Raw genomic sequence first — 71,206 nt, forward strand, 5'->3', positions numbered from 1 at the left:
CAAAGGAACTAATTCTGAGTCTGTCTTTGCTTTGACACACCTGCAGCGCCTGAGGGCAACAGGTCAAACTGAACATAAGCAGGAAGAGTTTTCTGTTTGAAGTCTAATGGGGTTTACCTGTGCATGTTCAAATTCTACTCATGTGGTGTACATTGCATCATCATTGATGTGGTACTAAGTTTAACCATTATACAGATATATCCGTCCATCTTCGTTTTTTCCAATTCAGAATGGCCGGTATCAGTCCAAGCAAGTTCAATAGCGACAACAGTGGTAGTGACAATGAGAAATAAAAGCAAACACATGCATCTGTGATGGCTTCGGTTTTTTTATTAGTTGTTTTTTTTCAGTGGCTGAAAACACACTTCCAACAAATCAAATTTTAAAAGAACACATTCATTCATTCACAGATCCAGTTTCTCTTCTCTACTGACGTATCGCGAGATTTGGAGTCTCGTTGATCCCAGGTGAGCCCTAATTGAGCGCGTGGCCGCGCCTCATAAAAATACGGCTCCTCACCTCCGAGCTGTTTGCGCGTCACTTGAGTTCTCGGACCGTTTTATTAACGAGCAAAGCCTATTAAAATTTTCCTCTGGTTCCCCCTTCTGTTCTTTGTGAGACCGCTGCAGGCATGTTTGTGAACCACAACAACCAGGTGAGTCCACAGCAGAAGCGACTTAATCAATCAGTTTTGAATTTCTGAGACCAAAACCACTTGAAATGAAATCTCATTTTAATTATAAATTCCCTGCAGAACTGGGGCTTAATTACTGACCAGCATTAATAATGCAGAAGGCGGAGCTGCAGAGTGCTGCTGCCAGGCTGGCTCGGCTTCCCCTGGTCCGGTCAACCTGCGACAGACTGTCGGTCCTGTACACCGACACCAAACGCTGCCATCCCGGACTCTCGTCGGTGTGCGGCGTGCTGGAGAGCCGCGTGACGGCCGCCTGCGTCACGGCGTCCCCGGTTATTGAGAAACTGGAGCCGCACAGTGAGTCCTCTGGCCTCATAAAGTTGAAATATTTAGTTATGATGTTCATCCAGCCTCAAATGCTGCGCAAATTACACAAACGGGGATCAATGCTTTTTTTTTTTTTAATACGTGGAAATTGGATACTGACTTCATGTCAAACAATCTTGTATTTTCAGTATACATCGGATTGTCTTCTGTCATATGCTACTGTTTTTTGAAGTTATGGAATTCATGCTTATGGCCAAAATTTCAAATTAAATAGGAAAATGTATATCTATTGTAGATTCAGCCGATATCTGGTTGTGCTGACCCCTGATTTTATACCAAGACCCGTAGTTATTTGTAATCCTATCATTTTGAAGTTGACGATGTAAAATAGAACTCTTTTCCATACGTGTCAAATCACATTACTCTATCTCACCGCTTAGAAAAAAAAAAAACTCCTCGGGAAGGCATTAATTGCTAAAATGTATAGAAAAGGTTTGAGGCTTTTTGAAATGGAATCCTTCCTCCAAATGTAGAGTACCCAGAATGTAAGGGTTTTCCATTGAGAAATATTTCAAAATGGTATAAATCATGATTGCACAACCTTCTCAATGAGTGGCTATGCCATTTACAAGGTTTAGCAGCATCAAATTCAAGCAAAAATAATTTGCTTGTTGATGATTTTAGCCTAAGGTGCAGTTTCAACACATCCGCTGTGTGTTTCCATAGTTTCCATTGCAAATGTGGTTGCTTGCAAAAGTCTTGACTGGCTGGAGGCTTCATTTCCTGTGCTCCTGTCGCCCACAGATCAGGTAAGCGCTGGCTTTTAAATTCCAGCAAACGAAACTGCACATTTCCTCCACAAGGTTAAACTCATAACTCCTCGCTTAGGTCATTGCTTCTGCCAAGAACAAACTGCATGACATTCAGGATGCAGTGCAGCACCGACTCATGGGGGTGATGACTGGAACGCATCAGGGTGATGACGGAGTGAACCGGTCTCTTGTAAAGAGAGCCATCACCGTGGCCGACGTGGGAATGGACTCTGCGCTGAGCTTCTCGGAGGCTCTGTTAGAAAAGGTCCTTCCCCCTGAGGAAGATGAAGGTAACCCTGTTGGTTGGTTAAGTATCTACTGTGAAAACAAACTTCACATCATTTGTCTCTATTTGTTCATAGGATTAGACGACACGTCTGTGAAAGGTTTTTGTGTTGCCACAGTCCCAAAGTGTTACCCTGAGCGACTTACGACTCTCGCAGTTAAATTTTGTAGGAGAACCTACGGTGTAGTCGGAACCAAGGTTCAGCCTGCTCGGGTGAGTTGATGGGACTGGTGGTAGAAGTGAGTCAATCTTTTGACACTGAAGCAGCCAATTGATTTGAAGCCATATGAGTTATGCTCTTTTCCTATTTAAAATGTTGTACCTCTGCACATTTCTCCTGCCTGTTTGCTTGTGGCTGAGTGCCTCTGTATTTTGTCTTCCTGTGTAGATCTATGACGGATTGGCCAGTGCTTCCGCTCTGATGCAGGACCCTCAGTCCAGCTGCTTGATTTTGATCTGGAAACTTCAGGCGCTTCCCGAGTACCTGCAACGCCAGGCCCTGTCTGTAATTTGCTTTGTTTTCCACATGTACCATTTGATCTTATCCCAGCAGGCTCTGTCCAATGTCAGATGCCGCCTGAACACTTCGACCCCTTCACCCAAGACCCCCTCGCCTCAATCAAACCTGGCCGGAGGGACCAGGCAGCCTCCCGTTATCCATCGGTGGAGGCAGGCCGAGCTGTCCATGTTTGACAATGGCTGCAACTTGGAAGAACATCTACACTGTTGATGTGGGAGATGTGATTGAATTTGTGTACCTGCAACTTGCAAGTGTTGACAGAATAAAAATATTTTCACTGCATCTACACCTTTTATTTTGCTTTTCTTAAAAGCTCCAAGAGATGGCTATCAAAGATTGAAGTCCTGAAGGTCAAGATGCTTATGGATCAGGGATAGACCACTTTCTTAAAGGGCCACAGGAAATTGGCACCATGTTGACTTATACCTATAAGGATTCTCTTGATAAAGGGCAGTACTCAATGAGCTTTCCTATCCCAGTCAGTATATTGCAATTCAAGTTTCCCTCACTGAAATTGCTAAAACTGAGTTTCACCTGTTAAGATTTCCTAATGACACCCTGAGGGCTGGTAAAGTACAAGGGCCACATCGGTTTTTCCAATGTTAAATTGGCTTATTTTATATGTAGAAACGTAACCTTGACCTGCGGGACAACGAACTCCAGCATTCACACCTTGCCTCCTTTTCTGGAAGGTACTGCTGAAATTCACTATCTAAACATTTTATGGCAAAACAGGCTACCTGAAGCTCCAATATCTTTCACAATATTCATGATCCACATTGAACCTTGAAGAATTGGGAACCTTCAGCAAAACTGAATTACTAATTCAATAAAGAGCCACAAACTTTTCAGCAAAACATTTTATTTGAATTGTGGATTTCACTTTTGGCTGGACTCTGACTTGGATGTGGATGCTCTCAGAGAAGAAAGGCGGCGCCTCTTGGCAATCTGTTCCTGGCGCTTCTCTTTGGCCTCCTGTTTAACAGAAAAGGGGTAACCGTGTCAGACAATCACAAACATGACCCCTTAAGTTTTAAAAATCCTGTCTATTGAACATATTCCCAAACTAAAATTTGAGTTAAATCATAAAAATGTTCCCTTTAATCTCCCACATTTAAGCTTTTACCAAAATAATTAGCACTTGGTTTCTTACAATCACAGTCACGATCAGAAGAAGCCAGATTTTACAGACCTTCATCCTCTTAGCCAGCAGCTTGGCGTAATCGGAGGCCTCCTCCTTGTTCTTCTGGGTGCGCTGTCTCTTGAGGGCGATGCGGCGGCGCTTGTGCTGCAGCACACGAGGCGTCACCAGTCTCTGGATCTTGGGGGCCTTGGTTCTGGGTTTCTTGCCTGTCGGGGTGAGAGGACGTGAACACGTTACGTACTATTCATGACAAGCCAAGCTGTAGAGTCGACGTAGGTCAATAAACTTCACCATCATGACTGCATCACAACACATTTATACAAACTAAATTGATAATAAAATATATATTTGTCACATCAGGAAGCAATGAGAGAGCCAAGCAGTTCAACCATCCACTGTCAGGTCTGGTCGGATCTTGTCAGCAGCTCTACAGTTACTTTAGCGACACCATGTCCCCCCTTAATGATTACTGATCAATCAGAAAAGGTCCACAGGTGTGCATTACTCAGAATTCAAGTCAGCATACATATAAATTATTTCCCTTTTAAAAATATTAAACCTTCAGAGGGTCAATGTCACCAACCAAAGCCTCCACTAATACAGCACCATCATTGAAGCAAAGGTTAGTGTAACAGCTGACTATTGTGGCGAAAGTGTTCAGTTTGGGTAAGACTGAGGTTTGTCACCTGCAGCATCTGTTAAACGAGGTACTTGAATTTAAAGGGCCATTGCTTCATCCTAAGGGCAGACAATGGTGAACACTCCAACACTTCAAAATAAGACTGGACTCATTTTACAGGCCTTTTAAAACTGCTCATGTGTTGTGGTCATCGTTAAGCTGCTGTCGGCTTGATGCACAGAATAGGAGAGTGCCACAGTTCATGTGACCCATTCTTGAATTTTAGCAGCTACGTGTCTTTGCGGGAAAAGTAAAACCAAATGTGTAGCCGGTATCAACACTCACTGACGCCCATGCACCCGATACCAGGACTACATCTTGTACATGACACCTGACTCACTCACCTTTTTATGTTCCACATTATGACATTAAAGCTATGTATTAAAAAACCAGAGCAGAGACTGACCTGATAGCTTTATGTTGACATTTGTATGCCCGCGCTATCATTCACATGCAATAAACACATTTTGATCTTGCCAAGATCTTTTGTTCATCTTGAATACATTTTGCCCTTTATCAAGGAGATTCAGATTTCAAGAACGTACTTTAAGTTTTGAGTCAAAATGTATTGAGAATATAGTTCTGATAAGAAGTTTTCCTTTAACGAAAAATGTAAATACTTGATACACACTATCACAATGGTCACTTTAGAGACCATGCCAATAAAAATACTTGAAAGACTGACAACCCCCCCCCCCCCCCCAAGCGAAACTAATTCAATCATAAAAGAAAAACAACTTGGGAAAACAGAAGATTTCAAAGCTGAGCAGCGTCTGGATCCTTGACGAGTTGGTTAAAGAGGCAATTTCAAACTTTAGTGTCTGCTATACCCATTCCAGATTTAATCACCTATCACCTGTAGGCCCTTTTATACCTGAAGTTTTGATGAAGCAGTTTTAGATTTACCTTCTTTAGTCAAAGGTCTCCTCACAACGTACTGCCTAACATCATCCTCCTTGGCCAGGTTGAAGAGCTTGCGAATCTTGCTGGCCCTCTTGGGACCAAGACGGCGAGGGACGGTGCTGTCGGTCAGCCCGGGAATGTCCTTCTCACCTGAGAACAAACATCCACAGGATGAGCAAAGTGTAGCCGACGGAAGCCCACAACCTACCAATTCACAGGAAATCCATAAATTTTAAAGAGAAAGTCATTAATGCCCCAACTGTAAGCAATGGAAGAGCAAAGCAGTTCAACCATCCACTGTCAGGTCTGGTCGTATCTGGTCAGCAGCTCTACAGTTACTATGGCAACACCATGTCCCCCCTTAATGATTACTGATTAATCAGAAAAGGTCCACAGGTGTGCCATCAAACTATGCAAATTAGTTTACTATTCCCTCTAAATACTCAGAGGAGTTAAAAGAAAAGTCAAATAAGGTACCCTTCTTGACGATCACCAAGTTCAGGACGCTGAGGTTGGCGTCAACGATGCAACCGCGAACAGACTTGCGCTTGCGCTCGCCAGTCCTGCGAGGACGGTAGCAGGAGTGACCCTTGCTGAGCAGCAGGCGAACACGGCCGTGGGTCAGCACACCCTGCTTCATGGGGAAGCCCTGCTTGTCATTGCCTCCGCTGATGCGCACCACATAACCCTGCAGGAGCAGACACACTGAAATGTTACTGAACAGGAGTGACAGTCCCACACAAACAGCACGTGATTCCACATTTGTTTCAATTCGATTTCGCGGCAGCTGTAACAGAAGTGAGAGAGTGGTGCTGTTACAATCAGTCATTGGGGAGTCTGATTGCATCTTTAGCAGCTCTACAGTTTCTTTAGCAACACTCGGCTCTACCCTCAATAACTACAGATCAGTCATGAAGGGTATCATGGTGTGCCAGGGTTCATGCCGCCTAAACGTCGAGTCCTCTTTATCATTGTTCCATAATCTAGGTCTTAATACAGCCTGGATGGTTTATGGTGTGCAAACATTTGGCAGATTTGGCCTGATCAAAGCAAATTTAGGTACAATTGCACTGTTGGTGCAGTGAATGAAATAAAACATGAAGGCTTAAGTACAAACTGGTACCTGTGCAGACCAAAAACTGTTGGTCTTAGTGGGTCTCCAGAATCTCTGACAATTATAACTCTGAAATGCTGCAGGACTGTCACCTCATTATTAATATGCTTACATTATTTGAAAGATTCTATTGCTTTAAGATGCTAAAAATCTCACAATAATCACAGAAGTGCATCAAATCTAGTAGAAAGCGTCTTTGTCCAAGTTCTGATGTTAAATATATGAAAACTGTTCACATACATGTCACTTCATTAAAGTCACAGAACATTTAGAAAATCTCAACTTCATTATAGTTTAACTACACACTTAATCTTTAAGACTGCATTATTTGATGACCAATTTCTTTAATCAGACCAAACTTGTAATGTGCCAGCACATCCTCTGAAGTCTCCCTGTTCCAACACATAAATCATACAAATGAAGGGTTCTGACTTCAGGAGCCATCGATGAAGCTCAAATCATGTGCAGTACATAGTTTGTGAAGGGTAGTTTCAATTCCTGCACAGTCATAGTTAAGAATCCACTCTGGACAAGTTTGCGTTAGAATACTTACAGGTAAATGTGTTTCAATTGGGGAATGTTCATGATCGCCCTAGGCTTGAAGACCATACCCACAGCTTTGACCAGATTGAAGGATGCCATGCTTACCTTCCACTCATCGCCCAGAGGGTCAGCAGACACCTCTGTGGCCATACGCTTCTCATAGAAAGTACGCAGTTTGCGCTCATCATCAACTTCAATCAGCTTCTGGCAGCCGGTAGCGGGAAAGGAGATGTTTAGCTGTGGAGTGGAAATCAAACTGTGAGCAAGGAGGAAGAAGTACGTGAACGCAATTCAACTTGCTATTCATACAGCATCAGTCATTTCTAGGTCATTTTATTTATTTATTTTTTTTTTTTTTTAAACAGAGAACCCCTACAAATCCACGTGAGCAAGAAAAAGTGACAGTGGAAAGTAAAAACTCCCTCTAACTAGAACTGAGGAGTTCACTCTAACTCTGATGCAAGTTTAGTATTTTGAGTCAATGAATGAAAAACGCTTTTCTTCTTTGGAATTGCCTCCACGAGACAAATATGAGAATGACCGAGCTGGATCTGGAAGCAGTGAAGCTCCGAGGCCTTGATCTTAACTCCACTGCCGGCTAAGCTCACATTAGCTAGTCTCAGAGCTCACTATGATAGTTTTACGTAACACCGCCATCATACGGCGGACAGAATCAATACGTCTGGCCTGGAAAATGTGCACTTTCCTTTAGAGACATTAAAGACTGAACCCCGGGTCACATTTTCCTGTGTGCCGCCATGTTTCTTTACTATTGGGCTAACGATCGCTGCAATCTAAGCTCATCCAGGCTGGCAGCACGAATATAACATCATCCGACTGGAGCGATTGAAAGTTCAAAGTCATAGATACGATCTCAGGTGGATATTTTAAATGAAACATTTCTACATAAAGAAATACAGTTCGACAGATATTCGTACCTTCATTTTGCCAAACCGAACCACCGACGGTCCGCCACGGGAAAGAGGCCGGATATCCGCTACGAGCTTTCACATAGGGCCGCGAGTTATCGCGAGAACGGGGACGCAAAAAAGCGGAGCAGCGCAATTGTATTAAAGTGAACATAGTTTATGTTCGGGATGCATTCTTTTTTCATTCATATTCCAAATTCAAACAACCTCCTTTTGTATTTCTGTAGTTAATATTCCAATAATTACCAGGCATTGACAGATGCATCATATACGATATAAATGGATTACTTTAAGTAACAATTAATAACAATGTTTACAACAAACAATTGCGGAGCCACTGAGCATGCGCAAAAAGGGTGCGCAAGAGAGGGCATTGTGATCTGGAACATCAATAACTTCGTGGTTCAGACACTCCTTTTTGTATCAAATTAAAAATCTGATTATTGTCAGAGTCCAAAGCACAAAAACGATCATTTCCGTTTGTTTGGTCATTTAGATGGTTTTTTTTAAGATGTTGTGAAAGATGTTGTGTCTTCTTTTAAAATGAACACAACTTATTCTGAGACTATACATTTGGTCATTCTGTGTCTCTTTCTTTTAATTTTTTACATTATTCATGTCAATAAGTGGTATTGCTTTGCAATATTGTGTGTTTAATGTGAGTATGAGTACCCTAGAATTATGTTGTGTTTTTTGTCATGATTGTGCTTTTTTCTAGTTTTTGTCCCTGATATTGTGTTGTTGATTTCATAGGCACCTTGTTATGTGCCTTTTTGTTGACATGGGTCTGGTTAGGTAACTTTTTGTGGAAATTTCTTTTTTTCTGTAGTTAGTTTGTGAGAGCTTGTGTTGTGGTCTTATGTTATTTTAGTGTCTGTGATTTATTTATTTTGTAAAGTCTGCAGTGAACACCAGTCACATTATTAAGTATATTTGTGGTATCTGTCTTCACTTTTACAGCAGTGTGTAGTCTGTCAACCAGGGGTCCTAATTTCCAGGCCTCAACGGCCAACATCATGCAAGTCTCTCCCAGTCGCAACACACCTGAATGCAATAAGAAACTCATTATTGGGGTTTTTTACAAGCTTGATGATGACATCAACATTGGATTAAGTTCTGCTGAAGCTGGGAGAGAGCTCAATTAGCTCTCTCCCAGCTTCAGCACACCTTAATCAGGACACTGGCCCTCAAGGCCTGGATTTGAGGACCCCTGTTGTAGACGGTCCCTGCACTCTGATCACACAGCCAGCAGCGCATAGAGAACAATGTTGTTTCTGCTGCTCCAAAGGCAACTACTTTTGACAAAAATGAGCTTGAAGCATATTGTCTACCTCATACAGATGGGAACCAGGCGTCATTTGTGTGTTGATGACGTTTCGTTAAAGAGTTATTGATGCCGGAACTTTACCAAGCTGCTCTCTGCAGGTGTGTCTGTTTCTGGATCTAATCCACTAATTAACTACAACTTCTGGCATATCTGAACTGTCTCTGTATCTGAGCCTTTGTTTACTTTCCATTGTGACAGGCAAAGAGCCGTATGTGGCTGGTGAGCCACGGGTTGGCCATCTCTGGTTTACGCCATTTGGACAACCTGAGGATACCTTACTATATAATCACAGAAGCATTCCCATTCAGTAGGTTCCAGACACTAACATGTTGACCAAACAAACATTAAGCTGAGTGAGGCTGTTACGACTGCAGTCGTATTTGTGTGTTTTCTGTGTCCTGTGTGATTCTCCTTGTCAATCAACTATGCAAATAGGGCTCATAGGTACCCGGTTCATAAGGAGGAAGGACTACGTCGCCAGGTGGCAGAGCTCGGATCAGAGGGGCGGAACCATCTTTCATTCTGTCAAACAGCTAGAGTGTAGTGTGTGCTTTTGTTGACGTAAGCTGTAACTTTCGACTTAAATCTTTTTTCTCTTGTTTATTTTAGGTAGGAAGGAAATACTTTGTGTTTCTTTTCTTTTTGTTTGTTAGGCAAGTTTTACCCCTGATAGAACAGGGTGATTTTTGGCTACGATTCCTAATTTGTTTGTTGAACACTATAGCACCTTGTAAATAAATTCACTTTTGTACTGAGAACTAGATTATTGTGGCTGTTTGGACCAATGGAGTGACGACAATTTGATGTTGCACTCCAGTAGCTCCTAGACTGGGGTGTCACAAAGCTCTGATGTCATGCAAAGCCTGCATATTGTACCAAATCTAAACCAAGCACAATACCAAACTCCAGAATGTTTCCTAAACATATATGACTACTTTAAAGTGCAAATAAACACGCTTGCATTCCATTGAGCATGATAAAATATATTGAAAAGACAAATCACACATTTTTATCATTTGCAGTGTAAAAACTTTGTAATTTTGAAACAATATTTCAACAGATTTCTTTAAAATAATGGGTTCTTGTTAATGAACAAACCATGGATGTGACTTACTTGCAGCATTGGGTAGATTTGTGCATTACTCAAGCATTGTTTTTCACTATTTGTTATATTTATGTCTATTATGCAACAATCGGGTGAAAATATATTTTACCAGAGTAATTAATTAAAACATACCCATAAGCACTAACCTCAGTTTTTTTAATGTTATAATTGAATCATGTATCGTGTTTGTGTTCAAGAAGGGATGCAGAAGTAAACAAATATGTTCACTTACCACATAAAAGATTAAAAACCAGAAACACAAGTGGACGTGGGCTAGTGAAGTGAGAATAAACTATTGCATTCTAAGCATTAGGTCATCCATCCATCTTCTCCTGCTTATCCGTTTCCGGGTGGCAGTCTGAGCACTGTCATCCAGATCTCATTGCACCGATTAAGAACCTTTCCTGCAGGTAGTGAGCCCACGGGAAAGCATTAAGTCATTGTAAAGCAACATTCAGGCGTGTGTGTACAGGATTAAAGGTAGCACGCCTGTTTGACATCGCAATATGACACCAAGAAGGAAGAAACACAAAACAAACTACAAAAGGAAACTTGATCCCTTGTCGCGGCTGAAAAGCATTGTGCGAGTGCAAAAACGACAAACTAAAACTGCATGATGCCCGTTTGACCGAAGGAGGGAGTACGAGGACTCTGTGCTCCAGAGCCAGCAGCTTGCCAGTGGACGAGACTGCGGATGCGGAGGTGGGGAGTCATCTTGTCGCGTGTGAGGACTCTCTGCTCCAGAGCCAGCAGCTGTCAGTGGACGAGCGGAAGGGGGAGTCATCTTGTAGTGTGTATGAACTCTCTGAATCTCTGCTCCAGAGCCAGCAGCTGTCAGTGGACGAGGCTGAGCGTCACGACGAGTCGGGGGCTTTGTGGACGGGCGAAGGACTGCCTCGAAAATTCAGCTCTGCGGCGGTTCTCACATTATGGGTACATCCAAATAGTCCCTCCTATCTCCTTTCCTATCTATGTTCCCTTAACCCCGGAAGTGTTTAAGTGGCGGCCAAACTACGGACCGTCCTAATTCTCAATAAGCTAAGGAAAGGAGGCTCAAAACTTCCTTTAGCAAAGGAAACCTTGATGCATCCGAGCGTTCAGGGAAACTCAGGATGCAATAATATGTCTTGAACAACTTTAAATAATCTAAAACTCATATCCCAACTATGAATGTTATGCGGATGTTGTAAAATAAACATCGTAAAGTAAGTTCTATAAAGTCTATTCTCAGTTTGTATTAGTTATTTACTCACCTGTTTTCCTTTGATTTCAATTCAAATCTTGTGATATTTGAAATTATATCAGCGTTCAGAGGCACGGGGGAAAGTGTTATAAATGCTCTTTTTGTAGTCCATTTTGGAAATGTGTAGTTTCCCCCTATGGATCTGGTAGCCTGACCGCCTGCGCAAGCCCCGCCCCGGACAGCTCTGGTAGCCCGGACAGATCTGGTACCTACACCGGTGCTGGCTCTCGGTCCGACGTGGACACCAGGTCTGGTCCGCCTGACGCTCAAGGTATGGGTGACGTCACGTGTCACTATTGTAAGAGGCAGGGGCATGTCGTCGCGGCTTGTCCGGTTCTAGTGAAAAAGAACGCTAAAGGCCCCTGCATACTCCCTTTTTGAACCCATAGGAACAAGAAGAAAATTCGGCAGTGACGTCGGGCAGCTGCCGAAGAAAAAGCTTTTTCGGCAGGATTGTTCATACTCCGATAAGAAGCTGCCGAACTCGCAGGCCACGCCCCCTCGCAGAAGCCACATGTCTGTGATGCGGCGTTTAAACTTTTCAACTGAACAGTTTATTTCTCGCCTCCAGTGCTTTCAGTAATACATTTCTCTGAACTTTTTCAGTAATAAAAGAGAGTTTTTGTCCGAGCGCGATGTTGGTCTGGTATTAACTACAGGAGATGACAGCTATTCGTGATGCGTTCAGGTGCATCATGTAAAAGCCTGGACATTTTAACGAGCTGCGGCGCTCGTACAGTAGCGATGTTTACAAGCTAAATATGATTAAAATATGACTGATAGTCATGAGCGAACTGGAACACGCATGCGCAGTGCAGAAGTTTCGGCAGTGCGGCACCCACATAGTTCGGCCAGGGTGGTTGGCACAGCCGAAACAAATGTCTTCGGCCAGAGGGAGCTGGCCGAAGGAAATGACGTCATTTTGTTCGGCAGGACCCCGCACTGGCGAACTTTCGTCTTGTTCTTATGGACTATGAAGAGGCCTTCAGCCGGTGGCTTCAGTCCACACTGTGTGCCCATCGAGTGAGTCTCAAAAACCCAATGATCTTGCTGCCGAAAAGCCTTTTTTGATGAATGGATTTGTGTCTCTATAAGGAGCAAGGTCCCGGTGATGATCCTGCGTGATACGGCAGCCTCTGTCATTTATCCTTGCGCGGGTGTTTCCGTTGAGTCGTGCTACGGCTGTTGGTTCATACGTTCGGGTGCGCAGCTTTAATATGCGGGACATTGATGTTCCCCTGCACAGAATTGTGCTTGAGTCGGACCTCTGGTCGGGAGACAATGTGTGTGCGTCCAAGCTTCCCGATATCGGGGGTGTCGATGATAATGGGGAACGACTTGGCTGGAGGCAGGCTGCGAGTTACCCCGAAGTGACGCCTGTCCCTGTTTGTGAGCGTCCGGACCAGTTCGCGCGGGTTTATCGGGACTTGATAACGTCTGGGGCCGTGGCGCACGTGGTGGCAAACACGTAAACCGACTGTGACTAGAAGGAGCAGTGGGGAAACCAGGAGCGACCACACCGGATGGGGGTGGCTTCCCACGATTCGGTCGATACAAGAGCAACAACGAGCCATTTTGGTGGCTTGAGTGACAGATGCGCCGAGCCGCGCGTCACTCTGGTGACAGTGGACAGGAGCTGTCCAGTTCAGCACCACCAGGTGTGGATGGCTTCGTGGTGGCGTTGACTTGAGAGCAGGTATTGTAATCATACATATTTGTGCGAGGACAATGTGGTGGCAGACGCTGTCCTGTCTTTAATTAATGGGTCCGTTGGGTGTTTTCTTTCTGGGTAGTTTGGCGTGGCTGTACCGGCCGTACTGTTTTCACTTTTTATTTTCCCTCTGGGTCTAGTCAGGGTTCTTGTTTCTTTCCGTAGCTCGGTGTCGGTACTGGTTCGGCGGCCCTGGACAGGGTTGGGCCATTGCCGCACCTGCCTGTTTCGTTTGGCCGGGCAGTCACGCCCATTTTTTCAGTTAAACTTTTTCCTGTTCCGTTTGTTTGTTTGGTTGTTTTTTTTTGGACAGGTGGACGAGGCTCTCGTAAAAAGAAATCAAAGAAAATAAACTGAATGTGTAAAAACTTATGCCCTCGTCTCCCGTGTCCTAAAATATGTTCCCTCCCTCTTTGGGGTCGTAACAGACAGCATTATAAAAACAAGTCGGACAAGACGAGCAATGTGAGAAAATGGTTCGGAGACACAAATATGCTCCACTGTCAACATTGTTTTGGTGGTTTCTTTTTAAATTATTATTATTATTATTATTATTATAAGGGTCTTTGTAAGTACCTTGCAGGAAAGTTATAAAACTATTTGTCAATAAAAAATATGACTTGTAAATCTTGGACTTACTTCCTAAAGAAATGTCAACAAAACGGTAAAATGTACCAAATGTGATGCTGAACAGAATTGCTACATTTTTGGATATCAACAGTGGTGAAGTATTAGCCGGTTTGTATCCCTGTGTATTTCCCTGCAACTTTGTAGTTGTCATTTTCAGGAAGAAATATGACCCTTAATGTGGCTCCTGACACATCAAAACTTTACACAAAATGTAAAGTCATTTGTTCTCTTTATTTCTTTCAACAACGCTTCTTGGTAATTGATCTACAATTTAAAGCCTATTTCTTTCTCACATTCATGAGAAACGTGCACATATAAGCAAGTGTGATAACAGTTCAATAGTTCATCTTTTTACAACAAACTGTTTGTGTTGGTCTCTCAAAGTGAACAAGCTGATCCCACGAGCGTCCATTAAGGTTGACGTCAGGACGCTGCCATGTCTCTCTGTCCTATCCACCCCACAGTTCCAGGTAGTCTCTGATAACACCTGCTCTGAGGGGGGACCTTGTCTGTGGAGTCACCGGGGGTCCGTGTAAGTTTTGTTCATTGGGTTTTCTGTTCAGAAAAGGAAATAAAAAAACCCATGAGTGGTTATTTGATTTAAAAAAAAGAAAAAAAAAGAAAACGAAGACTTTTTTCTTTATCATGGCCAAGAATACATGTTCTTTACAAGTGTACCACCAATGACCAAGGTAATCCACCAAATACACATCCCCTTACTTTTTTTTTCTCATGTCGTTTATTTCACTGGCATTTCTTACTCAACACCCACCCATGCGCGTGCCCTTCTTGGCGTGCACGAGCATGCTTCCAGCGTTGTCTGTCAGTTTCTCTCTCACACTCGCGCAGCATAACTTGAGAGTTGGAGGAGCAGCAGGTAGCACGATCCGTGCAGGTGGAGGAGCATCTCTCCAGCTCCTGCCCGCAGCACCATCCTCAGCTCACCTCCCGGGACCGGGGACACGGGACCACGATGGACGCAAAGCGACTGGACACCGTGTCTGCGCGCGTGGACGCGGCTGCGTCTTCAGCTGGTAGGACAGGACAGCCGGTGGCATGTTGCGTGTGGACTATTTCTCTACCTGCTAAACTACTATGTCATGTTGCCTTTGTCGATCTGGCAAATTTCATGCAGATCTTTAAAACCTCGTGTTCCGCTGTGAAAAGGCAACCTTAACTTATTTCTCGTGCATGCTGCTGAAAGGTAGTGTTTACTTCTTTTCAAGGTAATTATGTTTGGACTTTTGCCTTCTCTTGGAAGAAACAAATATTAGTTGGCTGGTGGTACATTGGTAATTGGGCGTTATTCTCTCTTTTTTGTTGTTGTTTTAATTAAGGGAAGTCACGGTTTAGTTCCATTAAGCTTCCAGGTAAAACTAGGTCGCAGTAAAGCAGTGTGTTCATGAACGCGTCCTTAATTAGCACACCTGTGCACGTGTTCACTCTAGTTTAAAAAAAAAAAAAAAAACCCTAAAGGCATAAACCGATCAACTGACCATACAACTGACTTTATATATTTTTTTCACACATTAAAGGAGACATATCATGCTTTTAAATCCTTACTTTTTACATATAAATCATACAGTTGTGGTCTATATAAAGCGGAACTGCAATGCTTGGGTCTGAATTCCTCATTATTATAGCTCCACAGGCCCCTTTTCAACCCCTTTTCTGATGTGCTTCTGAGAGCAACTCGTTTTGGGGCGGTCTCTTCAAATGCAAATGAGACACTTCATACCCCTCCTCCTCTCCAGGTTGCAGAGGTGATACTCGGTTCAACGTCACCCTGTTCGGCCATCTTTGTAGTTTGATAGAACAGATACAATTATCTAGCGGCGCAGAAACTTTATATTCACACATTATTTACAAAATGTCAACAACGGAAGATTTGTCCATCCAGCCATACATGTTGGAGCCAGAGTCGGACCCGGCGGAGCGAGATGAAAATGACGATGATGCACCTACAGAACAACGTCTTCATATGGATGTAACGCAATGCTGTGTTACTATATTTACACTAACTTCTCCATCCATGCCCACTACTACAATACTGCCTGTATTACAACGACTATTTAACACAGAAGTTACATTATAATCTAAAACGAGCACACAGCGCTAACATATGAAGACGGTGCAACTGCTAATGCTAACAAAACAATGACAGGGACGTCTTATCATCACACTTTTTAGCGTTATATACAGCTTACCGAAGTGCTCTGTTCGTTGTCTCCATAGATAGAAGAAACTGACCGCTCAATCAGACCAAGTCTTTCGGCAAATCCTTCTTTATACTGGCGGAGGTTGTTGAAGCAGTCGTCCTTAAAGTGATTCGCGCACACAAAAATGACCTTACCCACAGATGTGGGTACATTTCTGTGAAAAATAAAACTCAACCAGGCACTTCGAAAAGGTTCTGATGCTGGGAGACGGTGTAACGAAGCTTGTGGGTTACTACATCCAACAACCGAACATTTCGACTTATCCTCTCGTAACTTCGGTTGGACTACAACATCGCAGCGAGAAACAAAAATGGCGGATTGCTCGAAATGTCGATGTCCTAATTTGGCAGTTCCGCTGAGAATACTGTGACGTCATTGTTCAAAAAACGTAATAGAGAATAGAAAAATCGAAACGGATCGCAAAATATGACCAAAACAGAATATAAAGATATCAACGGAGCACCTGAAGAGACTACTTTGAACTTTTCTGTACTTCTAAACACTCTAAATATACAACAAAATGCATTTAAGGGCTAAAAAAGTGGATTTAGCATGATATGTCCCCTTTAAGTGATAATACAAAATATATCATGATAGTTAGACTTTACTATATGTAAAGACTTATTCACTAAAGTTAAGAAAAAGAAAAATCCTTCCAAAACCTCATGTTTGAAATGTTCATTTTCAAATGTGTTTCAATATCTCCCCTATAAAGGGTTACCAATGATGATATTCCAATGTTTGGACAAATCAGTTTTAAGTTAGTTTTGTTTATGGATCAAGTCATTGTGACTTGAAATTAAATTGTTTTATCATTCATTTTAACTTTAGTAAGCATGGCAGTGTTATGTGATTTTTTTTTTTAACCATTTATTTGATCTCACAGCTTTAAATTTGGGTTTGAGCTTAAGCGTCCCAGAACAGTTATTTTAGATAACGTACAACTAACAATGTTCCGATAATGTAATTTAAATATGGGTGCGCCTGGGCATCTGTAACAAACAAACAAGAAAAGAATAGATCTAGACATTATACATTCAGTGGCCCAGCTGTACTCCTGCACCCCCACCCATCTCCACCCCCCCAGTACTTGGCTGCCATCCAGAATAATGATCACTCAGTTATAGTCCATAGGTTTCCCCTCAGGCTCCTCGCTGCCTCACGGAGTCGGAGGAGCAGTTAGCTGCTCATCTCTCCACTCTCAGGTTAATGTTTGTTTGCACACCTAATTGACTCCTAATTATCCCTTGTTAAAGGTGTTCCTCATACTTTAACCATTCTGAGCAGATTTGGAGTGTGAAACAGTCTTTGCTGTGCTGAATATGTAATAGTCCTGTGGGTGTGAATGATGGGAAGCAATGCATTTACTTGAGTAACACTCTGTGGTAAAAGTTACTGACGGCATTCGTTTGATTAATACCTCAAAAAGGTTTTGAATATTTCAGATTTTGAGTATGACCGTGAATGGGATTGCCACAGTTGTCCTTTTCGATGTTGTGAGATTTAGAAAATAAACTTGGCTGAAAAGTTTCGATTTACTCCCTGCAGATTGTTTTCCCGTTGGCTGTATTTGCCACTCCTTAACATCATTCTGGTGTTGTTGAGTTTCTTTTAGACTCGAGGTTCACTCATGGGTCTTGATGTATGTAGGGATTTCCTATGATTTCAATCACTGACAGTCACACAGAGAAACAACATAACACTTGCTTTTTTTTTTTCTCCATTGGGCATTTTCTCTCTCATCACACTCCCCAAAAGTTACGTAAAATGTGTGCTCGTTGTTTTCTTCACTGTAGCTGCTGCTTTATGTTTCACCGTAGACATATTTACAGGTGTGGTATCCCTTATGAATGATCGTGCGCACAGACAATTATTTGGAATTAAGTTTAAACTGATATTGGCAACTTTAAAACCACTTTCAGAATCTCCCATATCCAATTTTTTTTTTTTTCACATCTTTTGGCTGATTGCTGAAGTGTGTGAGTTGGTTCATCAATGTGACCACATCTTATTCAAATCCGTCTCCAGCCACTTCAAAGGATCCTAAACTGCTGGGAACATCTTTGTGAGCCTGTATTAGTGATGCGGCGGAAAGCAAATTGCCCTTTGGTTGATGAGCTGAAAATCAAGAGTATCCCCCGAGAAAATGAAAGTGACCTTACAAGGTAAACCTGCAGATAGGCTGTATTCCTTTGTATGCTTGGCTGCCACAGTGACACGCATCCTCACACAGAACGTGCCCCCAAATCCCACCAGATGCTTGTATAGTCACCCGCGCGGCGTCTCTGTCCACGCAGACCGATAAAGACCCTCTGTTATCTTGAGATGGCAGCCAGGCGCCGTGGCTGAATAATTTATGGACGCGTTCCAACACTTTGAGTAAAACTGCACACACCCGCAGAGGGCAGGGATGTGGTAAAAGGTTTGTGTTTGTGCAAATCCAGAGGTGTGTGCCGGTGTCTATGTGTGCGCCTTTTTTTTTTTTTCCTCTTAGCGCCGTGTGTCGTTGTATTCACTTTGTCATACCTTTCTCAAGTTAAATGTTTTTTTTTCATCGCTAAAAGTGGAAGCTACATGCGCCTTAATGTCACACTCCATTTACCAAGTGGGAGTGAGCGTGAGAGACACCAGGCAAATGTGAACTGATGGACTGTCCGCAAGATTCATTTTCATTATGCTGAGTTGCCTTCTCCTCAGAGCTTAGCCGGTTCCCCACGAAAAAAAAAAAAAAAGTGCTGAAGCCTTATTTATCGAATAATTACTTACGAGGACGGTTGTGTAATTGGAGTGGGATAATGACTTAATGCTGTGATTGACAGATAATTGCATCAGCAAAATTGTTAGGTGGGTGTTGGAGTGCTTTTATTTTTCAATTAACCTTTGAAACCAGAGCTGTTTGAGTTATTAATAGAAATTAACCAATTGCATGATGGGTCAACATGACATCTCCACTAGATAAAGAAGCTTCTCTCAGTGCAAGGGTGTTTAAACTCCGACTGAGCAACAAGAAAGACAGACGGACGACAAAATGACGCTGTAGGCATAGACATATACACTAGACGCCTCACCGACTGGCAGGAACATACGTCAGGGCGTCCGCCATCTTGTGAGTGTCATTTGTCAGGACGTCAGCAACGATGCCGCATCACTGTACTGCGTTTGGTTGTGCTAATAGACAAAATCAGGACAATCGACTGCGTGGGATTACCTTCCACAGGTAGGAAAAACATATTTTTTGTTGTCGCTGTGTTCAGCTCATATAATATTAACTTGGGATATAGATGAGCTGGAGCCGTGGGAAATGCTCTCTATTCCCTGGCTTAAGCTCACCCTCAAACAACAACACCAACAATATCAACATCTATTGGGTTCATCTAACGGAGGCTATTTTAGTTGCAGTGTGTAGAATATTACATTTAAAAAGAAATCCGTTGCTTTTAACTGAACTGTGGTCATATATGACGGCTACTGACTAACTTTTTGCGCATTTGAAGGTTTCCCACCAACCAAATGGCGAGGAAGCAGTGGGGGGTCGCCCTCCCAGTCAAGAGATGCCAGTGGGGAAAACCAAGATGGTGGTGTTGCGGGCGCCGCCATATTTATTTCTAGGTCGCCACCATCTTGAAATGGTGCTATGCGGAAGCATGGACGGAAATGACGCGCCGGAAGTGACGTATGTAGAAGCCGACCCACCGGATGTGACGAAATGGACTGACCGTGAAGGAAGATACGTACACGAAAGCCGACCCACAGGAACTAACGTGCGGACCAAACATGCAGGAAGTTACGTAGACGACACGCAAATGCCGGAAGTGACGTGGCGAGACCCACTCGACCTAAATTAAATCGGCGCACATTTGTTTTTTCGTCTTTGGATTCTTCACACGTGTACTCGAAGCTCAACGGAGTAAAGGATTTTCTTCTGTTAAGGTAAACAATTGCTTTCTTGTCTATGTAGAACATATCAGCCTGCACTAATAAGAATGAAATGGTAGCTGTAGTTATATCAGTATTAATGAGAGTAGGAATAGTTTTATAGTTTTGTTAGGAGCAATGCACGTAAGATCAGCTCGAATGTTTATGTTGCTCTTTCTATCTTTGTCCCATGTGTTGGTTTATTAAAAACCTCTTTTATTACCACAAGAAAACTTGCTAAAGTAAATGTGGGTTGAAAAGCTGTTTGTTGAAATGAAAAGAAATGGCAAAAGGACCTTCTCACTCCTTCAACCGCATCACTCAGACTGCCAGCATGGAGCCAGACTCTGCTCAGCCTTGTTGGCTTTTAGTTTGAACTAACAACATGTAACACACATGAACCATCACTCATCCACCTACATATCTACTGATAAAAAGATCACACCTAATCCATCTGATCCCTCAGCCTCTGCCTCGTGAAAAAATGTTAGAGTATTGCTTTGTCTCCAGCCATTGGGTGTGTGTGTGTGTGTGTGTGTGTGTGTGTGTGTGTGTGTGTGTGTGTGTGTGTGTGTGTGTGTGTGTGTGTGTGTGTGTGTGTGTGTGTGTGTGTGTGTGTGTGTGTGTGTGTGTGTGTGTGTGTGTGTGTGTGTGTGTGTGTGTGTGTGTGTGTGTGTGTGTGTGTGTGTGTGTGTGTGTGTGTGTGTGTGTGTGTGTGTGTGTGTGTGTGTGTGTGTGTGTGTGTGTGTGTGTGTGTGTGTGTGTGTGTGTGTGTGTGTGTGATTCAGATAATTCATATTACGTTTTTTTTCTCTGATTCTTTATTTATAAGACATAAAGTAAATGATTTTTTGTTTGTTTTGCAGGATTTTATATCTACATGTTTAAATTCTGGAATGGGTGGAGTGCACAGTTTGCAGAGGCTGGCTTCATGTCCATTGTGCTGGAAAATCCACAAATTTTCCCAATGCATCATTCAGCTGTGGATGCAACACCCAAAAAGAGAGCACAGGTACTACAATAGTTGGTTCAGTAGTTCAATAGATGCAGGTGGTATGGCAGAAATGACTGAAACACCTGGCTGACATATTGAGCTGCACTCCTTTATGTTGAATAGAACAGTTTGATGATCACCTTGTGAAAGCAACATGTCGGCTGATTCAACAGTTGGCTGATTCCTTTTGTTAAATGACTGGAACAAATAAACTCCAGTAGTTTTGACTTTAATCAAAGTGTAAATGTCACAGTTGGTGCTGCTTTTTATCTAATTTTAACTCATTTTAATCTGCAGGATGATTGAGGTGTTGAAGGGGGGTGATCCTGACTGTATTCTCCAGAGAGCAGATCAAGGTGAGTGAAACTAACTGTGCTGTTAGTGGTTCTATTCCCGAGTGCTAATATATGTTCTCTCTTTGCTCTTTGTCTTCAGATCTTACATGATGATCTCATGGAGTCGAGGGTCTGTTCAGACAGAATAAACCTCTGGAAGATGTCGTCAGCATCACTTTCCCTGAAGCAGCAGCTCAAACTGAGGATGTTTCCTTTCAGTGAGCAGCAGGTAAGAAAACACCTCATCAATCAAGTTTGAGAGTTTTTACATAACATAAGCTTAATTTGTTTACTTTTATTCCTCTGTATTGCAGCAGATCTTTGAGATGCTGAAGGAGATGGAGGAAGTCACAGGAATCCAGAAGGAGGACCTGAGACTCATCCGTTACGTTTTGATGTTTTTCTCCCAGAAGTAAGAGGATCAATGGAATGGAGGACATCATAGAAGTAGAGTGCTCAATATTTTGAGTTTTTGGAAAGCTATCTACATACACCTTGTCAATGTTTTTCAGATCATCATCAACATCCTGATGGCCGAAGGTCATACAAGGCTTGAGCCAGAGGTCATCATAGCCAGAGGGAGAAAGTTCTAACATGCTCTCACAGGGGAACCAACCGTACATGATGAACAAGAGAGTCTGAACGCATCCGGTGATGTAGTAGTAATCCTATGTCTTCCTGTGTTCATCTGATAGTAGAGTGAAGCTGCACTGCTGTTGCTCATTACCATCTTATCTACTGGAATCTGTACATTATATTTGCATAATGTCTCTAAAATCAAGAATATATTGATAGAGTGACACTGAAAAGCTAATCCATGCATTTACTTCCAGAGTAACTATTGTAACTCCCTATTATCAGGGGGTCCAAGTCACTGCTTAAAAAGTCTTCAACTAATTCAAAAGATCTTAAAGAACTGCTGGTCCCAGATCTCCCCAGAAGAACACTTGGTTCTCAGAGTGCTGGCTTACTGGAGGTTCCTAGCTTTTCTAAAAGTAGAATGGAGGCAGAGCTTTCAGCTTTCAGGTTCCTCTGATGTGGAACCAGATCCCAGTTTCAGTTAAAGAGTCTGACACAGCCTCTCATTTGAAGGTTAGGATGAAGACTTTTCTATTAAAGTTTACAGTGAGAGCTGCTTCAGGACACCTTAGACCATTTTCTAGTTTAGCTGCCAGAGGTTAAGACTGCTGGAGGACCTAAACTGAGCTTCTTTCCTTTTTTATTCACCACTATTACATGTCACTAACATTTGCCTTTCTCTCCTGTAGTCTGTGCTCTCAACCTCCCTGCCGGATGTCTGACAGTGGAGCTGAAGGTGGATTGAAGCCTCCTGTCCTGATCAGTCTTCCGGGTGGATCTCTCTCATCTATCTGTCTGTCCTCTCCTCTGTCCTCTCACCCCACCCGGCCAGCAGGAAGCCTCCACCTCTGAGTCTGGTTTCTGCAGGTCTCTTCCTGTTAGAGGGAGTTCTTCCTTTCCACAGTCGCTCACGCATGCTCATGTGGATTTGTTGGGTTTTCTCTGTTAAAGTGCCCAGTGATTGTATATATAATAAAGAACAATGACATGCTTTATGATGGTTTTATTCTTTTAAAGGTGTCATAGGTGTTTGTTGAAGGTTTGTCATGGACATTTCCTCCTTTCCTGCTGAAGAAACTACAGTTATTCTCCATTCTGGTCCTTTGTTTTGCTTCGCTTCATGCAGCACACATTGTCACTGGATGAATGAAGGAGGCAGATCAGTTTGGTAGCTGACCTCTGAGCTTCACTGTGGTTACAGCTGCAGTGTGTTGCTGAAATAGGCTCAGAGAGAGTTAGACAACGTAGTCAATGGTGTATACAGTATAAACTTATGTTACATGGTTACACGACAATTTGGGATATAAAATGACACAGGTGCAGTGATGTGAAATGTAAAGCAGAATTTAGAATAGAGCAGAGTGGAGTTGGATGGGACACCTTTCTTATTTTGTCCTGAAGGTAAGGAAATATGACAAATAGACATCCTGAAATAATTCTACCTTGTTTCATTGTCAATTCATTTCTAGTCATACATTATTGCCTCAAATAGCAATGTTTTCATTTCTTTTCAGAAGGTTTGTAGTGATTCCATCTGAGCCTGGAGATCAGTCAGAGGCTGTTTTCATGATGATATTTCAATTTAAATCCTCCTCACATAAAGGTTTCATCATTTACAGTAATAAATGATTTAAAGTAATTCAGCATTTTGTTTAGAATAAGAAAAATCATACAGGTATCTAAAGAAATTCAAGATCTCCTTCACTATACTTTTTGGTTCTAAGTATTCTTCCCCATTCATCATGAGAGTGAATCTTTTCTTTCTAGGCTGAATGTGGAATATGATGGTTGCCCGGCTAGCTCAGTTGGTAGCGCATGAGACTAACTAATCTCTAGGTAGTGGGTTCGTATCCCACACCAGGCGCCACCTTCCCGTGGGCTCACCACCTGCAGAAAGGTTCTTAATTGGTGCGATGTGATCTGGGTGACAGTGCTCAGACTGTCACCCAGTGCTTCCCAGAACTAGCCATGAAGCAACTTTAGCCACTGACGTCATTCTGCCTTTTAAATATGGCGGCGACCACATACAAGTATGGCGGGGACCGTAAACAAGCATGTCGGCAACCACAAACAAGTATGACGGCGCCCTTACGCCGCCATTATTTGATACCGCACTGGCGGGGTTTCAATTTTGAGAATAGTATGGCGCTGTCCGTGTGCCATTATGGCGGCGACCGCTAACAACTATGTCAGCGCCCGCAAACAAGTATGTCAGCGGCCGTAAGCCACCATCTTGATACCGCACTGGCGGGGTTTCAATTCTGGAGAAGTACGGTCGCACTGCGGATCATGTACTCTTGCCTCCCACCGACGGTGGCGCTGTGATTGTGCTTTGGAACAAAATGGCGGCGACCTGCAGGAAGCGGCCATATTTCATGTACTACCGCCTCCCACCGAGAGTGGCGCTGTGGTGGTGATTCAGAACAAAATGGCGGAACAATGTGGCGGCGATCATAAGGAAGCAGCCATATTGTCGGCCATTTTGGATTCCCCACTGGCAGCCTCTCGACAGATCTGGTAGCCCGGTGTAGGTACCAGATCTGTCCGGGCTACCAGATTTGTCCGGGGCGGGGCTTGCGAAGGGCTTGAACCCGCGCAAGCCCCGCCCCGGACAGATCTGGTAGCCCGGACAGATCTGGTACCTACACCGGAACATGGAATAGCAGTGGTTTTAGGAGCCTCATAGAGCGAGTCATCAGAAAGGATCACAGGACGGATTTCATCTACAAGTGATGGGTGAGTGCTAGTTTTTTTCTTTCTTTCTGTCTCTGGATTGGATTGGCGTTGCTGTTGGTAGTTGGTGCCGTTTTTGATTGTAAAGTGTTGTTTCCCATACTATCGTGGCGGCTGTCAAGATTAAAGAAAAAAAAAAAAAGGTTCTGGTTTTGCTCTGTTCACGCATCTCCACATAGCCTCTTTCTCCATTATTGTCATTCACACAAGAGCACATGCATGACAGTAGGACTCGCATGGTCCGAACCCCCGGTCACACTTTACTCTTCACCCCTCCGGTGGAGTTATTTGAAGATACAGAGAATTTCAAAAGGGGTGTTGTGTCGATTTATTTTTTTTCTCTCAATAATCAAACACCGATCATCAAACATGTGAAAACTACAGAAGAAAAACAAAATGCCTTTCTGTAGTTCCACAAACGATACACTAATAATTGTTACACATATTACATGTACATATACACAACTAAATGATATTCTTAAATAAAATGCATAAATCAATTAAAAAAAATCCAGCTGTAGCCGTTACCATGGCAACATCAACTGTTAGGCTCACTATTTACATAATCACTGTTCACTCCTTTGATGTTAATATATCAGGAACCAGTCATCATAGTCAACGATGTCACAAAGCAGAGTCTGCATACAAGACTGCTTGAACGAGCTCCATCGGTTTAAATTGCTCCAGATTGTCTCACGGTCTGAACAGGAGTTACTTATAAACAAACCATTTCAATTACCTTGGACAAGCTATGGAGAGCCCAAAAGAACCAACTCAGCGCAAGCGCACCAGAGTGAGGAGACGGCGAAGGACTCACAATCCTTGTCCTGACATTGGTGAAGGGCAAGCTGTGAAAATGTCAGAGGTCCATCTGCCCCACACCAGTATGGATGAGAAAAACAAGATGCTGGTGAATGAGAGGGAGGATTTAATGAGCCAGGTCAGAGCTCTGGAGCTCCAGAGAGAGCAACTGAACTCGGAGCTCCAAGAGAAGGACCAGCGACTGAGGGCCAACGAGGTAGAGGTCCAGGCACTTGAAAAACGTCTCCAGGAACAACAAGCAGACGCTGACAGCAAGTCGCGGGAGACGACCAACGAAATCCGGGAGCTGCAGCAGGTCTGGAGAAAACGTTGTGAAGAGTTCGAGGAGCGAGTTGCCGACTATGAGGCCAACAACAACCTCCTCCGTGTCAATGTGAGGGACCTCACCAACGCTCTGGGCCTAAAGGAGGCAGAGACTGCAGGTCTCAATTTGGAACTCCAGGAAGTCTGTGTAGAGGCAACAACCCTCATGACTCACCTGCAGACTTCTAAGGCCGACCTGGAGAACGTGTTGGAGGAGGCATCCCATGAGAAAGCTGCCATGCAACAACAGAACAAGCAGAATCTCAGCCTGCTGGGGTCAGAGATCGCCACCCTAAAACAGGCTCTGCAGACCAGGGAGGCTGAGGTCAAACAACTGCAGACCCAGGCTGCTGATGAAAACAAAGTCCTTGGTGAGACTTTCACTTTTTCCCCCCCACGTACATGTCCAGCAAAGTATCTGTACGTTTTACTCAAATATGACTTTCAACTACGACTAAACTGCTCCCATTGGAGAGACGGTGCCTCGCATGGCTGCAGCCTCCATTAGTGTTTGAAAATGTGTGTCAATGTGTGTGGGTGAATGTGATGAACCATGTAAGGCGCTATATAAGTGAAGTCCATTGACCATTTACTATCTACTTTTTCCAGTGCTAGAATGCAGCGCTCTGAAAAAGCAGCTGGAGAGCGAGTCCATTGCAAAGAAGACAGCAGAGGAGCTTCTCACAAAGTCCCGACGGTCGGAGAAGGCCTGGATCGCCCATGTGGGCGAATGGATGGAGGACAGGCACAAGGCAAACCTGGACATCCAGCTCCTTCTGGGGCGGATCAACACACTGGGCAGGGTCGCCTCCATGACCGACAAAGAAAAGGCCAAGATCAAGAAATTGGAGAAGAAAGCCAGAAAGGAGGAGAAAAAGAGGGAGAGACAGAAAAAGTAATACACACAGAAAGAGGTGGAAAAGCGTCAAAAAGAGGAAATATGGACAGAGATGGAGCTCATGGGAAAAAAAAACAAATCCCTCCATTTCTTATACTTTGAGACTTCGAGTCCAGTATATGACCTTCGATCCATGTCCATATCCAGGTTTCCCATTTCCACATGAGCCTATGAATGCAGCGCAGTATTGCAGAGTACAGTGGCGTCCTGGCCAGCCAACCAGCTGGCGCCATTGTACTCAGCAATACTGCGCTGCTTTCATAGGCTTTTGTGGAAATGGGAAACATGGTTTCTTTAAGTATGGATGTTAATTTTAACATCCATATTTAAAGAAACCATGTTTTCCATTTCCAAACAGTATGGATGTTAATTTTAACATCCATATTTAAAGAAACCATGTTTTCCATTTCCACATAAGACTGTGAATGCAGCGCAGTATTGTTGAGTACAGTGGCGTCCTGGCCAGCCAACCAGCTGGCGCCATTGTACTCGGCAATACTGCGCTGCATTCACAGTCTTATGTGGAAATGGGAAACATGGCTTCTTTAAGCATGGATGTTAGAATTAACAATCTGTAATATTTAACTGTTTTTCATATATTGACAATTGACGCTTTTTCATTTCAAGTGTGTCAATAAAATGAACTTAAAGACCCAAAACTGAATGTTTGTGTGACTCAAGTGTTGTTGAGAACTTATGGGTAAGGTATATCCTTGAGACACACACACACACACACACACACACACACACACACACACACACACACACACACACACACACACACACACACACACACACACACACACACACACACACACACACACACACACACACACACACACACACACACACACACACACACACACACACACACACACACACACACACACACACACACACACACACACACTCCGCTCTCAGCCAATCACAGGCCCACTCACTCTTCCGGTGAGGTTCCAGTAACAGAAAAGAACAGCAACCAACAGAACATTATTTAACCTAAACACTGAAACATGAAGGAATTCAAGCAATCATGACCGATGATGGAAGCAGCGGTGTGGTGGATCAATAACCTTGTAATCCACTGGTTTCCATGGTGACAAATGTGACGTTGGTGAAAATGTTGCTCCCTAGAAGAAGCACACACACACACACACACACACACACACACACACACACACACACACACACACACACACACACACACACACACACACACACACACACACACACACACACACACACACACACACACACACACACACACACACACACACACACACACACACACACACACACACACACACAGAACCAATGGCTGGAGACAAAGCAATACTCTAACATCATTTCACGAGGCAGAGGCTGAGGGATCAGATGGATTAGGTGTGATCTTTTTATCAGTAGATATGTAGGTGGATGAGTGATGGTTCATGTGTGTTACATGTTGTTAGTTCAAACTAAAAGCCAACAAGGCTGAGCAGAGTCTGGCTCCATGCTGGCAGCCTGAGTGAAGCGGTTGAAGGAGTGAGAAGGTCCTTTTGCCATTTCTTTTCATTTCAACAAACAGCTTTTCAACCCACATTTACTTTAGCAAGTTTTCTTGTGGTAATAAAAGAGGTTTTTAATAAACCAACACATGGGACAAAGATAGAAAGAGCAACATAAACATTCGAGCTGATCTTACGTGCATTGCTCCTAACAAAACTATAAAACTATTCCTACTCTCATTAATACTGATATAACTACAGCTACCATTTCATTCTTATTAGTGCAGGCTGATATGTTCTACATAGACAAGAAAGCAATTGTTTACCTTAACAGAAGAAAATCCTTTACTCCGTTGAGCTTCGAGTACACGTGTGAAGAATCCAAAGACGAAAAAACAAATGTGCGCCGATTTAATTTAGGTCGAGTGGGTCTCGCCACGTCACTTCCGGCATTTGCGTGTCATCTACGTAACTTCCTGCATGTTTGGTCCGCACGTTAGTTCCTGTGGGTCGGCTTTCGTGTACGTATCTTCCTTCACGGTCAGTCCATTTCGTCACATCCGGTGGGTCGGCTTCTACATACGTCACTTCCGGCGCGTCATTTTGCGTCATTTCCGTCCATGCTTCCGCATAGCACCATTTCAAGATGGCGGCGACCTAGAAATAAATATGGCGGTGCCCGCAACACCGCCATCTTGGTTTTCCCCACTGGCATCTCTTGTTCAATTCTGGAGAAGCAACGTCGCACTGCGGATCATGTACTCTTGCCTCCCACCGACAGTGGCGCTGTGAATGTGCTTTGGAACAAAATGGCGGCGACCTGAAAGAAGCGGCCATATTTCATGTACTACCGCCTACCACCGAGAGTGGCGCTGGGGTGGTGATTCGGAACAAAATGGCGGAACAAAATGGCGGAACAATATGACGGCGATCTCAAGGAAGCAGCCATATTGTCGTCCATTTTGGATTCCCCACTGGCAGCCTCTCCTCCCAGTGGACAGTGAAGGTTGTCAATTCAGCAGAGCGTTTCATTCGCCAGTCAGAACCAGGGCAGAACATGAGTGTCCTCTCTCAACCGGTTGGTCCGTGCAGACATTGGATCACAGGACATATTTTTTCTCAAGGGGCACATCGAGGACACACAGTATGGCATTGAAAACCATCACTTTGGGCTCATGTCAGTGGTAGTTTCAGTTTTCCACAAACTAAGATTCCATCACATTGCAAAAATGAGAACACTAAAACTCCAAATTGGCAATTCACGGAAGAGGCTGTGCAAGACAGTCCTTTTCCAAGGCTTCTGAATTTGGGAAATGAAGCAACCTCAAAATTAGTTTGTGGTTACTGTTATCAATCTATAAATATGTAAATATATGGAACAACAAATATGTAAATATAATGAATAAATCACTAATATATAGGTAAATATGTAACAACTATATAATGTGAGGTTAATATGTAAGAATAATGTCATATAATATGTAATAGATAAATGTATAGCATAAATATGTAAAAAAAAAATTATGGAATATTAAAGGTAAATATGAAACGATAAATAAATGTAGTATAGGTAGATATGTTATTGTGTGTAAATATGTAAATAAGAAAATCTACATTTGTTCCACAAAAAATGTTATAACTTGTGCCCTAATGTACATGTTCATTGTATATAAATGTCACATTGTGTGTAATTAAATGCTTTTGCATATTTTTGTCATGAGCTCCATCATGTTGCTCTAAAAGGAGAGGACAGCGTCCCAATGTCCCGTCTGCAAACTTCTTCCATTTCCTCTCAATACTTTCTATAAGTATGCTACATTGGATAAATGAATAAATAAATGAAATAGTTTTTAATTTAATAAATTAAAAATGAAAGCAATGATTCTTCAGTCATGTAAATGTATATCTGCGTGGTTTTCTTCAGAAAACACGTCGCTGTCACATAGACTTGTTTAGGCTGACGGGGCAGACTTGCCACTCACAAGATGGCGGCCGCTCTGACGTGTCGGAGCGGCGGGCGGACACAGGCGGTGCGGCGTCTAGTGTTTCCCCCCCTCCCCTTGCCATGGATGACGTCACTAACATGCGCCGCCGTCGCATTATTATTACGTCACCAAGTGAAAGGTAAAGTAGATAGGAAAGGAGAAAGGAGGGACTATTGGGATGTACCTCCAATAACAAACTCGGATGCACTCTACGAGTCGGGATTCTGTCTGTATTGCGCAGCGCGTGGCGACGGAGTCGACAGATCGCGACTTTTTTGTCCGCTTGTTTTTGCCTCCAGAGCCCCGGCCGGAACTGCTGTTTGCTGGGCTCGGTTCCATCCGACACAACTAGTCCAGACATGAGCAACGTTAATCTGATTTTTTGGGACCAGTTGCAGGCTGGCAGCTCCGAGGTGGACTGGTGTGAAGGCAATTACCTTATTTACCCCAGCATCGCTGAATTTTACAACACGGTCGGTTTTCAAGTCGCTGGATTTGTAGCTAAGGATGTGTGCCTTTTTTTATGTTGTTGTTTTGCATAATACAGTTTTGTTGTTTTGTTTTTTTTACAGCTTTTCTGCCTTTGAGTTCCTTCGTTATTGCACTGCTTTCTTCTAGCTTTTTCCACAGCTATCAGCGAGCTGTCGCTTTACTCAGACTTTAATACGGTTTGGCCACTTTTCAGCTGCAGCATCATGATGTTTATTGTTTATATAGCATCAGGTTAGAAAATGTTCCTTTTGTCCATCCCAGGCTGCCCGACAGTTTTGCCTCTGAGGCCTGATAAACTTATGACCAGCATGTTGTCATTCTGCTGCCTGATCAGTTCAAACCTGATTGGACCGCCTTTTTGCTCATGGCTGTTGTCCTTTTGTTTATCATTTCAGATCAGCAACATTTTGTTTTTTGTTTTGCCGCCGATATTAATGTGCTTGTTCCGCCAATATGCAACACATTTCAACAGTGGGATTTACCTCATATGGATTCTGCTAGTTGTGGTTGGTAAGTTGGCTGCACGATGACCTCCTGACCCTTCAACACTTCAGATTTTAGGTTTATCACACAGAACGCATGGACATTGAATTCATCTAATCCAAGACAGCCAATAGTTCAACTCGTCGACGTCACACTAACGGCAAGAAAACGTATTTAAAGTGTTTTAACCATTGCACACATCTTTTAAAAGTTGCTCCTGAGCGAGTGCGTGTTGTTCCAAATATTGCAAATATCTTTCATTTGTCTATACATTTCCTCTCATATTCTGAAGGTTTTGTTTATTTAATCCCAGCCTGATTGTATGACATCAGGATGAGACCGTGTGTTCGTCCATGTTTCGCTTGCTGATGAAGATGACAGATCTTTCCGACTCGACATTTGAGTTTTTGTTAAAAGTCGTGTACTTGTGTACTCTGGTCACATTATTAGTAATGAATTCTGATGGATTACATTATGAATAATTGAGACAGAAATCAAGTATCACACAAGTTAGATTCAGACACTTTAATGTCAACAAAAACACAGTATTGTCGGGATTACTTTCGGGACCTGAAAAATAATTATGAAGCCTATTTAATAGATAACCAGTAGGTTATCTATTCATCTATTAGACTAGTCAATATTGGTAAACCGTGACCGTTATTTAATCAAACAGCTCATAGGTTAGAAATTAAGGGATGTCTTTTCCGAAGATGGTTTATTTATTTTGTTTTCATTTTTATCATAAATGTAACAGCTTTCTCATCTTCAGACTATAATTACTTGGCAGATGCTTGTCATCATATATGGATCCCAACAGTTATTACTAATGATATATCACAATGTGAAAAACATCAGTTAGTCCGGCTTCCAACCAAGAAAGAATAACTACTTGGAGTGAGACAAAGTGTGAGTGATTAGTTTTTTAGGATGGGGGGGGGGGGGGGGGGGGTACAATGTAGTTCAAGTATGTTGAGCACTGTGCTACTTAACAAGGCCAGTGGCTATAAATAAAGTCTTCACATCAATTTTGTGAAAGTTTTGTGTTAAAAAATCTCTTATCTTATGAGGTTTTTGATCATTTGTCGTGTACTTATCATGGCGAATAGATTTAATAGCTTTACATAATGCAGCCATTAAAATTCAAGACAATAGAGGATTATCGGTACGCTTTTCAAGAACGTCACCATTTCTAAAATCTGAGATATGTCTTCTTATTTCATACTTTTGATATAATATTGTTCTTTTTACAAACCCTGACAATAGTATTTTGTTCAATAACACCACTTCAGTACACAGTATTTGTATTTGAATGAATTAACTTGAGTGAATATACACTGCATATATGTGTTTTATTCATCAGTAATACAGACAAACAGGAAATTATTAGGAAGCTTTAATAAATAATTCACTGTCGGTCACATTTCAGGATTTAAAGTCACTAGTTTTATCATACATTATTGTGACCATAGAGAACAGTTCAGGTTATTTAAATGTTACCTTGGCAAAACAACCAATATAAAATACATCGATTGTAGTTCAGGGTAGTTGAGAATCACAGTCAGTGACTGGTTCATTCAAAAGCTCCTGCCCCAACGTGAAAAAGCAGTGTTCATTGTTTGCCTGTGTTTCACTGTTCTCAGCCCAAAGCTTTGGCCTCCCTGAATCTTGCAGCCCAAAGTTTTTTGAAAAAAGTTGCATAAATAACCCTGCAACCTTTGATTTGTTTTCATTTCATCCGTGGCAGTATTTCAGTCTTAAATGGTGCCACTGTATATAAATGGCAGCGCAGTCATGGAGACATTACACTGGTTTGTCCACTTACAGCTGTTTTGACAACACTCGGGTTGCACCGTCAGCACAGATAACCTGACCCCCCCCCCCCCCCCCCCCCCCCCCCCCCCGCCGCCGCCGTCTGTTCCTGAGAAGTGTCCTCGGTGGACATTCAAAAAAAGAAATGGTAGCATAGCTAATTTTGGCAGGAGGTTAAAACCGTGTGTAACACAGGTCACATAGTTCTGAGCTGTTACATGTCTCTTGGGAAAACCCAAGTAATTTTAAAGGAACATGGACGCAACCTCCTGTTTAGGTCCTATTTGACAGATAACATCTAGTGCTTCATACCGCCGGCTGCTCGAATGCAACTCTGATTGCATTCTTTTCTAGGAATCTGGAGACTGTTGAAACGTGAACACTACGCTTTTCAAGGGGGTCACATGGCCTCAGCCTTCCTTCTTTGAGTTTGATCTTTGACTTCAAGTAGGAAAACAAGCCCATCCATTTTCAGTATGAAAACAACAGCCAGCTGCTTTTCTGTGGCCTTTGACCCCGATAGCGTATAGTTTGTCCTGATTACATTGAATGCCAAAACACACAGTGAGTTTTGTCATCTGCATGCAATGTGAGGACTTTACAATCTCTAAAAGTCAGATTGGATCTTTTTCAGCCAGGGTTGTAATTCTTATTTTAACTATGTCTTTTTTGTTTCTAGAAATGTTTTGTTTTTGAGTAATAAATTGGCTTGTAAAACATCAGACAATGAATGTCACACTGCTTTTACCAGAGAAATAACACAATTGATTAATTTATCATCCAAATAGAAACTGGCCTCTTTTTTTAAATTTAATATATGTTAATTGAGATATTGTTTGTAATGACAGTCACTACTGTAAAATGTGTGTTATATCTTTGGAAGTTATAAATTCAGATTTATAACGTTTTTATGGTCGTCAATGATCAGTAACCTCTGACTGGGAGCAGCTTCTGCCTTGAAAGTTTGTTGGAATCTCCTGTCGCGCCTGTTATGACAACGGATTACTCTGATATTGTGAGGTCTGTTGGGCAGTGATAACAAAGAGGCACAGACTGATTCAACCCTCCACAGTACTTCAAAACGCAGAGTAATGCGCCATTCCAACTCTTTTAAATTTTTTTTTCGTAGCTGTCGACACTCCATCGAGTGTTCCTGACTTGTCTCCTTGAATATATATATAAAAGAATTCTGTGAATCAGAAATGTATTATGTGCCTAACCCTAGAGTCCGACCTTTAACTCACAGTTTAATATTCAGGATTGTGTAAATATGTTGCATTGCAACTAATTTTTTTAAGCCAAGCAACTCAATGTTAAAACACATTTTTCCTAAATCTTTGCAACCATTGTTTATATTGCTGTTTGGTAGCTTACTGACTTGTTTGTTCAGTTCCTGGTGCGTTGCTCTTTGTTTAGGCATCATTTCAGCCTGTTGGTCAGCCAAATAGTGAGACCAGATGTTGCAGGCTTCATGGGACAGGAGGCTCTTAACTGCTGGAGCTGAATCTCTGCAGCTCTTCAGTGTCAGTATTAACTAGCGGAAGGTTGGTGCCGAGCCGGTTTTACTGCATTTATGTCACCATTTCTTTCTTGATTAATGTAAATTGGAGCATTTCTGATGGTGTTGAAATGTGAGGTTTACAATGTGTGGGAGCTTCACAGAGATGGACTCAAACTCCCCTTCTACCACTTTGCACATGCTTTGTCTCACTCAAGTAGTAATTTTCGGTTGAATGCCAGGCGTCCTGACGCTTTTCCACATTGTAATCGGTTGATGATGGTTTTTGGGGCAACTATAGGCAGTGACAAGCAAAACTCGTCTCTGCGAGGCCGAGAGTTTTATTTGAAATATTTGGTAAGTCCTTGTTCTTTGTCTGCAGCTGCAGTTTTGGTTACTCTGAGAGTTTCTTACTAAAGCTTATTTTAATTCTAATCTCTCCTTGCACTATGTTTTAACAGTTTTATTCAACTTTTTCTTTTGTCTGCGGTGACCTCCAAAGCATCTCTATGCTTAAAAATATATCTATTTTCTTAAATTAAGCACTTTTTTGTCACAATTTTGTCATTGCCTTTGAGACAGAGACACTCAAAGTGATTCACAAAGCAGCAAATTACTTAATTAGACATTTATTTGCGCATGTTCTTACAGCATCAAGACAAGGATTTGACATATTCAGTTATTTTTATAGGCTATTGTCACTTATCTACCTTTTTATTTTTAACAAAACAACTCCACAATACATCTCTCATACAACAAAGCTTTTCTGTGTGTGTTTTCTCTCTCTCCCTCTATTTCAGGTATTGGATCAACTTATTTCCATGCCACCCTCAGCTTTCTCGGCCAAATGCTGGACGAACTGGCCATTTTATGGGTGCTCATGTGTGCCATTGCCATGTGGTTTCCAAAGCGATACCTCCCCAGGATGTTCAGGAGGGATCGGTATGGCACGTCCTTCTTCATAATCATCACCTTATTTGTGGGGTTGACCGTGACACTCGCGTGCAGATTTTGTACCCGTTTGTATAAGTATGTGATGCTATGAGCCACGCGTGTGGAAGTTTTCACACTAACAGAGTCTGGATTTTCGCACAACAGCTGGAGGCGTCTGAGCACGTAAATAGCAAGCATATTTCACAACCGCTGAGGTCATATTTTCTCTCAACGGGGCAAAAATCACTTACTCAGCCAATCTTTTTGTTTATGTGTCGTATTGTATATAGTGTCTTGTGCGTTTTATTTTATTTTTTTCAACCGGAGCTCTCTTCCAGACACTGACATGTCACATGATGTGTTCACTGCTGCGAGTCTTTAATAATAGGCCTGTCTGAGATCGCTGACGCCAGTAAAGACTGCATCACATGTCTTTACTTCTCTTTCCGTTGTCACAGGGCTGTCATGGCTGCTCGGTCACTTCAGCCTTGGCACTTAACATTTTCCACGGCCTCGGCTTATCAGCAGCTGAGCGCTTGCTATAGGAATCTTGAGAGCATTGGTTCAGTGTTTCACATTGCACTTCATCTATTGCAAGTACAAACGTTGTACCAAATTCTGCTGCTTTAGGTTTTTTTTTTTCCTCTCTATGTAGGTCGAGGTTCAAAGTGGTCATTGGCATCTTGTCAGGGATCACCACTGGTCTGGCCTTTGTTAAACCAGTCGTCAACTCGCTGTCACTCATGACTCTGGGCATCCCCTGCACTGCACTGCTCATCACTGAGCTCAAGAGGTTAGTAGAAAAAGTTTTTGTGTAAACATGCATGCAAGCACATGTGTGAACTGATCTCCATACTGGGTGCACTGAGGATCGGGGCGAATAGATGATTGTTGGTCACCGAATGCGTTTGCCTTAAGTCATAATAGGACTATCATTAGAAGATTTCCAAACTGGCTGAAGACATTTCTTTTAATGGAAAAAAACCCAATCAAAAATTTAATATTTAATGTTTAGAAAGGATTTTTTTTTTTCCTAATATAGGATAAATAAAAATAACTATGTCATCACCCTGACATAATTCTATTCTATAGAATTCTAACTTCTCTTTATGGTTGTGTCATTTATCAAGTTAGTTGGAAGGTTGCAGTTATTGTGGTATGGATCAATGAGTCAGCCTGCCCTCACCTCTTTATGATAACATACTGTATTTCTTCTTCTTTGCTTATTTTCTTCTGTTTGTTTTTTCCAAAAGTGTCATTCATTTGTGTGAGTTTGCTATTCAGCACTATCCATTTGACATCCCAGTAAACCGGGCCTTCAATCGCTTCTAATATTTGCTCTTTGACTTAGAAAGAGCTGAAAAATGCAAGCGCTATTTGCCCTTGGCTGTTTTTGCGGAGGACTTAAGAAATGTCAGACAGCTGCAAAGTAGCTTAAAAAAAAACCCCTCCTGTAAAATCGGACTTCATTCATAGGATAGGATATGATTTATTCCCCATTCACAAACTCTTGTGTATTAACGGTAGTGGAAACGTTCTCGGTCTTAGTAACTTGCCTCAGATGTTGTTGATGTTCTTATTGAATAAATGTGTGACTCAACAGCCTTCTTGTACTGCTTTTCTCCCATAGTGACTCATAGGACGGCTGTTCTTATACACAGTTGTGGTGTATGGTTTGTTGTGTCTCCAGATACAAGCTACAAACATTTTCCACTGGCACTCGTTCACACAAATGCTTCATAAATCCATTAATTTTGTGCATGAGGCTCTTTCTGGGGTTGAAGATCTGTTGTAACCTTTACAGTCATAAGTCATTTTTCCACCCATCCTTCTATCCTGCGCATTTGAGCCTGATATGAATACAAGGACTCATAATAATTTGCATATTGTATGGCATTATGGACCAGAACTTAACTGAACAGAACTTGTTAGGGTTTTATTACGATTTTGGCAATAAATAATAATAAATAACACACACACAAGTACACAAACAATATTTAAACTCAGTCATTCAGTTTCATTTGTTTCTGAAAACGATTACATATACAGTATGTGTTTGTTTCTTATTATGTATTATTAACGACGTTCGTCTTCACCAGAAATGGATTTTTGCATATGTGTTGCCCCGAGGCGTGAACGTGTGTGTGCATACGGTTGTTTGTCTCTCTGGGTTTATCTGTCTCTCAGTGTGTTCAGCACTGATGCCAGATTGTGGATGGAACAAAACGGAGAGTGTGTCTGTAGTGTAAAGTACATGAACATTTAACCTTTAACCTTTTGTACTCTTGCTGTCTGATGACATGTTGTCTGCTCTGGGGGGGGGTTAATTACAGTGCAAAAGAATGTTCCTGAAAACGCACAACAAGCCTTTCATGACCTTTCGTGTGTGTTTGTGTGTGTGTGTTTGTGTCTAGTGCTTTCCTCCGTCACAGCAGTGTGGACGCATGTTCTGTTGTTTCCTTTTCCCACAGCCTTTTCTCACCACCTCGCCTTTCAAAGCCTTTAGTCATCCATTGTTCAACCTGTTAGCAATTCTTGACATTACTGCCCGTGCCAGTCATCTATTGCACTAGTTTGTTTTTGTTCTATAAGTGGAGGTGAATTCCTGCGACCCTGACTGATGGACTCCTGCTATCAGAAAGGACACACTATTTTTGTGATTGTTTGCTTTCTTTTTTCCTTCTTTCTTTTAAAGCAGTACAGCCGTCGGCCCATGTTCTACTGACTTCCAGCGGAACAAAAACAAAGCAGCCACATAGCGACAGCACGTATTACATAAAGTGTCATTATTGGAACAAAACTGCCAGTCGCGGTTGACACACAACATTAAAGTGCCTCAGAAGAGAAGGGCGGATATTTGAATGCAACATCTTAAGTGTCTTTCTGCTGTGATCTATTCACTGATTATGCATCTCAGGAGGCATACAGCTGCAAATGCACAGCTTTTAGCCTCTGAAATGTCAAATGCCTTCTATTTGCTATTCCGGAGACTTTTTTAGTGACGAATCAAAACCGTCATACTTCTTGACGCAGGCTATATAAGAGACTGTTTATTGAATCAACTTGATAGCTGTTCACTAGATACAATCCTGGAACTTTTGTACATCAGTGCTTCTGTATCCAAACTTGCGAGGGGCCTCTTTCTATACTGCAGAGGGAGACGACAGTCACAGTGGGACCCCACCCTCAGATATAATGGGTGGCCTTTCCTTCGCCTATCTTTGCTTTCAACAGTCAGACAGTTAGTGAAACTTTGTGTCCCAGACATCTTGATTTCATATCAGCCTCCCTATCTGACATGCCTGTGTCCTCTCTGAGCTGATGGCCAGATATCTGGCTCTGTGGTGATGGGTTTTTGTGGTGCGTGTACTGTTGGCACGAAAGGGGAAGGTGAGCCGACTGTAAGTCTCACTGTCATACCTGATCCTTGGTGAGGATTTTCATCCACGTGGCAATAATCGATAGAAACTCTCGGAGCATACCACGACACTGATGACAGTTTTATGGTCTATTTCCCTCTGGGAAGATGCATCGTTGGCTGCCTATTCTTGTACTTCCTGTGGCTGAGTTGCAGTGACACAGGATTCTTCCTCCTCCTCCTATTTCTGGATCAGTTATGTATGAGGCAGTTCATGAGTTTCGGAAGGAGAAATGCCGGATGCTCCACCAAACATATAAAGTCCCTTGTTTTATCTGACATACCCAGAAGTTACCTGGTGTGAAGCTACACTAATCAATCACTTCCATATTAGCATTAGACATGAAGTCTTGCATTTGGAGTGACTCACTAGAAATTTGAATATAATCATAACCTGATCCTGCATTTCCTCCCAACTCTTCGTAAACCTTTGCCCTCTGTGGTGTAACTAATATTATAAATGTAATTCCTGCTTCGGTCTCCTTGTTCATATAGTCTTTTTTTGTATGTTTGGTAGCTTTAGATTTTGGTTTACAATTAAAATCATTCCGCCCCCACACCTTACAGCAACATTATGTATAAACTATTGTAAATATATGAACTGGTTAGCACGTTTATCTGCTGCAAATAGACCCCAGCTTGATTTTGAGCCCGAAGCTCATGGCCAAACTGTGTGTGAAGTTTTCTCTGGATACTCAGTGCTTCTCACACAATCACAATATATGATCGTGAGGCGATTCAGTGTCTCCTACTTGCACTTGATGTGATTGTGTGTGACTGTTTGTCTCTCTGTGTTTGCCCTGTGATGGACTGGCGGCTGTTCAGTGCGTATATCTACTTCCTGCAATCCTAACTTGGATCACATGAGCACTGAAGGTGGATTGATGGATATTTAAATGAATTTCCTTGTTTGGGTATTGTTAGAATGAAATTTGGTTAAAGATGGGTAGTTTATAAGATTTTGTTCTAAATTTAGAAAGTGTAATATTATGGGACTTTATGAAGTCAGCGCTTTTACGAACTACTCCTAAATTCCATTTTAGATTTAGTGGCTGAACAGTAACACTCTGAAGCTCCTTTGTTCATCGATTATGAATGACCTGGATTTGTAGTTTCCTTCTTGTTGTCTGACCTCCAGGATGAAACCAAACTTATAAATATGGAACGACCTTCCTACAGACACTCGGCTACTGTCTAATTCTTGTACGCCTTGTCTCTAGCTTGATACAAATCAGGCCACATTGAATTACTTTATGTTTGACATTCCTTTGAGAATCTGATTTAAGTTGTGAAAATATCTAAATAGTGTTGTAAAAAAGTGTCGGCTCATACCATTGATTTCAGTCCGAACCCACCTGCTCTCATATTAATGTTGGAACCAAATACCTTTGAATTAGTATTTGTTCTTCATCTGGATCTTATTGTGTCGTAGAGCTTTCTGGATATATAGTATGCCTTCATGCCGTACTTGTCTACAGAGAAGCTTATGTGCTGTCACAGTGACCGCACTACTGCATCATCAGGGCTGTGTCGTCTCGGCCAGGCTTTCGCGCTGCTGTCTTTGTCTTCCTGCTCAGTGCCTCAGCTGCAACTGGTATGTGTGTGAAGGACAGGACTAAGAATAGTTCGTCAGTGGCACTCTGGATTAGTGTGTAGGTCAGTGGTGTCACTTGGAGATGGTTATGCCTGTATTTATAGCTCGAGTCGACATTTCTGATGGTAAACCTAATGGAAAAAAAACCTCCCAACTAACAGGCATTTTTTGTCCGGCCACCCGGAACTTAGAAGAAAACTTGATGTATTCTGGAAGAAATCCTGTAGCTGAATGAAATGCTGCCCTCTGGGAGGCTTGGATATTCTTAGAGGGTATTTTATTTCCAGCAAGACCTTTACAGATGGGACTGTGGTTTGTTTGTCTCTTTCACCACATAAATATGTTGGGGACGGGGGGGTCAATGTTCGACTTTCATTTCAGACTGGGACTGATGTTGCTCTGTATCCTCTGAATGTGCAAAGAGACCACTGCTTGCTGACAAGGTGCTAACAGATAACCGTTTTCTTTCTGCTGCCCACAAGTGTTCATAGCAAGTATTAAACGACAAAAAGAAGTGTACAATGAGTTCATGGTGATGTTGAACATGTACATGTATGATTACAAACGTATGTGTGAGTGTATTGGTGTGCTTGTGTTTCATTTTGTCACGGTTGGGCTTGGTTTAACAAACCTCTGCGATTGCAGGTGTGAAAACCCACGTGTGTTCAAGCTGGGCCTGATCTCGGGGATCTGGTGGGCGCTGGCTCTGCTCTGTTGGATCAGTGACAGGATATTCTGTGAAATGTGGTCATCTGTCAACTTTCCCTACCTCCACTGTGCTTGGTAAGCTCAAAGTCTACTCAGAAATCCCTGTGGTCTAATAGTTTACTGGCTGTTTATATCAGAGGTGCCAAATATATGGCCTGTGGACTTTGGGATAACCTATTGTTGCCCGAACAATTACAAAAAAATCAGCTGCTTCTCCTGATTTGTCCACTGGGATTAGCCCAGAGTTGCTAAATCTGAGAGAAGAGGTCAAGAAAACGGTCCAAAAAACAAGCCAACCAGCACTAGAATTCAAAAAACGATGTAAAGTGCAACAGAATTATCGCTGCAAAGTGTGCTATAATAATCACAAAGTAAGACCATAATTATTCAGTGTGACAGCATTAAAAGCATTGTTTCCCCAAAACGTGTTTTCCTACATCCACAAAAGACTTTCTGTAACTACTTACAGTATAATGTTGAGGCTGTATGAGACAATATGAGTATTTGAGGATTCTGTCCTTTTCCCATATTTGAACAACGCTTTACTAAAGTCTTAATGGACTTGTGAGGTTTTGAGGACGATTTTAATATAAACAAGCCAGGTTAGGATCTTTATTCACTAATATTATACCCACCGACAATACTGCTTTTCCCAAAAGTATCTAGACCTGGCAACCTTTTGATTCCCTCAACTGATCAGCAGACTGCACTGGACGCTTGCTGCCTCATTGCTCGTTAAATAGCATTAATATAAAAGGCACAGTGCAGGGATGAGTTTGTGAAAGACCGTTGAAGTTCCAGAACTCACGGTAACAATTGAGCAACGTATAATTAGTTTTTTATTGTTTTTACCAACACGAGTGTAGAAACACTACAGATAGGATGTCATATTTCTTCAGATATTTCAGGGGGATCCTATTCAGTTTTGCAACCAAGACTTCCTTTAATGCGAACACATTCTGCCGTTGTCAATAATCATAAATAAAATATTCTCATTGTCCTGGTCCACAGCCCCTGAGCTCAAACTGTGTGGGTCCATAAACTAAGATCAGTTTGACTCCCCTGGTTTTTATGATGCATATGAAAAAAAAAAAGCATTTAAATATTTGTCACTCCACTTTTAATATCCTCCTTCTACTAATCTTTCTGTGATAGATTTTGTCCTAAAAAGTTGAAGGAATGGAAACGATGTGGGCGAGGGCTTTTACGTGTTAGGATTTGTTAATCCTTCACAGGCTTGTCTTATTTCTTCTGCTCTTGCTCTCACAGGCACATCCTCATCTGTCTGGCTTCCTACCTGGGGTGTGTTTGCTTTGCCTACTTTGACGTTGCGACCGAGGCCCCGGAGCGAGGCCCCGTCATCATGTTCTGGCCCAACGAGAAATGGGCCTTCATCGGTGTGCCGTATGTCTGTTTACTCTGTGTCCACAAAAAGTCCACCGTCAAGGTGACTTAAGGGGGCTCGAGCCCGCTGCTCCGTTGACTGGGCTCCAACCCACCAGCACACACCAGCACGTATGTGGGTCGTCCCACGTCCGCTGGTTCCCTTTGGGACTTGGGGATGCGTTGCACATTAAGGTTGACCACAAGGATTTCCCTTTTCCCTTTCTCCCACATAGGCCTGGTATTTGTTACATAACAGTGTTTATGCAACGATGTCATAGAACAAAATGGGTTCCTTTTTTTTTTTTTCTTTTGGTATTGTGAATACAGTATTATTCTTTAAATGCCACAATGTCAAAGACAAGAAACCTTTAGAGTGTTCCAAACATATCTCAGGCTTTTGATGAAAGATCATGTAATCTCTCTCTGGAGTGAAAGTATTAGCAATATGCATTTGAAACGTCTTTAAAGGTGCATTATTCGGCATTTAAACAATGTCTCTTTTGTGCAATAGGTGGCAGTAGTGAGTCAGTGAAGATGCCTGTTTGTGCTATTTCGAATTCAGTTTCTTAGAATAGTTAGGGTTAGGGTGAGAAAAAAAAGCTCCAGCCTCTGTTGAGTTTACTAATCAAGCTGCCATATTTCTGAATCAGTTCTAAGGACAGACGAGATGGGACATGCACAAGACGAGACAGGTTGGATCTCCCTGGTGAGCCTGCAAATTTACGTAGCCATACCTACAATCAGAGTACAAAGGTATTGATGGAATGGCATCATGACAGCTTCTTTTTATTTTATTTTTTTTAATTCCTAAATGTTTTTATTTGAACAGTATTACATATTGCACCTTTTTTAAGAGGGATATTTTGTACAGTCAATGCTATTTCAGAAAACTTCATTATAAAGCGTTAAGTTTTATAGCCTTTATTTGCATAAATACGGCATCTCATAGATGCACTCTGGTCATTCGGGAACCACAACAATAAAGCACTGGATTTATAAACTGTGATAAATGCATAATGCATTAAAGCTTCATATCGCCTAGACAGTCCTGCTAAACTCTGCGTTTACACAACCTGGTTTAGAAAACTGTTACCCAAGTGTTACGAGAAGACAATTCACGCAAAGCCTTAGGCTGATTATACCTTCCCTCTGCCACCGCAGGCTTTTGGATGGAAGATGTCGAACACAATGGACGTCTTCCTGTTGCAGAGATGATGTATTTGTACGTTCAGCATGCTACTGTGATTGTTAATGGGATTAATTAATGAGAATGGTGTCTATTATATTCCTGTACAGAACTTCTTAACTAACAATGTATAACAGTTATTTTTCCTGAGAAGAATAATGTAATTCTTATAATAATCAATGACTTGGTACCTTCTGCGATTCCCCCAAACTAAAGGAATTACAAAGAATGTGAAATAATGGACAGATAGCCTTTCGGCTAAGCGCATGTAACATGTTAAAACATGATAATAACACTGATTAACTCTAAATTTAGCTCCCTCGTGTTCAGCTTTTAATACTTAAAGGTTCTAATTTTAGATTTTGTCTAGAAGTCTCAACTACTCTTCAGGGTATTTAAGTTCGAGTGTTTTAGAACCTCCAAAATGTGCTGAAATGCTGCAAAAGCCCTAGAAATAGCAAGTAATTTATTGAAAGGCAAATGAAGGGTGATTGTGTGTATGCTTTGGAGCTGCAGAGGAAAAACTGTCTATTAGTAAAATAAAGTAACAAAGGGATCGATTAGTTTAGTTCATAGCAGTGAATTTCAAAGTGTGTGGTGGACCTGGGAATCAAAGCGATGACTTTTTCTTCTATGGTTTCACCCTGAAACCAAATTTCAAAACTGACAATGTTGATAGGACAAAAAAGGAAAATGAATGTGTGCATGGAGGGTAAAAGGGATAAATTCTCAGTATTGCGAGGCAAAACACAATTCCTAAAATTACAGCCTTTTCTTGTGAAACCTTTGCTGGACATATTTTTTTTTCTTTTCTTTGAAAACTGCCTCAAGCTGTTTAACTCTTGTCCTTCAGCAAAAGATTCTGGGAACTCAGGCTGCTAAATAAATTTTGCACTCACGAAGAATCAAAATCAGAAAAATGTATCTTGCTTTACAAACTAGAATGCTATTTTACTGAATTTATGACTCTGATTTTTGTTTTTAGACAAACGTTATTGAAATGGAAAAACACTTTCTATTTTTGTAAGTGAAATGCAGCCAAAAATGATGGGTTGATGATTTTGATAATTCATTATTTATACCTTTTTGTATTGCCAAAATTGTTTTTGTTGTGTTTTTTTTTCCCCCCTCCAATGTATCATCTGGAGTAAATTTAGGGGGTGTTGAGAATGTTAACAAATTCTAAGAATATTTACCTTGTGCTGCAAATTGAATTATGCAAGCGATCCATGATAATGGATTATTTGTTTTGATGCAGAGAAAATTAAAAATAAATTTCCAGAAAATCAACGAACCCGTGTCAGATTTACAAAGCTGCTGGTTGAATGCTCCCCTCTGCATTGAGGCATTTGTCCTAGCATGCGGTGTGATTGTGTAAACGACTAAAGGAGTGACGTCTCTTTAACGACTTACCTGTACAGTATATACTGTAAGTCTCAGTGTTTCTCTGCCTGCTTCGACAATACAGATAAACTGCACAGAAATATTTATTTTCCTAAATTATATCCTGTTTTTGTAAACAAATATTTGTAATAGATTAGTATTTTATGCAATAAACTAAGCCAATACTCGGAAGTGACTGCTGGTCTTTTATTTTCGTGTCATTTCGTTTCAGGTGTCTCGCTCACAAGGATGCAGGTGGTAGATTCTGTCGCCAGGGGGCGAAGTTTCTCCACATGAGACTGAACGTAATCGTCACATTATGAAACCATTCAGATTTCAGGAAATATTATTAACCCCCATTTTTGCCCATTTGGAAAAACAAATCAACTGACAATCATTTTGTCTGCGTTGATCAGTCTTTTTAAAAAAAACAACTTCTGAATTGAATTCAGCTTCACTAATTACTGTGAATTAAATCTACTGGTTTCTCATAAGGACAAAGACGTCTACTTCATAAAATGTCATGCAAATGTTTGAATTTGAATGTAGCATGGGAATAAGTGATATAAACATTGATAAATGTGACACTGAATGAAATATATTTCATCTAAAAAAAAAAAACATTGTATGACTGCAGTATATTCACAGTTGTTATAAAACTAGCATTTTATCCAAGAAGGAAATCACTGGTAAATACTCTCAAAATAACAAAACCCTGAAATTTGAAAAACATAGTTTTGTTAGGACTTAATTTTTCTGTTTCGTTAAATGACTCCAGTGTGTATATTTTGTCTGAAGAGCCAAAAATCAATAAATAATAAAAAATTGTCCTTGGTATCAAAATGTATCTGTTCATAGAATCATTTACATTTTGTTTCAGTCCATTTAAGTGACCTTTGGCCCTTTATTTTTGGATCGTGTTAACATATAGTATTGCTTCTCTGCTTTAGGCTTTAACTTGCATGTTCAGATTGCAACAGATTGAGTTTGGGAACAGTTCCTGGGCCTGTGTCGTGGTTTCAAGCACAGACTCACGCCTGTTCTTAATTCAGTTCATGAACAGCCCACAGCATCCTAAACTGAACTTCAGCTTTGTCCATTGCAAATAAAGATGACTCCAGATTATCAGAATACTTTTTCTGTTATTACACACTCTAGAGGCGGATAGTTTTCACAATTTGAACCGAGGTTCAAATTTCTGTATTTTTTTGCACAAATGTTGAAATTTTTTTCCAAATTGGTGAGCCGCTGTCAGTTTTTGTTGTGGTCAGATATTCGCTCTCCAAAATGTTCCTGTTACACCAAATCATGTTATTGACTCATTAATAATAATAAAATACTCATTCAGTAATTTTTTAATTGGTATCACTGTGGTTTCCAGCACTTTCTCCCACTTCGCCGGCTTCACCCAATATCTTTAACGAAATGGGAAATATCTTACGTTGAATCGTTTGATACGTTTTCTTCAGCGACTGCATGGAGGTGCCGAGGTTAGCACTCTTATCTCACAGCAAATACTTTACTTTTAATAATATTAGATCATAAATCATAAAAATCACAATACAGCATTTCAAAATAATTGCATATTTAATAAGATAGGTTTTTCAATTTATTGATGCATTTTTAATTGCCAGACAAAGCAATTCACTTTTTAATTATTTGTATATTTAATGTGTTCTATTGTGAATTAGGAACTAATAATACAGGAAAGAGAAATGGAAAATGCACATTGTCCCAATATGTTCAGCAACGAAATTTATCTGAACAAAACTGTTTTGTGAAAATATTAATAGCATTAATAAATGATAAAAACATTACAATTGTTATGGTTAATTTAATATCTTATAGAATAGAATAGAATACTTTATACATCCCAGAGGGAAATTCTTCCAACATAGCTCCACACAGAATAGAACATAGAATAAATAGCATAGAAGTAAAATATCAGTATGACTGGATACAATTGAATAAGTGATATTAAATAGTGATATTAAATAGTGATATACAGTATACAGTATACAGTATGCAGGGCTAAGCAGTGACTGTTTTGTGCGTTGAGCAATCATTTATATATTTGGCATTTAATCAGCTTACATCAAATGAAATCTCCTGGATTAAATACGTAATCCTTTATCACAGGTATGATTGTTAAGTTTTTATCTATAATATAAAGTGATGTACTTTGTGTCGCTTTACGTTATACGTTTGTGTCCATGTTTGTATCTGTCCGCTACCGGATGTCCCGCCCTCTCAGATAACGGAAGACGCCTATTGGCCCCCACACACGTCACTCACGTAACAGCCATGTCTGGGTTAGACGAGTCGACCATCAGCGTTAATGTGGCGGACTCCTGAGGATTTATTTCTCCGTTACACCTCCGGAGCTCCGTTTCTGAACCGGCCCGGTGTCCTCGGAGGGAAACGGGGGCACTGAGCGCTCCTCTCCGGCTTCATCTGCGTCTTCCGCCCGCACGGACACAAACACAGGATGGTGTTTATTATTGGAGGCGGAAACAATTGACGGCGCGGTGGTCGAGCCTTTAAAACAAATAGAAAAGGGTGTTTCCACAACAGAGCCCTAGATGTTATAGTTTCTTTTTTTTGATTTTGATTTAGATTTTTTACTCTCTGGGGACGGCGTTTGATCACTAAATCTACCCAAATGATGTCCGGAAAGCATTTCAAGGCTCATGAAGTGAGCTGCTGCATCAAGTATTTCATCTTCGGATTTAACATCATATTCTGGGTGAGTCTGGGCCTGGAGCCCCGTGTGGCATACACCTGACGGGGATGTGGGGCTTTTTCTAAGGTGAATCGCTGTGTGTGTGTGTGTGTGTGTGTGTGTGTGTGTGTGTGTGTGTGTGTGTGTGTGTGTGTGTGTGTGTGTGTGTGTGTGTGTGTGTGTGTGTGTGTGTGTGCACTTGCTGCCTCCTTCCTTTTGTTTTTGTGTGCAGCCTGATGATGGAGGGCTTTCCTCCCTCACTGCTGTTGTCAACATCAAGCCTCCTTCATCTCTCTCTCTCTCCCTCTCTCTCCCTCTCTCCCTCCCTCCCTCCCTCCCTCCTGCATTACAGCTACCAGGAAGCAGCATCATATTGTATTTATACTTGAGTAAAATTCAAACCTTACCATTTGCTTCAATTTCCACCGCCAACAAATTCATATGTAAACATTTATATCTGCACTGTTCTGCAAAGAACATTCATGCTCATGTCTGCAGAAGTTTGCCAAAACTACTAATCATGTCTTACAGAATATGACTATTAGCTGGGGAAACATAAAGTCCCTGCTATTGGCAATGATTGCGTTCAGCTATAAAGCGTCTAATTCATTGAGTAGTTTTTGCTGAAAATAACTTTGCATTCAAGTGTTTTAACAACAAGATTTTAATGGCTCCGTCAGACAGGCGCTTTATCTGGTTTCAAATCAAATTCTAAGACACACACCTCTTCTTCTCCACTTTCAATACCATGTAAGGTGTTGACAATGTGTGAGCTGCTTATCTTTTTAGGTCGTCCATGCTTTCTCTCAGAATTTCTATTGTATTTATTTTGTCTTTTAAGGTTTCATTGTATTCATGTATAAGAGACACTATACAACAGGGGTTGTACTTTAGTAGTACTACAGTTTCCTTCACTGTAAACACACAACGTGGACCACTGGCTGCATTTGCAAGTTATAAGCAATCAAAATTGGATACTGTACTTTACATTTTTAACGTAACATCAGTAAACATAACTATAGCATTGTTGTTATCGCTGCTTTTAGGACTGCATTGACCTGTTTTAAACATTTATGTTTCTTCACAGGCTACAATTTTAAAGCAGAAAGCATATTTTTCCCTCTTTCACTCAGATACTATGATGGAAAACAATAAATATTTCAAAGTATAAAAATACTAATAGAAGGGCTTTGTGACTGGTAACTGGTGATCTTATTTATTTATTTTTTCTAAGAACAGTATGAGTGTTGCTTGCTATTTTGCTTACAGCGCATTAGCTTCAGTGTTTTTTCTCCTTTTTCCTAAAAACAGAAAAACACATGTAAGCATGCAAATTGTGGAGGAGTGAATTTATTTCTCGTAAGTTAGGTTGTATATTTAAACCACTGGGGCGCCGATGTCTCTTTCTACTGCTCACAAGCCGCCAGTTATCTTCAACGTCGTGTTCGTGGTTATTTCAATGTATTTGCCAATCCTTATCTGACTCAGTCCTTCTGATTGCAACATGAGAGTTTAACATGAACCAATAACCAACGAAGCTGTGACGCATCAGCAGCCTGAAGTAAACATCTTCTGCACTTTGGTAGTTTCTCTCAGCTTCTCGGTGTCATTAGTTCATAGATGAGATGCTGACGTCCATATTAGAGGGAATCCTCCTCCTGTTGAAAGAGATAACAGGAACAGAATTTAGTGAATGAACCAGTTAGGCTCACTTCAAGAACTTATGTGTAGCTTGAAGCATTCAGGTCCAAAACAATTCCGATTTCATTAAAAAGCCAGAAACTGAATGATGGCTGAGTCTCGATATGAGCAAGATTGGAATTGTTAACGGATATATTCAGAAAAACTGGTACAGCTTCATTCCAATGGCTGTTTAATTGGGCGGAAACAAGAAAAGCAGCCATGTGATCATTTGAGCTCTCAGATGGTTAGAAAACAAATTTGCTGTTTTGCTTTGATAAAGATTAATGGATGAAATGTGCAGATGGGAATGTCAGTTTTTCTCTAATCCAGCAAAAAGCTCACGGATATAAAACACTGTCCACGAAAACATTTAGAATATATTGTGTGTGGAGCACTTCACTTATCTCCCTTTTTTTCTTCTTTTTAAAAAAAAAAATTTAATTTACTGATTTAGTTTTTGTGTTCTGAACGCTTAGATGTTACGAGCGTTCAAAATACCCTTTGTAACAACTCACAGTTCATCGACACGGAGTACCAGTGAGCACGACCTTCCAGCTGAATCACTTTGTTTATATCATTTAGGTCTGTAGTTGTCTTTGTGGGACGTGGTGAAATGTCCTCTTGAGAAAATGACCGATTGACTCCTGCGCAGAATGACAGTGGAAAAGGGGGCGGCCACAGTATAACTAGAAAAAAGAAAACGGTTTGAAGGCTGAAGCGATTCTGTCTCGCAGTTATATCACCTTAGTCTTTTGAGGCGTGAGTGGACCCATTGTGCCCGAGAGCCGTCACGGGTCTCAGAGTGATGAAGAGGAAGGCCATCTGTCAGGCCCTGCAGAGGCACACAGCCAACAATGCAGCCGGTGACCTCCAACTCCTCACCTCGCAATACAGTACATCATCAGGGCCTGTTAATTATGTCAAAAAACATCTGCTCCTTTTGTCCTTACGTCTGTATGTATTAAATCCATCGTGTTCAGCTCATAGCCCAACCCTTTATTGTGTCCGATATAGCTCACCGTGTCTTTTTCTAAAAGATTCACACAGTCGTGTTTCGTTATTTGTTTAGAAAAGTGGGTGAATAATCTGACAAATGTCTAAAGCTCTCCTGTCCGGTCTCCGATTTCCAAAACATTAGTGAACCCAGTGGACGACCTCGCTGTCCCCGACAGACGGAGACACTCGCAGTCACAAGTCAACATAACCTCACATGTATTTGGATTGTATGAGGAAGCTGGTATATCTAGAGAAATAATAAATAAATCTCCTTCGTACTCCCTACGAGTGTTTATACCGTGTCACTGGAGTGCTAACTCCAAACTACAATACACCTGTGTGTCCCTGCTGTAATGACAGACACTAATAAAAAAGGAGACTTTGTATTGGGCGAGTTCATCCTGTGTGAACATAAAATCTGCTGGGACACCGAATGAACAGGCTTAAAGGGTCTATTTTTTATATTTTTATTGCCGACACACTGGTCCTTTACTTGCCGCCTAATTTATAGTTAGGTCGTTAACTTGTATGGTTGTTGTGTTTATTTATTTATTACTTGCTGCCCCTCGGAGGTAATAAAGTCCAGATCTCCTGGCTGTGAGGCGAGAGCGCTCACCGCTGTACCACCCTGCGGCCCACCGTCTTGTGATAGCGAGGGATGCAAATGAATGAATGAAAAACCCGGTGATCACACTACTGCCAGTTAATCCTAACTGCATGTGAGTTCATACAGTTAGTTACATATACAGTTAATTAAGCTCTCCCACTGTATTATGAACACATGTAAATGTGATTTTTCCATTTAGCTTCTGATTTTCTGTTTGGGATTCGTCAAACTTGTGTGCTTTAGATTGAAACGCAAACCGTTTGTTGAGTCATGACGGGTCTTAGAGAGTTTCAAGATGTTTTCCGATGTGGGAGAGCCTCGTGCTGAAACTGCAGACTGTCATGAGAGATATTTAGTGGTGTTCCGCTGCCAGGAAAATCTCTCTCTCTCTCTCTCTCCCTCCCTCTCTCTCTCTGTCTCTCTGTGATGACGACATGTTGCACTAAACAGCAGAGTGATCCTCCTCTCTTGTCTCTCTTCTTCTCCTTCTGCCAGTTCCTCGGTGTGGCGTTCCTCGCCATCGGGCTGTGGGCCTGGAGTGAAAAGGTGGGATTCATACGTTGCCGCGACGAGAAGTTGCACTGATTCATCTCCTCGCTGTGTGGACATCTGTGAATGATCCAGATATCTTACATTCACCCGTTTGTCACCGGGAGCCATTTGTTAGTGGTCGCAGCGGCTTTACTGAATCAGGAAGGAATGTCGCGCTTTCCTGCGGGACGCCCTCCCGAACAAAAGGACTGCGAATGGATCAGAATCATTCGCTCTCTACTCTGTCGGCACTGGGAGGGTTTTGGACTTTCACATTCTGAATAAATTCTCCCAACTCTTAAGGATGCGATTAGATTATCATGTTTGTTGCCATATTTGTTAGACGGCGACAGGTAATTCAATATCGCGTCGTTAAGAGAAAGCACTCGTGTCAATTTCCTTAGTTTGTTTGCGTTTTTTTCATTGTGTTTTGGACTATATATCAAATATTTTTCTTCACATGAGTTTAGCATGATCAGGTTATCCATGACGCAGTTTGTCAAGGAACCAAATGAAAGCTTGAAAGAGCCAGAGGGAACATAATCCAACTCACGGCATCGCAAAGGATCCAAAATGGGTTGGATCCTTTTTGTTTCAGGCACAAAATTACTATATTAGTTGTTTGTTTTTTTTACAAGAGTGTTTATCAGGCAGTTAGCATAGATGATTGTTTTTCCCGCCACATATTTTTGTACAAATCTAATCGCCAGGCTTTAATGCGGCCATTTGATTTCCATTTAAACAGGCAGCTGCAAAGCCAACTATTCAAATCTTAACTTTCTGTTATTAAATCATATTAAACTGCTTCATATATAATAACGATAATAAGAATACCTACTCATTGAGCTTGTGAATCTGTTGCCTCGAAGAGCTTTATCGGCGACCCGAGTCTGCTTTCCTCAGACATTTCATTTCACTAACTGGTCTGACTTGCTGCCCTGTTTCTTCTCTCCAGGGCGTCCTCACCAACATCTCATACATCACTGATCTGGGGGGCTTTGACCCCGTCTGGCTCTTCCTCGTGGTGGGTGGTGTGATGTTCATCCTCGGATTCGCCGGCTGCATCGGAGCTCTGCGAGAAAACTCCTTCCTGCTTAAATTTGTATGCCCAGATACTTTTCCATCCTTTCCTGGTTGCAAATTACGGTCAAAGTAAAATAAAAGTGAATGTTTCTTTTTTTTTTTTTTTTTTTTTTTAGTTCTCTGTATTTCTGGGTATAATCTTCTTCCTGGAGCTGACTGCGGGAGTCTTGGCATTTGTCTTCAAAGACTGGATAAAGGACCAGCTCAACTTTTTCATTAACAACAACATCCGGGCCTACAGAGATGACATAGATCTGCAGAACCTCATAGACTTTACTCAAGTTTATGTGAGCACCGTTTCTTTTTTAATCTGTCGTTCAGATTTCACTCTGGCTGTTTTTTTTTTTCTTTTTTACCTCGTGTTAAATCGTAGCGGTTCCTTTCTCCGGGGGCCCTGCTGACATGTTTCTGTGTGTGGTCGACCTTGCAGTGGGAGTGCTGTGGAGCCTTCGGTGCTGACGACTGGAATTTGAACGCCTACTTCAACTGCACTGATTCGAACCCGAGTCGGGAGAAATGTGGCGTTCCCTTTTCTTGCTGCACCAAAGATCCTGCGGTACGTCTCCCTGCCCCTCGCTGCCACTCGGTTTCCCCCGGCGGTAGAGCAAGGAAAGCCTGTGTAATTGAGTGCTTTAGCGTCTTAGAGGCGGCATTTAGACTGAGCTTATGGATCCGTCATGCTGTGACCGTCAGAGGAGAAATAGTGAAGGCCGTCTCTGTGATAGATAGCTGGGTTATCTTCGTCCTCCAGAAGGCTGGCTGACGCTGTCAACCGTCATGGCCGGCCTCCAACAGGATGCTCGGGCCTCAGGGTTTCGTCCTGTCCGACTCTGCCAGCAGAGCAAAATTTGAAAGCGGATGGGAGGGGATCTTGTCCGAGGCGTTTTTCTTTGGGGGGGGGGGATAAAAAAAATACTGTAACTTAACTTGTGCTGCTCAATCTGCTGCAGTGGCAGTACATCATGGTCATTCCACTTTAATAACAACTATAGAGACTTTTTAATTGCTTATCAAACGACGTGCAACTCCCTATAGGGAGTCCAGCTGGAGTATCACGTTGTAATGAATTATTAACAAGTGATTGATGTTTCTAGAAGTCTCACTTCTGGATCATTAGTCGCATTAAAACATTTTCATCCTAAGCTGCTAAAAAAAAAAAATTCAGCTTTATGTGCTCATATTGGGTCATTATTAAATTTAGTCTAAAATTAGTTTTCAAGTTTCCCCCCTTGTGTTTTCGACTCACAGAGGACACAACTCAAATGTTGAACCATTTCAAATATTTTACTCCCATCAATTTTTTTTAATACTGTTACTCTCTTTCTGCCTGTTTGTGACTTTCAGTCCTACACACAATCCAAATCTTAACTCTGAAGGCCTGGAGCCACATATGCATGCTTCTTAGTTTAGTCATTTAGGCGTGTTTCAACTGTGTCACTGATTGCTTAAACGTACTTAAATCAATTGTGGGGGAAAACTGAGCTCTAAAAGCTTTGAGATCTTTGTCTCTGAAACGAGACACGCACAAGCATTGCTTGTCATTCTCGAATGATGGAAATCTTTAAATAGCCACAAGTACATATTTACATTTTCTAGAATAAAGTGGGACTTTTAGTTTTTGGAAATCGTGCACGAGATTGTTTAACAGTTGAACTTCTTGTTAGTCTACACAGGCCATAGCTCGTTCGGATAATTTTATGGTTTAAAAAAGAAAAAGAAAAGGTCACTTATTGACAGTGCGGAAACATAATATTCAGAAAGTTATCTGTGCAACATGTTCACAGCTGTGAAGATCTGTGTTTTACATGGGCTCCCAGTTGGTGATTGGTATTGAAATTTTCATACCTAATTATTACTGTGAAAGATCTGCTCCTGTGTTTTTCATTGGCGGATTAAATACATTTTTTTTTACCAGAATGAAACCGAATGCTGACTTGTAGTTTGGGGTCAAGCTTTTCTTTGTTTAAAACTTTGACTCAACTCCAAGCGTTTGTTCTCACCTCTGCCACTGTGTTCCTGTGCTGTAGAGGCTGGTGTCCAACACGCACCAGTCAAACTGGGATCCCTCACAGCAGCTGTCGCAAAATTACACTAAAAGTTTTAAAGGACTGCTTTCCGGAAGCTGAGACGAGGAAAACTGTTGACATTTTCTTTGCAAAATGAATATTTTTTATGAACATATCCTCAGTGTGTGTTACTGTGTTCCATGAGCTACTAGAACATTCAGGATTCAAACCAATTTGTTCCCACAGGAGGACGTCATTAACACGCAGTGTGGATACGACATTCGAGCCAAAACGGTGAGCATCACACAAAAACGTAAAAGCTTTTCGAAAAACCAGGGATATGTATTAAAAACAAAAAAACAGTTAGGAGTATAAACTGAAATGCTCTGACTTCTGGGGTTTATTTGGCTACATGAGCTCATCAGGTACTCCACCCTGGACACAGTACTCCTCTTTCAATATGTTCCTCCCCAAAATGCAGCAGCTGGCTCTCCATCAGTACACTCTGGGCTGTGTGCTATTACTCATGCGGCAGAAATGCGGTGGGAATTAGACCCCCACCCCCTACCCCACCCCCGGCATTAGCTTTGGCCTTTCTCCACAGTAGCGTAATGTAAGGAAAAGGCTCCGTTTGTTTTCGTGACGCTCGACATGTGAGCCAGAGACGAGGAGCTTCGACCGGAGCAGGAAAACAGTTAGCCGTGCGTGCGTGCGTGCGCGCGTGCGTGCGTGCGTGTGTGCGTGCGCTAACAGCCGAGTAACTTTAGATCAAAGCGACTTCGCTGTGAGACATTGAGGAGACCGCGAGATCACAGGGGGAATCATGTGCCTCCAATAAAAATAACCGCAGTGTCTACATTTTCCCAGCAAAGTCCCATCCGACATGTTTTCACTTCAAAAACACAAGAGAAATGAATTGATCCACATTTCTTTATTAAAGTGCGGCACTGATTTTGACCCGTAAATGTTTTTGTCAGGACTCGGAGCAGAGGACTTTCATCTACATCAAAGGCTGCGTCCCACAGTTTGAGAAGTGGCTTCAGGACAATCTGACGGTGGTGGCAGGCATCTTCATTGGGATTGCGTTATTGCAGGTGGGACTCGGGTGATCCGTAGGTCTTCATCTTTCAACCGTTTGTGTTTACATCACCTCATGTTTATATTTTCCCCCTTTTGTAGATTTTTGGCATCTGTTTAGCCCAGAATCTCGTGAGTGACATCGAGGCTGTGAGAGAAAGTTGGTACGTATCCATCCTAACCCTAACCCTTTGAGCAGGAAAATATGCCAATCTCATGTCCAACAGCACAAAGGAATGATCGAGAAAAAAACCCCCAACACATTTTAAAGTGGAAAAGATCTACTATTTTTGACAGGAGTCCAAACCTAAAGCCAAGCTGCAGCTTTAAAGAAAACTGACTTCCACCAGGCAAACAGAACTTCTTCTAACTTAAAGAACCTTGAATGCATCACGATGGTCGAGTGTCAGAAAGCAGACATGTGAAAGAAGCTTCTAGATCGCGGTTGTCCAACATGTAGCTCATGGGCTAAAGCTGACAAGCTGGAAAGTTCAGTTCAGCCTTTTGGGAAGACTTTGTAAAGTGATAACAAAAATCCCATAAGAGTGGAGTCACACTGAAGAAAACAAAACACCAAAAGCTAGAGAGCTCAACAGGAGGTAGCGCTCCCAGCGAGAGATCACCTAGAGCTTTCGCTTTAAAGAAGCTATAAGAATTTAGTTTAAACTTCCCTGTGAAAAACTGCAGAAATGACTAAAGGTGCGATTGTACTGTTCTAACACCGTTCAGACTAAAAGGGCGGCAGAGGTGGAAAGTAAGGAATTACATTTGCTCACATTACTGTAATTGAGTTTTTTGGTGTACTTGTAGTTGTTTTTTTTTTTAAGTCGTTTTAAAACTCTATAATTTTTCTTTTACTTAATCATAGATTTATTTTTTCAGTATTTCACTCCATTACATTTTCAATCATACATATTACTGAGTAAACATTTAAAAAAAAAAATGTAATTATAGATTAAAAGATATTGTGCCCCGGAAGTACTGCAGGGAATGATGGGTAAGAGAGCAAACTGCCTCTAATGTCGCAATAAAGATGGAGACTGAGGCGGACGGCGGTGGTACGGATCCAGCGCAAAGTGAAACCTCATCAAATTCCACTGATGTCGAACTCGAATAAAAAAGGATGTGAATCCCGGGTCATATTGTAGGGACTTCGGCTTCAAGCGCAGGAAAGGCAAGAGCGTGATTATGCAGCGTGAGACGTGTTTGTCCCGAGAGGCCCAGGCAGATTTATGTCCCTTTGACTTTCTTTGCGTTTCTCAGGAGAGACCTTTCTCCTGCTGTCAAAAAAGTAACTTAGTAACTTTTATCCTGAGTACATTATATATGAGCTACTTTTTACTTGTACTTGAGAAAAATCTCAAAAATCTCAAAGTATTTGTACTTTTACGTGATTAAAATATTTGAGTGATCTTTCCACCTCTGAAGTCCCCTGAACTACAATGAGTTTTACACTCCTGTTTTAGATGGATAAACAGATACTTAAGAGGCCTGTCATTTCTGTAAACAAACCAAATAGTATGTCCCCAACAAGTAATCCAATAAAAATGTAATCTGTAGCCAGTAATGTAAGACACATTTATATTTCTGGTTTTATTTTTTTATTTTTTTAACAGAAGGAGAACTTATCGGGGTTTTTTTTTCTTTCTATGATTTCATTAAATTCACTTCATTAATTTCTCTTATTTATAACTGACTCGTTCTGCCAACCACGGTTTATCTGATTAAACTACCGAAAATGTTTAATCTGAAATATATATATATAATATATATATATATATATATATATATATATATATATATATATATATATGATGCAAAACTTCCATGTGTCATTATTTCTGTGTATTAAATGTCTTGACGTGCATCACCTCATAAATCTTCCCTCTGTTTTTGTGCAGTTTGTTTACCTAAACCCTCCATTGGGGTTTTCAAAGGCAAGAAGGATGTACAAAGTAAGCTTTAATTGATTTCATCTTCACCGTGGCATTATTGGCATTGATTGGCCTCCTCCCTTGTGGGCTCGATTTGTTCTCCAATGTTTTTCCTCTTCTTCCCACAGGACTCTGCAGTTTGGACGCAAGTAGTGAAGGGAAACAAAGTAATCGGCTAATGTGTCCACAAAGACGAGGAGTCCGACCCGGATGTAAATTGTAAATTTAGAATTATTTTTAGAGTTGTTTTAAATGAAGCGCACCCTCTAAAAACGAAGCGCGTCCTTCCCAGGAGGGGACTCCCAACAAATGCAGAGTGAACTTGAGGCAGTACAGGCATATGCCGAACAAGGCTGTGTGAAGAGGGAAACCTTTGTTATTGTGCACAGGACAAGTTTTTCTCTGAGGTGGCGCTTCATTTAGAATAAGGGCCTTGGTTTTATATGTCTCACAGCTGCAGTTTCAAACAGCTGCATGCAAGGGTTGTGTACAAAAAAACAAAACAAGAAGTGATTCTGAAAATGCACTGCATGCCTTTTGTCTACTGATACGACATTGGCTCTCCTAAATGTATTTCATTAACTTTAAGTATTTTAAAAAAAAATATTTGTAAAATAGTCACTTAGTGTCGAGTGAATTGGCAAGTTAGCACTTTGTTGAATGTTTATTAAATCTCCTTAAAGCTACAGGTTAATTTACATCTGTGAGATGATCATTCAAAAATACAGTTTGTCGACAGAGTTATGTTGGACCGTAGTAACATGTCGTATCCTAAAGAGACGTGATGGATGTGGTACAGTAGACTTTGTAAACTTTCTCTTTGAAGAGTCTTGCAGTGACATAAAAAAAAGTTTCACTTTACTGAAAGAAACCCTAAAGATGTGGCATCAAATCAAAACTCCGCCTTAAGCACTTTAATCTTCATGAAGGAGTGATGAAGCTTATTGCAGCCATTCAGCTTTGGTCATGACAGACTGTTATTGTAGTCAGGCAGAAGCCGCTAGAGGGCGCACTTTCCACAAAATACCTGCATCCATAACTTCATGGTGCTCCTTCACACCTGTCGGATTCTTTGTCCAAAAAGTCAGCTCGACAGAAAATGAGTTTCAGCACATTCTTTTACTGTGTATTAGTGTTCATTTGTTGCATTACCTTTTGTTTTGTTTTTAATTACTTGTGTTTTTTATGGTGAACTCTGCCTGATAATGAAAAAGAAACCTTATTTTCTGTTTTGATTTTCACTGGAAAATGGGGCGACGCACTATTTTCAAGAGTTAAAGTGAATGGTATGCTGGTCACTGACAGGACAAATGAATTGTAGCCTGCATTGACGCGTCTCTTGAAATTAGAGTCACCAGCATTATTTGTTTTAGTGTAAACGTTGGGACAAAGGAGATTTACTGCGGCGTACAAACAGTCATTCCATGTAAAGGCAGTGTGAAAGTAAAAACAGGATTCACAAATTCCGCGACTTAGATTTCAACACCCTCACATGCTCAGATTATTGCTTGTGACATCTGCCTCAGTAATTGTCATGAAGCTGACATAGTGTCTGATATTCCCCCTTTCCCACCAATAGCTCCATGTGATTGTCTGTGTTTACTGATCACACTTTTCTCTTACCACTCAGTGCCATATCTGTGATTTTTATCTACATATTATTGATTATTACTTCACTTTTATTTCATGTGTGCTCCTGATTCTTGTAAAAAACAAACAAACAAAAAAAAAAAAACAGGATTGGGACAAGATGTAAATATATATCTGAATAAATGTGGTTCTTTGTACATGTTTGTGTGGGGAAGTTTTTGAAGGGGGAAAAAAAACCCTGCATATCCTCTCAAGCAAAAAAGAAGACGTGACATGACGGTGAAACGGGAGGAATTGAAAATATGGAAACATTCAAATGATGAAAGTTGAGATCAGCCTGCTGGATGAACGGAGGACAGATGAACTACGCAACAGACGCAGCAGGAGAGGTGAGCAAACAAAGAACCGGTGTACATGGAGTTGTTGTCTGGATGTTACACATACAATGAGGATTCAGGTATTCCAAGTGATCCGATAAAGAGGAGACAAGTTATGTTTGCTGTTTAGATACCCAGCTTTGATAAGACTGAGTGTTTGCTCTGTGTTTCAGTACTGAATGCAAACCTGTATGTTGACCTTTGGCCAAATGACTTGGTGTTTCACTTCTACCTCTGGTGGGTTGTTTTCTTTGACACCGAGAACAGCAGCACCATGGTTGTTTTCACTGATGTAATCAACTCTCTTTTCTCTAATCAACTTCCTTTAGTCATCTATATGTGCTAAATCTATGCCTACCCCCGCCCCGAACCTTGCTCATGTGGATTTGTTGGGTTTCTCTCTGTTAAAAGTGCCTAAAAATGACTGTGTTGTATTTGGTGCTATACTGTATTTCTAAAGTTGGATTGAATAAGACTTTTCACCATTCACCAGCAAAAATACTGAGGAGCAGAATATTCTTTGTGCAATTAACTTATGTGTATTTGATATATGTCTCTGACATAAATTGATAGCTATTCATATGACTATTATTAGAATATTTTAATCAGTTTTTAATAATTACTACAAATTTTAATCACTTTTAGACCCTCTAGTCTTCAAATAGTTGCTTGGTTCGGCTTACTGAGCAGTATGATGTGAGGTTACTGTCTATTGCCATGTTAAGAAAATGTATTATTTTGCTTATACACTGGCCTTTCATCGTCTATTATCACAATATTTGTAATAATTTAATTCTATTCAGATTAACTTTGCATAAACTCGTTTAACCTGTAATTTCCTCTTCTGAACATCTGGAATTTGACAGTCTCATTTCATTTCTGTGCACCTCACTGTATCTTTTCATCATCCCAAGATCAGCAATGACGGCCATCTTCTGTTTGTGTGTTTCTAAAAGAGTCACTGTAGAAATTGCTCCTATTACTTTGTCTTGGGCACAGCTCACTGCTACAGTCGGTCATCGGCATTACAAAATATAATCAACAGAGCGGATTCTTAAGTGTGACTCTTCTGTACATGGTGAGAATAATCAGAAAATGAGAGTTGGTGTCGGTATTGGAGGAAGATTACACAATCTTAGATGAGGTGATCTTCAGCTGCTCACCAGAAGCAACTTCTTCAGAAGCTCCGGGAGAGAAAACCGTCCGCAGACAAACACTGACATCCACTGGGTGTAGCCGGTGTTGCTCAAGAATGTCAGTGGATTAAAATCTACTCGTGCAATGAATTTGAAGAAAGCTTTGACATATTTTACTTCACTGGAGTATTTTTATTTTACATTGAACATCACAGAGGAATTTTCAATTGCAAAAAAATAAATAAAAAATGGATGACCAATATAATGTTGTTATTAATGATACTTTTGTATTATTTGGTCAAATTTGAACCTTCAGTTTCATCGGTATCTAGCGATTGTGTTTGACTGGATTGTGTTGTATAATTTTATTTATTTATTAAGATAATTTAGATCAGAAGACACATGCAGTTGATCTCAGTTGTGATTGACCAATAAATTAATGGCATAACCCATCTTCCCAATCATCTTCTATAGCGACTTTATCCAAATCAGAGTTGGATCCTATAATCTCTAACGTTTCTTTTTTGGTTAGCTTTTTTTTTTTTGTGCAAGAAAGAAAAAGTATATATCTCAGTTGCCACTGAAATTGTGGTTAAATTGTACAGTAAGTTTGAATTTACAAACATCTTCGTCAGCATCTTGCTGTGACTTGTTCAGCTCTGGGTCTCGTATCCTGTTACACAACATTTGAGTGTTTTGGTTGCTCGTCCACACAAACATTGCGATTCTCTGAAAACAACACTTTATGAAAGCAGCTTGCAGATTGCAATGTTTCCAAACACACCGACCGAGGTTTTCATTACTTCTTTGTCATTTTCTAATGTCTTGCAATGTCAGTGGGCCATATTTGGCCTCTGGGGGGGCCCTGATTTAACCTGCAGGCTTTATGTTTGATATGAGCTCTGATCTGAGTGTGTTGTGAAGACTTCTGTGGGAAATATTGAACAGACCACACACAGCTGAGAGTTTCTAAACCTTCTGGCTCATTGACATGTTGTAATTTGAGAGGAAGGGGTGGTCCCTCTCTCACAGACCACTGCCCACTTCCTCTCAGCCAAGACACAAAGTATCGACTGTTTTTGATCATAGAAATGAGGTGAAAGGTATCCAGCACGAGGACTTCTCTCTACAAACCTCCCTGTGAGTAGAAAAGCTGCTTTTGCAACCCCCCTCCCCCTTTTTAATCAATTTTAAATGTACCTTTATCATGTAGTTTAGATGAAAGCAATAAAGCAGCACAGACAGTGTGAGTCACTCACTCATCTGAATGGAATCCATCAGGTAATCTCATTTATTTCTCTGATAAATCAATCACAGGTCTGTGCGCAGACTCACACACCGCCTTTAAAAAGGAGCCGCAGTGGCTCCATCTATCAATAACGCAAGTTCCTGTCAAATCTGTGCGCTTCTGCCTCCTGAGTTAATGATTTGCAGGTTATCTCGTACTTTAGTACTTGAGCGTGGAGTTTGGAGTCTGCCCTCCCCTGTGATAAAACATAATAGGAGAAGCCCGGACTTGCTTTGCCTTTCTTGTGTGGCCCCTCGGAGCCTCTTCAGCCCCCTGACTCCCTGTTCTGTCCCGGTTTGTTTCCCCTGGCTGCAGACAGAGGACACACAATGTTGACTCTCCTTGTGCTCCTTCTATGTGCAGCGTGCTCTGGGTCAGCTTCTGCTAAAGGTGAGTTGACTGGTCCTTGTGACCCTTTCTTACACGATTAGACTCTGTTGTGTTGCTTTGTGAAGGATGGATTACTTCACCTGGTTAGAGGGAGAGTAATACTTTATATTCAGAAGACATTTGTCCAAATGTGACCTTTCTGCAGCAAAAGAAAAAGAAATTAAAAATCCCACTCTTTCTTGTCCTGAAGCTTCACCGTGGACTAGAAGATCTAGAAGTGGATCTTTCTGAACTGTGTCTCAGAGAAAAACAAGCAACTAACTAGAGTTTCCAGAAAGAATGCAACCCAGAAAACAGCTCACACATTCATTATCATTGTCGGGTAGTTTTCATAGAGAACTGCTTTGGTGACATCGCTGACTGATAAGAAAGTTAAACTAATAAAGCCCAAGAAAAATACGTTTAGTCTCTGTTGGTGTTTTATATTTGGTCACATGTGTTGGTCAAAAGCTGACATGTTTTCAAAAAAATCTTTATTGTTATTCCTGAAGATGAGTCCAACACTACACTAGTGACGAGTGATGAAATCAAATACTGACACGTCAGTATGTCCTCCCTCATGGCCTACTGTCATATCTCCCAGGAAACTCCATATTAATAGAGCAGAGGAGAGATTATGACACCCAGACAGACGGCCGCTGATTGAATCACTTCAGCTGAGTTGTTCTCATCCTCGTCTGTTTAAACCTGACAGGAAAAGCAGCAGGAGGTCGGCTTACAAGCCATTGTGTGAGACTTCTAAGATTACAGAAAGAACCTCCAGAAAAAAAGGGCATGTATCATATTACTCTCATGAATTTAGCTCAGTCTTTCGTCGATGAATTCTCATTCATCCAGATAGGAAGTCTCTAACAGCAGATATTGGTCAACTGGACTTAGAAGTTGTTTCAGTTTGCTTCGAGAGATCTTTAGTTGTTTTAATCCAGTGCAACTGCAAGACCAAGTTATTTTGTCTTAAACTCACAACCCCTTTCAAAAGTTTTAATTAACGTCTCCTGTGAAGTAATGATTTGAATTAGCAGCACAGATGTGGTGTGAATTTGTCTAAGTTGTAAATATTGATCATGTCCTGTTGGGTTCATTCCTGTTGGAGCTCTGATAGGTGATATTTTGGAAGTTACTATTCCGAAACAATCTTTAAAAACATAGAAGGCACTATCTAAACTGTGATTAAATAATTACTATGTCGGACTGTTTGATTATCAGCAGCGAACAGACGCAGTGGGACGAAATAAACCAATACAGAGAGAGTTTCAATAAATAAATGAAAAATCACTGCTCACAACCTTAAGAATTTGGGGGAAAAAAATGTATGAATGATTCAAGGCTGTAGTTGATTACTAATTTCAAGTTAGTATTCACTCTGTAATCAGTTGTGCCAAAATGCACTCAGAAATATGAGAAAAAAGAAAGAAAGATCAGCACTAAGGAGAAGCTCCAGTTTGAATCAGCAAAGAAACTGAAAGCATAAAAATAAAAGCCAGACATCTAATCCTGGCTCGTTCTGTGGTTTCTTTGTTGTGTTTGTTGACCAGCCGCGTCTCCTGTGTTTCTTCAGGTGTTGCTGCCGGACCCCGTCTGAACAACAACCAGCTGTACAAATTCAAGTACGCCACCGAGGTCCTGCTGGACAAAGCCCGCGGGTCAAAAGAGGGCAGTGCTGGCTACAGGATCTCCAGCGACGTTCATGGCAACCTGGTTTGGAGAGATCCGGGCAACAAAGATGACCAGCTAATTCAGCTGGTGGTATGTGAGAAAGGACATGATGCTGTCATATGTTAAATACTCAAGTGACTTTTTTTAAAAGTTGCATTCAGTGCTGCATGCCTCTTGTTTCCTCACAGACAATAAACAGTGAGAAAAAGGCTAACAAATCTCTCTTCAACAGATTTCAAACTTAAGGATTGAGCCTGTGTCTGACAGACCGGAGAAGAAGAACTTCCTCCATGGAACTACAACAGAAAGCATTGTGGGGAAAAACAAACTCGCTGCCCTGACAAAACCTTTCTTTCTGCATCTGAAAAATGGAAAGGTAGGAACTTGACATGTCTCTCGATGTAACCGCATCATGAAGGCAACTCCTTCTCCTCTTGCTTAAAGGTTTTGTTTTGAAATGATGAAGCCGTTGTGAATTACAGGGTCAATTTTACACCAATTACTATGAAACTGCATTTCACCCCCTCCTGCAGTTAAAACCAGTTCTTGGTCTTATGCTGAATAATGCGTGATATTTATGTAATGTTAGGAAGGTTTACTTCCGGTGTTATGTTTGTTTTCTTGAGAGGAAAGGTGAATGGGATTACTTTCAATGTGCTGGAGTGATGATGCTGGCGGGGGAAATACCAGCGAGATGTGAATGAGTACAAAGGTCAGCACGTTCTGTCAGGCAATGACTGAATGAATGAGATTGACATGCAAAGACTGTTTGGCTCATTGAGATCGCTCGAGCTGTTTGGTGTTTTTGCAGTGGTATACAGCTTACATTCCAAGTCTCATTAAAACACATTGCCGAGTCAAACTCAAGGAGAAGTTCAGTGTTTCTGATGAAATTGTGTGTTTTATAAAGTAGGTAAGTGCATCTGCTTCATATGTATGCCAGGTTGTTAAAGAATTAACATTAATCTGCAATTCTTGAACAAAAATGTTGTCTGCAATCAACAACTTCCATTTATTAAACCTTATAAAGCAAAAATAACTTGCTCACAGTCCGTTCAGTTTTTCACAATTAGTAAAGTTTTATTCAGACATTTCTACCGATAAATGATTTCAAATAAAGTTTATTTGCTTATTGCCAATTCTTACTACCACTAAATGGCCATTAACTACACCTTTTGAACCATTAAGAGGGATTGTTTTAGGAAAGGAGCACTTTTATTTCTTATCTCCAGCGTGGTGTGCGGTCAGAGTTCAGGTGTTGGCAGGTTTGTTTTACGACATAACGAGTGGGTAGATACAGATCAATTGCCACACTCAAAATAATATAGTATAATTTAAAAACTACTTGTGATTGCTGCAGTAAAGACAAGCCGAGTAAAAATAAACGATTAGATTGTGTATAAATATGGACAGACATTTAAGCCTAAGTTCATGCAGATTTAGTTTTTGTCACAAAGAAGAAAGTGCCTTCTCTGTTATTGTTGGATTATTTATACCGATGGCAGGCCGTGGCAGGAAAAATACACAGACTAGCTGTGGACAGTCTATTTATGGTGGTCCTATCTGATATTGTGGTTGGGTGCCACAAATAACTTACATACTGTATTGGAGACAGTGTGGGATGATGTAATAGACTACTTTCCACACTCTTGACGGGGACACAGAGTTCACCGTGGAGCCAAACAGAATACATCTCTGGTGTGATGGTATATATTTGAAGGGCTGGTCCAAACCCCCAAGCTGGCATTCGAACTTTGGATCCATTAGTTATTATGGCCCAAAAGCAAATAAAACATGATAAGAGTAAGACAGTTTGACATGTCACTCAAGGACTATTCACGCAGCTCAGGGTGTAAATGGAGAATGTAATGAAGTCAATTTACTATAAAGTCCATCTGATACCGTCGCTCGGCTCACAGTACAGTATATTTCAGCTTACCATGCATGTCAGCCGAAAAGTTTGAGGTAATTTTAAAACGGAGCTGACAAGTTTCTTATTCAGAATTTTAAAAATGATAATTTAAGGAAACCTTACGACAGATTGTCTATGTTTCTATGGAACATATGTCATAAGCAGCTGTAAAGCAATTCAGAATATAAATACATAGTCAGTCACACTTAGAGTTATGTTATATCTGCCGGGGATTTACACTTTTAGAAATTTAATGTGCTAATGCCAAAGTAGTCTAGGTTTGTTTTTGATCTGCTCTTCAAAGAATAACATTTATTCCTGCGTCGATCTCAAATAGTCCTGATGTCATAACGATGCACGCATGCTCACGCGCGGCGGTGTGTCAAGGAAAACCGACGCCTTGATAACCTTAGATGAAGCCACAAAATGACAAAAACAACCTTTTGGTTCACAGTCTCTCAGAACCTTGACAAAACATAGACTGACAGCATAAAAATGAGCATGTTGTTTTCTTTCCCAATTCCTTTGTAGACGAAAGCCATTTATTCCTACTGGGCCGAACCTGCAACCATTAGGAATCTTAAAAGAGGCCTGGCCAGCATGTTGCAGTTACAGCTCAACACTGGAAAGGTTATAGAGGTACGTGGCAGTATGTGAAATGTAATGTTTACATGCATGGAAATGGTAAATTGACTTATTTGGGAGCAGTTAGTCACCATTTTGCCCTGGGACAAACTTTACTTCGAACAGAATGACGTGTCTGGGAGGTGCACGGTGGAATACAAAGCGATAAAAGGTCAAGTAACAAGAACCAAACTCCTCGAGACATGTAAGACGGCAGAGACTGGATTCACCACACAGAGTAAGGTAAGACAGCGACTCGTCTAACTTATACTTAATTTATGAATGGCTGTTCGCAGCTTCCACACTGGCTGTATGTCTAAATCGGTCCCCAGGTCTTGGGTGTGAGCAGGAAGTCCAGCTCTGTTACAGTGTTCACGCTCAACGATGGTTTCATCAGCACCGCCGTGGCTGAAGAGTCACACTCGGTGGCCGTTAATACTCGGAGATCTACAGCTGCTAAAGTCGTGTCCAGGTAAAACATCCAAACTCAGATTTGGCCAGTTGTTTCATACGTCATGATGGGACAACTTGAAATTGTCTTCCACTCCTTTGTTTCAGGCAAACCCTTACATTGTTGGGGAAAGAGGCCGGGCCACTGGAGGTTGCTGGGAAAGATGTCTCCGGGGTCGTCAAATCAATTGATGCCAAACTGGCGGCTGTCGGTATTGCAGCTGACAAGGTCAAATCCAAGTGCAAAGGCTGTCCTTCAGTGAGTACCTGCTCATGTACACATGTAATTCCTACATCGTTTTTTCATTCTTGTTTGCATTTTTCATATAAAGATCTGACAGACTCACTGATCAACATTGTTTTGAGAAAAAGTGAAATTGAACTTGCTTGAAGTGTTGGAACTAAACCTTGTAAACAAAAGGAAACGTACCTACTAGAAATGTCAATAATCATTATCTAATGTGATCCAGCACAACAGCTCTGTAATAGATACCACTTTCAACCACGTTGAGTTTTTTTTAAAAAGACCAATAGATGTGGACAGATTAAAACATGTCTTCTAGTGTCCAGAGGAGAGAAACACTTTGATTTATTTAGGAGAAATATGATGACAGGAACTGGCTTCTTTTATTCCTGAAAACAGATGTTACAGGTGAACATTTGAAACAGATGTTTACTCCCAGAATTCATAATGCAGATTTTTGGAAAAAGTGCAATATATACTGCCTTGCTTACAGTATCACAGCGTAACTTGACGTGTCAAATCATGATTCCCTTACTCAAATATGTGTTGTTTTACTTTACTTTACATGGCAGACTCTTTCCAGTACAGCTAACCTTATATGAACTCTTACATATAATTACATCATGTAAATTTTGCTTAAAATCTTTCATGACGTCCTTCTGAAATATGCAAAGGGAACCAAGCTGACTTGTACAAGTCCTTATTAAAACGCGACTCCCGACATCGCGGTATTTGTAAACAGATCCTGTGTATTTCTGTACAGTAATGACTGACTGAAGATGATCTGTCTTCTAATGTTTTCTCCCCTGTGTTCTCCCTCTTAGCTTTTTGAACATTGGCAGGCTGAGAAGAAGCAGCTGGAGCCAGCGAGCCTGTCCAAGGCCACGGCTCCTCGCAGCTTCCTGGCCCTCATCCAGAGCATTAGGAAGGCGTCTAAGGATGAGATCCTCAAAGTGCTGAACAGTGCTAGCAAGACATCTCTGTAAATAAGATCATCCATTTTTATTTTTTTTTTCTTTCTTTGACCTTAACTTTTGTTTACTGCCGACCAATTGACGATATCTTGATTATTTCAACGTTTAATCCCGAGGCGTTCTTGCTCTGTCTGACTTGCTTCTGCTGGTTTTAGACCTCAGGTGGTGGATGCTGTGACTTCCTCCCAGACGTCTGCGTCTCTGGATGCCATGCTTCAATTTCTTAACTTCACTGACGCCAAAGGCTTGGTTCTGCAGGAGAGATTTCTCTATGCGTGTGGCTTTGCCACCCATCCCAATGAGAGAGTGCTTCGGGCTCTGTTGGTGAGTACCAAAGAAACAACTTTAAATGGAGTTTAATTAGTTGCACTTTCTTGAAGCCGGTTATGTGTTTTGGTTTACCAGGATTTAAGAAGATGATGCGATTGTCTTTGGGATTACTTTTTTTTTTTCTTCTCTTCTTTCTCTTTTGATATTTTTTCTCCACTTTGGGATAGCCACAGTGGACCATCTTCTTCTGTCTCCTGTATCCTTCTTCCTCACAACAATCTGTCTAATCACTGCATCCATAAGCCTCCTCGCCGGCCTTCCTCTTCTCCTCTTGCCCTGCGACTTCATCCCCTTCTAATCATCCTGAAATTGCCATCATGACTCAATATCCCTGAGCTCTGCCACCATCCAGCTCAGCCTCTTATTTTTTTTTGACCTACTGATGAAAAATCTTTTACTTTCAGGATATCTTTAAAGGAAAGATCGGCAGCGCTGACATCAAAGAATCAGTAGTGATCATTATGGGAGCCCTGGTACATAAACTGTGTCAGAAAGGAGAGTGCGACTTACCGGTGAGTTTCCAGGAGCATACTGGTGGCAAAAGTACTCACATTGTTTACTTGAGTAGAAATACAAGTAAAAGTGCTGATTCAACTTCTTCACTGAGGCAAAAGTAAAAAACTAAAGAAAAGGTTCTCAGATATACTCAAGTAAAAAGTTAAATTATATATATTTTTACTTATATTCAAACACTTTATTTTTAATAGAAGGTGGGAAGACGTAATAAGACAGTTTGTAGAATGTATAGAGAGAAAAAATACAAATCTTCAAATGTATAAAATGGGAAAAAGTAGCAAACTGCAAGTACTTTACCTGCTACCTTTGGATATAAACAACATGTTATAGTGAAATAAAACACTGTACTGATCTCAAAAGTCTAACAAAGATCAGATAGTGTGTATGAGGAGCCCGACTCAGTGATGATCTCCCGCTGTGTGCTCTTCCCTCAGACCATGGTGCAGGTGAAGAAGATGATTTTAGACGGCCCTGACAGCACAAAGGTTGAGTCCGAGGTTCAGATGTTCCTTCTGGCTCTGAAGAACTCTCTTCTCCCCGAGGCCATTCCCATTTTTACCAAATACGCAGAATCAGAGGTGGGCGCTTACAGCACCATCGCCCTCACTGCCCTGCAGAGATACGACGCCAGTCTCATGACCAGCGAGGTGAGACATGCTGCCAGCGGCGTTCTCTTTAATGACGCTCACTGCTATGTTGAAGCACGTGGAATGACAGAAAACACCATCCTATGTATTTAGGTGAAACGGACAGTGAACAGGGTCTACCACCAGAACCTACGAATCTACGAGAAGAACGTGCGAGCCGCCGCAGCCGACGTCATCCTCAGCAGCAACCCTTCGTACATGGAGGTCAAGAATCTGCTTCTGTCCATCGGAAACCTGCCCCATGAGATGAACAAGTACATGCTGTCCAAGATCCAGGACATCCTCCGCTTCAATATGCCAGCGAGGTGTGTTAACGTGAAAAGACCAGACGATGCAATCAAGGCACCAAATACTTTAGGGATTTAAAGTCACACATCAAGTATATTAAAACCTTGTACATTCAATGTCTTTTTGCTTTTATTCAGCAAAGTAATGCAACAAGCTATGAAAGACATGATTTCCCACAACTATGACCGTTTTGCCAAAGTTGGGTCTTCGTCTGCATATTCAGGATTTATGGCACGTGAGTACAAACAAAAGAAATTCATCCTTTAATATTTGAAGCTATAAGATTCTTAACACCACATTTACAAATGTAATTTATAAGTCATGCTAATGATTTAATACCGAGCTTGATTTTTATAATCAAATAAACATCCTCTAAACTCTGTCCCGTCTGTGCAGAGTCCGCTGACATGACCTCCACATACAGTTTGGACATCCTGTATTCAGGCTCTGGGATCCTCAGAAGAAGCAACATGAATATTTATGGTGCAAGTAAAGGATCAGTGCTTCACGGACTCCAGGTAAACAGGCAATTAAGGATTAAGAATTTATAAGTAACTTCCTAGTAGAATTAGTGACACTAAAGCTCAATTTGGATTTTCCTGTTGTCTTTCAGGTTGCAATTGAGGCCCAGGGACTGGAGTCCCTGATCGCAGCCACACCTGATGAAGGGGAAGAAGACCTGGAGTCATTTTCCGGCATGTCGGCGCTGCTGTTTGACGTCCAGCTGCGACCTGTCACCTTCTTCAAGGGCTACAGTGACCTTATGTCCAAGATGTTCTCCATGACCGGAGAGCCCATGAATGTCGTGAAGGGTCTCATCCTGTTGTCGGATCACTCTGAGGTACGCTGCCACACCACTTAGAGTTGTTGGTCCCATAACCATTTATTCTCTTTAAAACTGATTTTCAGATGCATCTTTGGGGAAAACATTAACATGGATTATTAAAACACAAACACAAATGTATATTTGATTGTTCAGGAAAAGTGATTGGCCTGGTTGTTGTTACATGATACCTTCAAGACGGTGTGAGGGGCAGAATATGACAGGGGAAATCATGGTTGAAGAGCTGGAGTG

General features: G+C 41.4%; 4 protein-coding genes across 4 annotated transcripts in view; 3 read left to right on the plus strand and 1 right to left on the minus strand.

The window, feature by feature from the left end:
• Positions 1 to 3,424: 3,424 nt before the first annotated feature.
• On the minus strand, positions 3,425 to 7,983 carry rps6 (ribosomal protein S6). The gene is made up of 6 exons (XM_080463369.1): positions 7,901 to 7,983; positions 7,068 to 7,199; positions 5,783 to 5,993; positions 5,309 to 5,455; positions 3,772 to 3,929; positions 3,425 to 3,554 (listed from the first exon to the last, which is right to left on the minus strand). The coding sequence occupies exons 1-6, from the start codon at positions 7,904 to 7,906 to the stop codon at positions 3,459 to 3,461; spliced, it is 750 nt and encodes a 249-aa protein (XP_080319495.1). The 5' UTR covers positions 7,907 to 7,983; the 3' UTR covers positions 3,425 to 3,458.
• Positions 7,984 to 30,401: 22,418 nt separating this feature from the next.
• Positions 30,402 to 45,263, plus strand: acer2 (alkaline ceramidase 2). The gene is made up of 6 exons (XM_080463117.1): positions 30,402 to 30,650; positions 31,065 to 31,179; positions 35,263 to 35,404; positions 36,051 to 36,188; positions 41,053 to 41,190; positions 42,385 to 45,263. The coding sequence occupies exons 1-6, from the start codon at positions 30,537 to 30,539 to the stop codon at positions 42,569 to 42,571; spliced, it is 834 nt and encodes a 277-aa protein (XP_080319243.1). The 5' UTR covers positions 30,402 to 30,536; the 3' UTR covers positions 42,572 to 45,263.
• Positions 45,264 to 47,350: 2,087 nt separating this feature from the next.
• LOC308109392 (tetraspanin-5) lies at positions 47,351 to 59,496 on the plus strand. Its single transcript, XM_080462926.1, has 10 exons — positions 47,351 to 47,816; positions 51,574 to 51,624; positions 52,565 to 52,711; positions 52,809 to 52,979; positions 53,123 to 53,248; positions 54,945 to 54,992; positions 55,676 to 55,792; positions 55,878 to 55,939; positions 57,677 to 57,730; positions 57,838 to 59,496. The coding sequence occupies exons 1-9, from the start codon at positions 47,733 to 47,735 to the stop codon at positions 57,687 to 57,689; spliced, it is 819 nt and encodes a 272-aa protein (XP_080319052.1). The 5' UTR covers positions 47,351 to 47,732; the 3' UTR covers positions 57,690 to 57,730; positions 57,838 to 59,496.
• A 2,873-nt stretch (positions 59,497 to 62,369) lies between these two features.
• Positions 62,370 to 71,206, plus strand: part of mttp (microsomal triglyceride transfer protein) — a 14,041-nt gene continuing 5,204 nt past the window's right edge. The window contains exons 1-15 of the mRNA XM_080464135.1: positions 62,370 to 62,490; positions 64,049 to 64,236; positions 64,379 to 64,522; positions 66,590 to 66,697; positions 66,809 to 66,925; positions 67,015 to 67,154; positions 67,241 to 67,391; positions 68,201 to 68,358; positions 68,506 to 68,674; positions 69,085 to 69,192; positions 69,631 to 69,843; positions 69,937 to 70,148; positions 70,269 to 70,366; positions 70,528 to 70,649; positions 70,745 to 70,972. Coding sequence (XP_080320261.1) covers positions 62,430 to 62,490; positions 64,049 to 64,236; positions 64,379 to 64,522; positions 66,590 to 66,697; positions 66,809 to 66,925; positions 67,015 to 67,154; positions 67,241 to 67,391; positions 68,201 to 68,358; positions 68,506 to 68,674; positions 69,085 to 69,192; positions 69,631 to 69,843; positions 69,937 to 70,148; positions 70,269 to 70,366; positions 70,528 to 70,649; positions 70,745 to 70,972 — 2,217 coding nt within the window. The 5' untranslated portion in view covers positions 62,370 to 62,429. The remainder of the gene's footprint in view (positions 62,491 to 64,048; positions 64,237 to 64,378; positions 64,523 to 66,589; positions 66,698 to 66,808; positions 66,926 to 67,014; positions 67,155 to 67,240; positions 67,392 to 68,200; positions 68,359 to 68,505; positions 68,675 to 69,084; positions 69,193 to 69,630; positions 69,844 to 69,936; positions 70,149 to 70,268; positions 70,367 to 70,527; positions 70,650 to 70,744; positions 70,973 to 71,206) is intronic.

Source organism: Lipophrys pholis (genome assembly GCF_963383615.2).
Source record: "Lipophrys pholis genome assembly, chromosome: 5".
In the NCBI taxonomy this organism is placed as follows: domain Eukaryota; kingdom Metazoa; phylum Chordata; class Actinopteri; order Blenniiformes; family Blenniidae; genus Lipophrys; species Lipophrys pholis.

What these genes read in the sequence shown, in the direction of transcription:
- LOC308109392 (XM_080462926.1), top strand. Translation starts at nt 47,733, where the DNA reads ATGATGTCCGGAAAGCATTTCAAGGCTCATGAAGTGAGCTGCTGCATC. An exon ending in GCTGCACCAAAGATCCTGCG is followed by an intron (nt 53,249 to 54,944) that starts GTACGTCTCCCT and finishes TTGTTCCCACAG; the next exon opens with GAGGACGTCATTAACACGCA. An exon ending in TTGGGATTGCGTTATTGCAG is followed by an intron (nt 55,793 to 55,877) that starts GTGGGACTCGGG and finishes CCCCTTTTGTAG; the next exon opens with ATTTTTGGCATCTGTTTAGC.
- acer2 (XM_080463117.1), top strand. Translation starts at nt 30,537, where the DNA reads ATGAGCAACGTTAATCTGATTTTTTGGGACCAGTTGCAGGCTGGCAGC. An exon ending in AGGATGTTCAGGAGGGATCG is followed by an intron (nt 35,405 to 36,050) that starts GTATGGCACGTC and finishes CTCTCTATGTAG; the next exon opens with GTCGAGGTTCAAAGTGGTCA. An exon ending in CCCTACCTCCACTGTGCTTG is followed by an intron (nt 41,191 to 42,384) that starts GTAAGCTCAAAG and finishes TTGCTCTCACAG; the next exon opens with GCACATCCTCATCTGTCTGG.
- rps6 (XM_080463369.1), bottom strand. An exon ending in CTTGGTGATCGTCAAGAAGG is followed by an intron (nt 5,456 to 5,782) that starts GTACCTTATTTG and finishes GTTTGTTCTCAG; the next exon opens with GTGAGAAGGACATTCCCGGG. An exon ending in GAGACCTTTGACTAAAGAAG is followed by an intron (nt 3,930 to 5,308) that starts GTAAATCTAAAA and finishes TCACCCCGACAG; the next exon opens with GCAAGAAACCCAGAACCAAG.